General features: G+C 38.1%; 1 protein-coding gene across 2 annotated transcripts; it reads left to right on the top strand.

Annotated features, from left to right (window-relative positions):
* The first annotated feature begins 14,095 nt into the window (after positions 1-14,095).
* Positions 14,096-70,835, top strand: CPEB2 (cytoplasmic polyadenylation element binding protein 2). 2 transcript variants are annotated; one of them, XM_052780454.1, is made up of 11 exons: positions 14,096-15,616; positions 18,490-18,768; positions 30,098-30,188; positions 39,261-39,311; positions 46,331-46,354; positions 50,133-50,303; positions 51,942-52,031; positions 59,552-59,670; positions 59,963-60,077; positions 61,962-62,143; positions 66,870-70,835. In XM_052780454.1, exons 1-11 carry the CDS (start codon positions 14,183-14,185, stop codon positions 67,095-67,097), a joined length of 2,784 nt encoding a protein of 927 aa, XP_052636414.1. In that variant the 5' UTR covers positions 14,096-14,182; the 3' UTR covers positions 67,098-70,835. The 2 variants fall into 2 exon arrangements, with proteins under 2 accessions (XP_052636414.1, XP_052636415.1); XM_052780455.1 differs by lacking the exon at positions 46,331-46,354.
* The last annotated feature ends 1,254 nt before the right edge of the window (positions 70,836-72,089 follow it).

The following is a 72,089-nucleotide window of genomic DNA, read 5'->3' as shown; positions in this document are numbered from 1 at the left end:
TTTTATTACCCAGTATATCAAACATTATACCCAAGTCACTTTTGTTAAAAACCTGCAGTACTTGAAAATATTTTTAGATATTTCCTGGCTCCTCTAAAAAAAAAAAAAAATAGATTTCTTATCCCACCACAAGAATAAAAGGCCCATGTTCAAAGCAAAAAGTGTTACGATAAGTACCTTTTTTAAAAAATTAAATTTAGGTAGCCCCACTTACTCACCAGCACTACCAAGATGGAGCCATTCAAGTCATGACTAATCACTTAACTCCAGGCAAGTTTATTCACATCAAAGGAAAGAAACCAAACACAAAGGCCTAGTATGTCGTAAGGATCACACCAGAGCTGGGCAAACACAGTTTCTTCTCAAAAGTTTTGGGGAATTTCTCTGGACTTTTGCATTTCTGAACCAAAGAGAGAAGAGAAGGGCGTGCACAAATGAGAAATAATCCCCAAGGAGGTACGACACCTGTAGTCCCTAGTCCAAGAAACATCAAAAGTATATTAAACAAAAATATCACTGTGGCAACATGGGAGTTTGAAGGAACCCCAGAATATGTTGTGGCTTGTTACAGCCTCCTCCCAAAGGCACCACTCAGGGTTGTGAGCAACATGGGCCCACCTCTTCAAAAGAAGGAAAGAACTGAACCCAGGTCTGTACTGCAGGTGAAGGCTGAAGTCATTGGGCTTTAGGGTAAAAGAAGGAGAGCACCTCCCTTTTCTCCCAGAAGCTTTGTGAACTTCTGTGCTTTGCTTTCATTATATGTAGTCAAAAATGAAACAGTATTATTGGGGGTAAAAGGACACAGGAGTGCCGGTGGATCACAAGCTGAACACAAGCCTGCCTTGTGCTCTCGCAGCAACAAAGGCAGATGGTGGTGTGGGCTGCCTCAGTAAGTCTGGAGCCAGCAGACCAAAGGATGTGGTAATTCCACTCTCCTCAGCACTTACAAGGCCACATCTGGAATACTGTGTCCAGTCTTGGTCCTTCTAGCTCAAGGAGACATTTAAAAATTGAAGAGGGTCTAGCAGAGGGCCATCGAGATGATTAGAGGACTGGAGAACTTGACAGATGAAGAAAGGTTGAAAGAATTGTTTTTTTTCAGCATGGTGAAGAGACCGCTGGGGGTTGAACATGCTCTTCCAACACTTAAATGATTGTTACAGAAATGATGGTGATTCTCGTCAGAAAGACACCCAGTGACAAGAGGCAATAGGCACAAGTTGCTTCAGGGGAGAAGAAATTCTTCACTATGAGAGCAACCAAACTTTGACCAGATTGCCCTGAGAAGTGGGGAAACTCCCTGAAATCACCGGGCTTGAAGGGCCACTGATCATCTCATCTAAGGTACTGTTTTCAACAGGACCTTGGGGCAGATGATCTCCAGAGCTCCCTTCCAACCTAGGCTTTTCTATATGATTCTGTAACTATCAAGGTTTTGTTCTGACCAGAAAACACAATACAAACAAAAATACTCAATGCTACTATAAATACATAATTTTCAGTTAGGACTCCAGACTAAAAAGCATACTTGCCGTGTAGCTTTAGTTCAGTTTCATCAATGTGTTCTCTCTCCATTCACCTTCACTGAGGACTTTCTAAGATACTGCTGTAAACTTTGTCAATAAACATAGATAGAAACAATTAGCTGATTTTTGATGTCTTGTATGTTATGTCTCAAATTGTTGATAGGTATTTATTCAAGGCAATCCTACTCCTTTACAAACCGTGTATACTATATGCTGTTTTCCCAAACACAGTAGGAAGCAAACAGCAGCAGACAGTTTCTTTACTCACAATTTCAAGCACTTCTTTCTTAGGGTCATGTTGCAAGTGGTCCTCAGGTTTAAGGGCTTCCTTGCTCCCTTTTCTGTGCCTTTCTGTAGTGCTCCTGCCCCTTGCACACATCCACACAACCACAATAAAATTGATCCCATTATTTTGAGGACATTGCAAAAATTCCTCAGATGGTCTGGCTACGGCCTGACCATGACTAGCACACAGCCTGCTCTGGAGAGAACAACTGAAGACTGGAAACTACTGCGAAGTAAAAGGAAATTTAAGTATTTCGTTTCAGGTTGCTTGCACAGCAGACCTGAAACAGCTTCAGAGTGATGGGGTACAACTGCAAAACCACATACTTACATGCTTGTAAAACACTTACCTAACCATTGCATGACAGTGATTACTGTGTCAGCACTATGCAAAAACCTCTGTATTCCTCGTTAATTACAAAATAGATAACTTACAGAGTTCTACTGGTAGCCAGAACCAGACTCATCTTCCATGTGCAACGTTTCAAGAGTGAGCTTACAGGAAAGACTTTTTGGACTAATTCTACTCACTATCTTGGGTGAATTTATTGGGCAAATATACAGGGCCATGCTTTGATGAAAATAAAAAATCAGTACCAGGAAATTTTACAGGTGAAAAATTGGCAAAGTACAAAATAAAGAAAATGGCACAGCCATGCTACCTTGTAATCCACTTCACTTTAATTCATGCCCACATGAAAAATGTATACTTCATCAGTGATTAAAAAATTGGTTATACATGTTGGAACAAAAAGTAAACAATATTTACAAAATTGGAGACTGTATTTTCAACTCTAAATGAAATCTTAGCAGATAAAAAGAATATGATGCAGAAGAGAGGCACTACCATTGTACGCAATATTAGCCACGGCAAACCCAAATATTCTGGTTATCACAGCAAGGTATCACCTTGCTGTATCCCTCTAATAAGCCTGCCTTGGAAAAGCATAATATCCAATGAGAGCCCTTATAAGGTATCTCTCATAAAAGGCTTGTGACAAGAAATATGAAAAACAAAAATTTTGGTAGAAGCAATATATTCGCCCTTATGTCTTCCTCCATGCTTCAGAAACAGAAAGGGAAGAGCATGCTTTTGTTCAGGTCGTACTGCAATTCTCTCATTAATAACACCATTGCTGACAGCCCTGATGTCCTTACTTAAGAAGGATGTTTGAAAATTTGAAAGAAACTACAGGAAAAACTGGTGATACAGATATCTTGCCTTACAGTTAGAAACTAAAGCACCTCAATGAGATTTGCTTAACAAGAGTGCCGAGATGCCTTGATCCCAGCCTTTAAGTATTTTATTGAATAATGTCCAGTGCTAAAGGCTTTTTTAATTCAGCAAACATGCAACAAGTTAAGTCAAAGCTAAATTCAGACCACAAATAAAACACTTCACTTGAACAGCGAGTGTTGGTATAGATGTGGTGGACTCTTTGTTCTCTGAACTCTTTAAATATGAACCAGACATCTTTCTAATGAAGTTCACCTTGAAATAATGGTCTTCAAGCAAGACTTACAGAGCGATGCTCTGTGGTCAATGCTAAGGTTGGACTGGATTACATCATCAAAATGATTGGGCTCTTCTTGTCTTAAAGTCTATGCAGCAATTACATTGAGACATGCTTGTAATTCACTCTAAGCACATTTTGTAAATAATTATTAGTCTTACTACACCCTTACTGACATATTGAAAGTTATTTTCATGTAAATGGCCTACTTTTGTAGAGGACATTTTGACTACTGTCCTAGGACTCGTGTATCTAAGGAATTACAATTTAACTGGGATACAGGAAAATTCACACATAGAAATTCAATGGCTGATCTGCTCAGTGCTAGCTGCAGAGGTCCTACAGAGACTAAAAAGTATTCAAGTAATTCTCCAGTGTCATATTTGCCTGAAACCCCAGCTGCTTTTTATGAGAGCTAAGAATCTCTAATATTCTACCAGTGTTTAGCTATTGGGTATATTAGTTTATGAGGCTCAGCAAAGAACAGACCTTGTTTATTAACCTCTCACTAAACCCCTCACAAACTCAAGCACTGGCGAAAGAAAAAGAACAAAAATGCACATGAATGTTATCAGGAAAAGTATATATTTATTACTTTCTGATTTCCCAAGCACTTGACAGTCTACTTGATAACCATTGAATTTTCATTACTTTCATTGATTTGATCAACTCCTTTTAGTTCAGAACATGAATAAGCTGAAAAGTGAAGAGTCCAAATAAAATTCCCTTTCATAAAGCATTTGTCTTCATACAGAATTCGCCCGCATAATTACGCCCCTATAGTTCTGATGGTATAACTCCCCATGTGGACGCTTGAATTCTACAGGCATTCATGCAAGATTAAAAAGCATACACAAGGCGTAATTATACTACTATAGTCTCTGGTAAATTTCCTCATATAAAGAAGACCTTTCAACGTTGAAAAGGGAGGTTATTTGGGAGGAAAAGAAAAAGGGCGAAAAAAAAGAAAAGCCCTTTGATTTCCTAATGTAGAAATATTACAAGGTTTTCTGCTCTTCAGTTACAACATACTATATAAGCATGCACCAAAAGAAGATTACAAACATGAAAACAAAGGTTCCTCGGATGATTCATTTTTACTGACCTCTGGTCAAAGCACATTGACATGAAATGATATCACAATTACTCAAGGATATTTACCAAGGTTTGGGAATTTTTAAAGATCTAGGTAATTTTCCCTTTTAATATCATGGGTACAATTGATTTGTGGCATATGTGATCATCAATTCTGCAAAGCAGCTTCTGTAAACTATACTTAAGCAGCAAACTGTTTTGTGCCACTGCATAAAAATGGATCTGAGCTCTCAATACCATAATGAGAGAGGAACTGACTGAATTACAGTAGGTTTTGTATTCTCTGTATAAAAGATGAACATAATAGGTCTGATCTTACCCTAGTTCCTTCACCTTGTAGCTATGTGGTTAGAAAGCATGACTTCCAGCGCTCAGAATTAGATTAAACTTACAAAAAAACTAGGCATATGAAGGTAGAGGAGTTAACGATTAAGGCATCCAAGCAACCATAATTCTTTTAAGTAAGACTGTACATAAAGGGTTAAAAAATTTAGAGTCTGCAGAAATAAACTAAATTTAACTCCACATTTCCCTCAGGTTCTCATTATAGAAGAAAATTAAGGTTGTCTGGATGACTTTAACTGTGTGTTTTCTTTTTTAATATATTTCATTTTATTGAAGTGCAATATTTTCACTACATTTCCTAGGTTTCAATTATTTTTTTGTATAGCTAATGCACTTCTAAAATATTTTAACATGAATATTCTAATACATTTGGCTTTTACGTAGTTTCTTGGCAGAGATTTTTCTTGGATTTCTTTTCTTTATAATTATTAAAAATGTTATACATGAGCACTAAGAAAGAACCACACAGATAATATGTTTTCAGCAATCAAAATAGGCAGGGTGAAACCAGCATATTGCTTTTCAATGTCTTCATATCATCATAATAGCATGAACAGTCAAAAGTGATGAAGCTTACCATTGATTTACAATTGATCATTAGATCAGAGATGTAAACTATTACGAGAGGACTCAAGACTTTGTGTTTCTGAGTCCCAAATATATATAGAAGGAGGAGGTATATTTACAAGGAGGAGGGAGACCAACAGGAAAATAAGTGAAAGCTTCAGTATCAGTCACTCTACACTGTTCAGAAATGTAACTTACTAAGTTTAAAAAAAAAAAAAAAGGCTAGGCATGAGAAAGGTAGCTGGGACATGACTAAAAAGCAGCCAAGTGTTGAAAGAGCATTAATTTGCTGTATGGCAGAGCTGAGTTCAACTCTGCATTGTGTGCAGGCCTGCCTCTTCTACCTCCCAGAGACACAGCCTCATCCCTCATCACCTGGCCAGTCTCATCGTTACTGCCGTGGATGCTGAAGTATTGTGTAAAAGATGCTGCATGCCCTCAGGAAATGGGAAGGAGAGCATCCTACCCTCGAGCAACCTAGCTGCTCCTGACCAGCTGAGCTCTGATATTGCAATGGCCAGCCTTAGAGTTGTTGACCCCACCTTGGTTACTCAATATATAGTCACAATTAGTCACAATTATATGGTTAATGGTTTCCTTAATTTTAATCTGTATTTTTTCAATTCTAGCCTGTACATAAAAAGTTGATTAATTTTAGTTGTATGGTGAATCTGAAGGGTCTGTATTGCTAATTTCTGAGATAATTCCATATTAATTAGAGCAGCAAATTTCTTACAGAATCCGTTGAAAATAATTTTATCGAAACAGTGGGGAGGGGTGTAAAATTAGTGAACATCCATCTTACACTCAAAGAGGAAATAAGGTCAAGTACAAGAGAATATATTTTCACATACAAATCAGATAGGTTGCCTTTGCTTTTAGTACAATACAGATGCTATGGCTCAGAAGTGGAACCTGCTCCTCAATCACCTTTCAGAGGTTTAATAAGTAAACTTTAAGAAATCTTCTTGAGGCAATTTAAAGCACTTACTTTAACAGCCTGCTGAGGTGCAAACATATACTCCTGTTTAACTTGCTATGTGGTCTGTACACTCCCGCAGAGGGGCAGACCTAGCTACAGACGCATGCTTGCTTCCTCCTGCTGCATCTGCGATAAGGGCTACCTACAGGATTCAATGAACTCTACTTCAAAGCCTCCTTGCTCAAAAATTTCACGAGTCTCCTTGGGTGTCCTACCTCGTCTCCTAAATACAGTCAGACTTCAGTACGGAACCCTTCAGAACAGATTATTCCAACACTGGAAGCATCATGCAGTTATTCTTAGCACAAGCCAGTTACACGAGTTTCTGGAGACCTATCCAATGGTCACTGAGATCATTCCTTAAAATTTCCAGGAGCCTCCTACACCACAATATTCAGGTACGTAAATATACACTGAACATTCATGGAATTTGTAAAGATGTCTCATGCATTCTTTAAAGCAGAACCCAAACCTACCCCCACAGCTTCATGTTTGGTAAACCGTGGCAGCTGCATCTGTACTGTACATAGTAAAGAAGATGAGAAATATTGTGTTCCGACTATAGTGGCACACACTGCTGGACAAACTCTTCTTCTGCACAGCACATAGGAAAAAATCAGCAGTAAAACCTTAGTATTCTCTATCCTAGGAATAATTTTGGTTTATGTCCTAGTAATATAACCAAATTAACCAGCCATATTATAAGGACAGTTATAAACGCTGATACGTGAGTCCAACAGCAACAACACAAGCTTTAAAATCCTACAAGCCATTTTGAGAATTAAACAGAGATTGACAGTATCTCTATTTTGTAGTGCCAACTTTTTGAACACTTTGCATTTGTCATGAAACATATGATGGTGTTGGCAGCAGTTCCCAGTTAGCACTGGTCCCCTTCTTGAAAGCCACTGCCTAAACAAAGAACTAGATATGGTCTCACCCTCAACAAATTTGAAGTGTATTTGCTCCACTGGTGAATTATTGCTATCCTGGACAGGAGGTGGAAAGCGTGCATGATTCTGCAGCACACAGAAAATAAGCTCTTCACAGTTTTGTAGGCTGTACACACAGAGCCATTCTATCACTTTTCAGCAACTCCAGCTTATATCTACAGACTTACAGTAAGATGAGATAGTCACAGTATTTAAACCTTCAAACAATCTACGCTGCAAATCTGCCAGCCTCCTGTTCCTCAGAATGTTTCATCTCAGCTAAAAATTATCAGTTCAGAGGGATAAGAGCACAGAGGTATACAGCTGACTGTAATGCATTCCACCAGACAGCCTTTATGAATTTTTTAGCTGAACTTTCTTCTGTCCTTGTTGTTCTTGCCAACCACATGCAGAACATTTTAGAGACAATAGCAATTCCCCGGAGGTTTACACGCACTATTCAATTCCCAACAATAAAAAAAAAAATATCCTTTTTCTAAACTGAGTTTCATCTCATATTTTCCTTCATCGTAAATTATAACTAACATCCAGAACTTGTACTGCATAGCTGAGAAACTAGCAGAAATTGCCACATTCAATTAGCACAGCAGAAGCAGCAAACTAGAAATAGGATTTCATTCACTTTAATTCACTAGTTGGTTGCCATAAATACTCGTCTGTAAAACATGGAATTCTGAATACTCTACAGACATTATTTTCCTTTCATGATGTTTGTTTACTTTGGCAGTGATTCTCTTGGGAGAAACTCTAATAACTTCCACTACCAAAAAAACCCCAAAACAAAAAAGAAACAGAAACTGCCACTAGCAAGCAAGAAAATATTAGTCTAATGTGCTGGTTAAACTCCAGGGCAAAAAGGAGAAAAAACAGAGTAAATCACTGCTTTGCATTCTCGTGACCAGAACCCATAGCCTTCAAGTCCAGCAGGCAGCATAGCTCTCGTGATGGAAATCAGGCTTTGAATAAAGGAAGAAAGCTGCCCATCTCCTGTGAATTTTAAGATTTTAAGCTTTAAAAACAAACAAACAAAAACATAAAATGGGCATGGGAAGAACAGAATAAAGCAAACTATCTCAATCCCTGGTGTTAAATTCTCCCACTGCTTTTAATTTCATTCCAACACACAGTGGTCTAACAAAGGTTTCTTTTCCATTTTGTTATATCTGGACGATTAATATTTTTTCTTTAAATGGGAAAAACCACCAGGAAGAAAGGTAAGCTACTGTGACTCAACAGGCTGCTCACTGCTGAAAAAGACTTGCCTACCTCCTTCCTAAGAATGCATGATTATTATTTTCAGAGTTTAAAAAAATCAAAAACAGAAAAACAGTAAATTAAACACATTGATATAAATCTTCAGACCTCTTTTTCCTGTGAAATGTCAAACCTCATCATCTGCTTTTCTATATGAATAACCTGCAGTCCCAGACTGTTTTCCATGTTTCCATGGGAGGAAAAAGTCATTAACAAAAATCAACTTTAAGGTTAAGAGGAAGCAGCTCTAGCAAAAGTACGTGAATTGTGTATTTTTGTTACCAGTTAGAACAATGTGCTGTTCCTGGAATGCATATGCAAGCCCATTTCAAAGCTTGAACTGAGGAACGAAGCAGACACATGTCATAGACCACAGGACAGCAGGACAGCAGACTGTGTACTTCTGAACAGCCTGATCATAGGGAAGATCAAGACAGATCTCTTAGCAGAGCCCTTGCGACTAGTGCAGGACAAAGAGGGCTACCCAAATACAGAGTGCTAACAAAAAGCCCAGGAAGAGTAGAAGATGTAGAAAGGGAGAAGGAAAGGTAAAACAGTAAAGAGAAAACAAGCAACTGATATAAAACCCCCTGACTTTCTTGTAGCTGTAGAGCCTTGGAAGAGCAGTCAAACGGAGTAGTAAATCACTGTAAATGGTGAAAGGCCTATAAATATTGTGGGCTGTGGAAAGAACAATTTGTTGCATTACAAGCAGCCAATGAGTCTCTATGCTGAGCCACTCCACAAGAAAAAGTTTTTCTGAAGCCAGTACTATCAGTAGCCACATTTACTTTTAACTATAACATGCAAAAATTCATCAGAAAAGCTGCTTTTAGTATTTGAATGAAAGCAAAGATAATTCTCATGTGTACATGTTATTTGCAGCCCATATTCAAAATCACAGCAACAGTGATTTTCCAACTAGCTAATAGGAGGGAAACCGCAGATTCTAGCAGCAGAGTTATTTTCTTTTTTATACATTAGGCTCCTGATATTCTGGTGTTCATGTTAATTTACAAAATGAGGAAGCACTGAAGTAACTCTGCATGCACATAAAAGTCTACATACTACATCTAAATTTTTATCAGTTTCATGATTTATCACATGTTCCCCAAAACTGTAACACTTCTTTAGTGGTGTCTGATTAGGAAAAAGTATGGACTCTACCCCCAAGAACGCACACTTTTTAAAGACACTAAACGTCCAGACCGCTATGAAGCGGGCAGCACCTCAGCACAATCAAACTGCTAAAAGCAGTTGAAGCAGAAAATAGAACAGTGGGCCAAAATCCTTTCTCGTATAATAATACCCTAACACTGGCCAATAGCAGGCATTATTTTCCTGGGTTTATAAAAAGGAAATGCACTTGAGCTGTGCGTGGTGATTTCTAGAAGAGATGATAACCACTCAGGGGCAAAACTCAGAAGCCACTGCCTTGATGACCCCTTTCATGTCACTCAAATAGCAGCCAGAAAAGCTGCTTTGTAATCCTTACAGTTTATTTAATTTGTCTTTTTATAGTGTTATTTTATATAGTTTATTGTGGTTTGTCTTTATATTTTCTCTTCTATAGCATTGCTAGTTCCATTTGCCACACAAAATTTAGCACACAGCGGATGATGCAGAACACCAGACAAGTAAGATGATCGTTGTCTTTCAGACACTAACAAACCAAGGAGAGTTGTCAGCCCCAGCTACGCCACAGGCCTCCTAGGTGAAGTTGATGCCTGGCACGTTTGTTGCAATGAATACACAGAAGCAGGTTGATTAATGGCTGCAAGAACCATAACTTAGGTATATTTGGGTTTACCATACTGACAGCTTGCTTTGCAACATCTGGGTTTTTTTCAATTCACCTATTATGTGCAGCGATATTGCATATGGCTTGGCATTCCCTTCTCATGATGTTTGTTGTCTAGTCTAAGCAGCTCATCCCAGCTCCACGACCCTCTAGCTTCCCCAAGTCATTCAGATGAGGTGGGGCTCTGCCAGCATGCTCTCTTCTTCAGGCCCAAGCACATGGTTGTTTCCGATAACAACTGGGGAACATGGAGTCCAAGCATCCCAGTATCCCCTAAGCTCTGGAAAGGCAAATTTAGGAAGTTCCTGAGTTGCAAATGGTTGAGGTAACTGAAGGAAGCATTATACATGCTTGGTCTGTTCTTACACATTTGTTTAGGCATCTATTTTCAGACACTATTACCTTCCTACTAGCCCAATCCAAAAAAGCTCTCAAACCTTCCCTGGAAAGGGGCAGCTACGATAAAAGAGAGCAGGAAGGAATCAAGGGATTACAAGTGAGGGAAAAAAACATTAAAGCAAGAGGGTGTGAAGGCCAAACGGTCAAAAATCAAGAAACTGGGAACTGGAGAGATAAAACAAACAGCACCAAGGACAGGACTCAGTGCTTCTTGATGGCACCAAGGTCCCAGTTAAGAGGCTTGATTTGGTAGAGGAGATGCCAGAATTGGTGGCCGCAGCACACACCAAGGGGTCTCGTATCAGAGGCAGAAGAGCCAGGATATACAGCCTGAAGGATTCTTGGTTTGACTTGGTACAGCTGTTCTTGCTTGTATCAGAGTCAAGAAGCATATACCACAAGATCAAGGAGCACCGAAGACCTCCTGGATTCTGCAGAAAGATAGAGCCAGAAGCTTTGCACCTAATCAGTGAAGAGAGAGGTCAGGTTTCTCTTTCTAAAGGCACCTGCATTAGGGTAGGATGGATCATCCTTTGGCAGCACCTGTCTTGTGTTTGTAGAAGATTAGGCAGCTAATGCAGAGCAGATGCTTATTTTTACATGGTTAAAAATAGATGAGATTCACCCCATGGAAGTTGTTTTAATAAACACACACGATTAGGGTAGGTAGCTACCATGGCAGAGAGAAGCTGTCACAGAGGATGTGAGAATTTTTGTCTTTCAGTCAATTTAAAAAGACTACTCACAGATCCCACGATAGCTGTTTTGAAGGAAGAATCACTAGAATTCGGGCTTGATTTAAAGGTGAGGGACAGAGAAGCTGACTGCTTACAAAAAAGCCAGCTAAATGAGTTCCTACACACTTTGTAGAAACAGGCAGCTGGTTATAGGAGAGACACAGTGCAGCATGGCTTCCACCCTTGCCAGATGCCCGAGAACGCCCCAGGTAGAGGACAGCTTCTGTTCAGGCTTGCACATAACCAAATGTCAAGCGTATGACATGAACACAAAGGGAAGCCAGATGCTACCAGTTCTGCAGCTCACAAAACTAATGTTTGAGGACTGTGCTGTGAAGCAACTCACTATTCAGAGAGGAACCATTACTTGGCCGGCAACATTTACTCACCTTGTGATCATCTGCAGGGCCTTGGTCTGCACTCTTATTTTTTTACCACTTGTAAGACAGACGGCTGCAGAGTTCTTGAAACAGATGCCAATATCATGAATAATTCTGGAGTACTAAGCCATAATACAGCAAAGATAAATATGTATCAATTATTCTTCTATGCTGCAAATGTATTTTCATCTTAACCCTGCAAGATGGCATGGATACCCAAATACACCCACCCACACAGGTTCACGATCACATCGGAGATGACTGCAGATGCTGAACCAGTTTTTTTTCCTCCACAGTTTATATGCATATAACAAACACATACAGATTTAACAAATAAGAATTGTTACACTGGGTCAGACAAAAGGTCCATTGGCCAAATGGAAAGCAGCCATCCAGTCTTTGACAGTGGCCACTAATGGATGCCTAGAAAAAAGTACAATAGGTCAAGCATATAATGACACTTCCCCGATGTACTCTCGCATTCGATAGCCACGTATTAATTCTCTCACTGCTGAATTACAGCTTTCCCGGAGCACAAAGGGAGCTCACTTATTTTAGTCTTTTCAGGGATATCTACATCTATAACAGCATTACATCTATTCACTGCCAAACTATTTATTTGTTTGTATTAAGCAGGTGCCAAGAGCTGTGCTTCCACTAGATGGAAAGGGTTAAAACCCCACCTTTAATACCATCTGTCCAGGAAATACCTCAAAAGGCACCACCACGTGCCACCACGCCTCAGTGCCGGCTCGGTCCGAGCTCTTGTGGGTCTCCGAGGAGCCCAACAAATGAGCGCCATGGTCTGATGGCAGGATCTGTGTGGAGAGGTCGGGGCGGCGGAGACTCTCCACTGCCCCACAGGGCCAGGAGTGCCCAGGTCGGGCAGAGAGACTCCCTACCACAGAGGGAACGGGAGGCCACACCCCGAGCCTGCCCCTCCAGCCCCCCACGGGCCGAACCGCCGTGAGGAGACACCGGCCCCCGGCCCCAAGCCCCACCGGCGGGTGGAGGCGCGACATCCCAGCACGCGCGGGCAGGGCGGCCGCTAAGGGAACGCCGCGAGGAGGGGGCGGGGCACGGGGCGGGGCGGGGCTCCCGCCGCTGGGCCTCGGCACCCGCCCGTCTCGTGCCACCGCCCTCGCGCCCCACCCCCCGCCGCCCGCCCGTGGCGCGCGGCCCTGCGTCAATGCAAATGAGCGGCGCGCGAGGCGAGGGGGCGGGGCGCCCCGCCTCCCTGAACGACTGCCTGACGGGATCACAGGCGGCGGAAGAAACCACCAGCCCAGCCTCCCCCACCCTGTCTGCGGAGGTAAAAGCCGGCCGCACCCGCTGCCGCAAAACGAAATAAAATCGTTTTATTTCAGGTATTGCCCACTTGAGGGCAGGTACGTCGTCGCAGCCCAGCGAGTGCCTTCCTCACCCAAAAGGCCAGCAGATCTTCAGGGCGTTACTAAAAGGCTGTCACCTCCCCTTCCCCCCCGCTTAAGTGGTAGCGCTCACCCGGCTCGTCGGCGCCGTGCGCGCGGGCGTCGCGCATCGCGAGCGCACACACACACTCCCTTACCCCGCCCCGAGCAGCGCCAGCGACAGGCAAGGGGGTGGGGCTCCCGCAGTAATGCATTATTCATGAGGGGGCGCACCCGCCGGCTCATTACCAAGGTCGGCCGGGCGGGCGCGGGGAGGGGGGTCGTGACGTAACCATGACGAATGTTCCGGCATTCTTAAGGGCGTTGCAGCCGGCTCCGAGCCGGCAGTGGGGGCGGGGGAGGCGGCTGGGGGTCAAGTGGAGCCCCGCTGCCGAAACTGGGGCCGCCCGCCCTGTGGGGGTACCGGCGGCCTCCCGTCCCTCCCCGCCAGTGCCAAGCCTGGAAACGCCCCGCTTTCCCCCCGCGTTACCCGGTGTAGCGGCTGGGGGGGGGGTCGGGGTCGGACGGAGGAGTTACCGGGGAGCGGTCGGGGGGGGCACGACCTGTCCGCGGGTATTTATGGTGATCTAGCGGATTACTGCGGGTGCGCGACTGTAGGCGGGAAGGGCCGCCCTACCGGGGGTCGCGATAGATTAGAAGGGGGGGGGGGGAAACCCCTGACAAAAATAGGATTATTTATTATCGAACGGCTCCGGTATTTTTAAAACCAGTGTAGTGGAAATTATGGCAAGGAAGAGGGTTTTTTTCTAGAAAGTGGCTATTTTTTGGCTTGTATAGTGGTCTGCGATAGGCGGGTGTTTACCCCCCCACACTCCCCCTGAAGATTATTAATTATCTTTGTCTCTTCAGACTCCCGGGGTGGGGAGTTCACCCCTCCGCTGAGCCGGTGCCGGGGAGCCCCCCCCCCCCATTGCATGGGGGATCGCAGCCGCGGGCTCCCGCAGACGGCGACCTCCAGCCCCAGCCCACCCTCGGGTGTAGGAGGCGCTGGCTCCGCCGGGCTCTTCCCCTCCCTGGCAGTGGCGGCAGCCGCCTCTCGTTCCTCCTCCTCCTCCTCACCCGCTGTAACCGGTTCCTCCGGCAGCGGCGGCGGGTCCGGTGGGTCGCCGCCGCCCTCTCTATTCCCCTCGGCGGCCGCTGCTGCGCATCATCAAAACATGCAGGATGAGCTGCTCCTGGGGGTGACACAGCAGCAGCAGGCAGGCAGCGAGAGGCTGGGCAGCAGCCCCGCATCGGGACACCCCCCTCTCGGCCACCCCTCCTCTGACTTTAAACCCAGTCTCAGCCCCCACCAGGATTTAAACAAGCAGCAACCGCAGCAGCAACAGCCGCCGCCTCCTCAGCTGAGCCAGAAGAGGAAAGAGTTTAAGCAGCAGCAGCTCAGCAGCCCAGCCCAGCTCGGCAGCAGCCACCCCCTGAATAACCACCACCCCCCAGACTATCATCACCACCCCCCTCAGCAGCAGCAGCAGCAGCAGTTCAGCCACCCCACTGACAAGTACCAGCAGCAGGAGCGCAGGCAACAGCAGCAGCTCCCGCTCCTCAGCGCTCACCCCCCGGAGCCGCCGCGGACGGGGGACTACCCGCACCACCGGCCCCTCAGCCCGGCCGAGCACAAGGGCGGCGCGGACAGGGGGGGTTCAGAGCGGCTCGCCCCTTCCTGCCCGGGGGGATCGGCGTCCGCGGACCCCAATGTGGGGGTGGCCGCCGCCTCCTGCGTGAATCCGCCTCCGTCTCCTCCTCATCTGCAGGCGAGAGCCAAGCTGCCCCCCATGGAGTCCCCCCCGAACAGCCACTTGCTGGGCAGCCCCGGGAACCTCCTGCCCGGCGGGCTAGGCTCTGGCTTCAGCAGCCTGCAGAGCCCGGAGATCCCCAGCCCCCATCACCAGAGCGGGGGCGGCTCCTCCTCGGCGGCTTCCCCTCCTCCTCCGCCGCTGCCCGGCTTCGGCACCCCCTGGTCGGTGCAGACCTCGTCGCCGCCTCCGCAGCAGACGCAGCAGCCTCCGGTCTCCAGCGGCGGCGGCGGCGGTGGGCAGATCAGCGCGATGCCGCCTCCGAGCCCGGAGTCCGAGACCAGCTTCTACCCGGGGATCCCGTCATCGATCAACCCCGCTTTCTTCCAGAGCTTCTCGCCGGTGTCTCCGCACAACCCCTGCGCCGGGCCCTTCAGCAGCCCCTTCTCGGCCGCCCCCCCGCCGCCGCCGCAGATGAATTTACCTCAGCAGCAGCAGCAGCAGCAACAGCAGAACCGGAGATCCCCTGTGAGCCCCCAGCTCCAGCACCAACACCAGGCGGCGGCCGCCGCCGCCGCCTTCCTGCAGCAGAGAAACTCCTACAACCACCACCAGGTACCGGGCGGCGGCGGGAGGGCCGGGCAGCCGCGGCGGGGCGGCAGGGAGCCCGGGCGAGCCGGCTCCGGAAGGGAGCCCGGGGCGGACCGGGGGAGACCGGGGCGAGGGGGAGCCCCGGCGGAGAGGGGAGCAGAGGGGGACGGGAGGACGACGCGGGGGTGGGGGGGGGAGGCTTCTGCTTCTCTTCCCCCCGTTTCGCTAGTCGGGGGAGCCGGGAGGCTTCTCTGTCCCCGCTGCCGGCGCCGGGCGAGGCTGCGCGGCGGTGACAGCCCGGCGGGACCGCGGCGTCGGAGGCAGGGCGGGGCCCGGCCCGGCCGCTGTCGCCCCACAGCGCTCGGCGGGCTGAGGGCCGCCGGTGGCCGGCGAGAGGGCACCTGCGCCCGCCGCCCGCTGCGGGGCCAGACTGGAAGGCGGCCGTAGGGCTCGGGCCGGGAGGCTGTTGGCAGCGGCCCGCCCCGCGCCCGGCCGCTGCTCCCCGCCCGTTCCGGGTGGCAGGTGGCAGGGCGGCCGCTTCGGCCGCGTCCCCTGGGCTGTGACCGGCCCTCCTCGGGACGCCGCCGGCTGCCCAGGGACGTCGTTTCTTTTCGGGATGAGAGGAGGGGGGTTCCTCTTTGAAAAGACAGTAAACGCTCCTTTTCGTGTCAGGAAGGAGTTTCACCGTGAAAATACCCCTCTTGCCCCCCCCCCCCCCCGCCGCGCCGCAGTCGCCCGTAGCGAGCGCGGTGTCCCCGAACAATGAGCCTGACAGCTCCGGCCGGTGCCTCCTCCCCGGGAAGCCCCTTCCCCAGCCTCAGACCTGCCCTCGCCCCCCCTGGGCGTGCTCGGTTGGATGGGCACCGGTCACCGAAAGTAGATTCAGATGGGAAAGCTGTCAACGTTGTTGTCTTTTCATGGGTTTTGCCCCAAATTACTTGAATTTGTATCGAAAGACAGCGCAATGTTTCAGGTTACCGTAGTTCTGCTACCGATTTTAATCGAGCGACATAACGATCCCGTCTTAAAATGGAAGTTTCCCTTTCCTCCTGGAACAAAATATTCGTTGTAAGAAATCAGAGAAAAGCAGGTCCACGTTAATATTACCTGCTAGTGCATTATAGCCACATCTTGCTCCGATTATCTGATCGGTTATGAAAAGCTGAAGTTAAATAGGCCTCATCTTAATTTTTCTTTCATTCTGGTATTAAGTCCTGTCAGTTTTAATCGGTAGAGCTGGATTTGTGAAGCGCTTTTATCAGAACTGGAATCTCCCATTAAGAGTGCTGCCTGTCCAAGAATTGATTTGGATGCATCATGATTAGGAGCTAGTTGTCCTTAACATCTATAATAACCCTCTTCAAACAAATTCCAAAGCAATTCTCCAACAGTGATGTGTACAGGAATTTTCTCTCAGTTACAAGTTGTAGGTAAACTTAAACAGTGCCATGACAGCATAGCTAGCAATATTAGAGGCTTGTTAACATTTGGCATTATCTCTTAAGGTTTGTTTCACAATAGAGTGCCTGCCTCTCCCAAAATTCCAACCGAAGTATTCAAGTTTTACAACATAATTATCTATAATTATATAGAATGGGATGTTTTCCTGATTACTTGACCAAGAATGGCTTTAGTGGGTTTTTTTGTTTGTTTTCGGGGGGGAGGGGGTTGTCTTATAATTTTGTCTGTCTTCAGGAAGTTCTGTTTAATATATAACATATTGATGAATTGACATGCTTTAAATTTTTAAGTTATTAGAACTACAAGCTGAGGGTTGCTTGCAGCTAAGCTTAAAGTACTGTGTTTTGATTTCACAGAAGAACTGTATTTAGAATATCCCACACACCCCATTTCTATGTTTGAGAAAAAGCCTTTCCAAGAACAGTCAGATTTGAGAACACTAAAGATAAATATCGTTCTTCACTGTCAGTCATGCTCAGTGGGTCCACCTCTTGGTAGTATGACAAGCACTATAGGTCACTTTTTAGCACAAGTTGTGGCTTAGGAATAAAAACTTACCATCCTGTAAAATCTTCCCTCTAAAGACTGCTTACATTTTCATATTGAGGAATATAGTGCATTTGTTAGATAGAGAAATACTTTATACCACATCTAAATAGAGGAAAAAAAAATCAAAAAAACCCCCAGATTCCACCCTGCAGAATTCCACAGATAGTCCTGTTGATTACTCCAGAAATACTTGAGCAGTAGCTTCAGAATAATGCATTTTAATGTGGAACTGTTAAGATAACTCCTTCAAACAGATTCTCTGTACAGTAATTGCTGCTCTTTTTGCTCTTATATGGTAATACTGAGACAATGATACTCAAAATAGTAGGGGGGGAAATCAATCTGCCATCTCAATTTTAATTTTTAAATTTCTACTCACTCTAGTGAAATACTACTACTCACTGAGTATAAATAATTATTATTAGTAGAATAATAATTATTATTAATAATTTTTAAAATTGATGCCTTTGAAATTCTTGTGTTATTTTTGCAGTGATGTTACTATATAATACCAAATAATGTGTGATAAAATGGTCTCAGGGATTTTTGTAACATGGTGTTATACCCTGGAATTGTTCTACCTGGTAGCTTTAAAGAATGCTACCAATTACTAAAATGATAATCTAAACTGCTTGCATAAGTACTGCAGGGTTTTTGGGGGAGAGTATGGGGCAGTGGGAATTACAGGGGTTTTTATGATGCTGTGTTTTCTTCCTTGCCTCGGTAATTAATTTACATGTTATCAGGAAAGAGGGGTTTATAGAAATGTCTGCACATTGATTACTTGGTGGTTGTTTGTTTTGTTTTTTGTTATTTTGTGGGGTTTTTAAAGTAGAAAAACATTTCAGGTATTTTCAAAATAATATAAACGAATTTTATCTTTTTAGCCTCTTCTGAAGCAGTCGCCCTGGAGCAATCAGAGTAGCGGCTGGAGCACAGGAAATATATCCTGGGGAGGAATGCATGGCAGAGACCATCGTAGAACTGGAAACATGGGAATTCCAGGAACTATGAACCAGATCTCTCCTTTGAAGAAGCCCTTTTCTGGTAATGTCATAGCTCCTCCTAAATTTACTCGCTCCACTCCATCACTGACACCAAAATCGTGGATTGAAGATAATGTTTTCCGAACTGACAACAACAGTAATACTCTTCTTCCTTTGCAGGTAAGGATGGTATGTAACTGGTGTGTTCATGGTCTTGCATAGCATTTTGGCTTCATTAATTTTAAATGAGAATTAAACGGTGGTTACAGCCCTGATACTTGGTTTGAAAATTGTATATTTCTGTATTATTTTTAGTCCTAAACTGCAACTAACCCCAGCGTTTGCAGTGTATTCAGCAATGTATGATTCTCACAGTTAATTAAGAATATTGACTGTCAAGAAAGATAGAAACTGTAGCCACTGATGCAGCAATAGAGCAAAATATGTTTAACCCAGCAAGTATTTTCTGCCTGCGGTAACACTCGTATTTTTATAAATCCCTTTAAAACTTAGGATTTTTTTGTTCGCTTGTCCTTGTACATAGGTTTTCTTACTTTTGTAGATGGCTCTGAGTCTTTGTCACGTTCGTCTTTTACTGGTATTCTAGGCTGACATTTGCATGTTAGTGAGATTTTTTTTTTTCCTCCGCATTCTAGCAACTTTTTTGTTATGTTTTGGCTGGAAGCTGTGTGATTTAGAAGTGTTAAACAGGAGGATGTGTCTTAGAACTAAAGATCTGGGTTCACCTCCTGAATTTTGCCAGTGACATCTTATGTGACTTTAGGTAAGTCACTTAACTCCAGCCTCAAGTTACCTGTTGGTAAAATGTTATTTTTTCCATTCCTGCCTATATTCATTTAGTCATAACATTTCTTGTTAGCAGAGACCTTTATTATTTTGGATCCCAATCTCAGCTGCCATTCTAACAGTTTATAGTTTTTGCATGGGGGTTTTTTTGTTACAAAAAAAGCTTAGGCAACTTATTTTAGAAACAATGCATTTTAAAATAGAAAGCAGATTATTCTGTTAATTCTGTACATTCTTTAATTTTCGTTACGCCTGTGTCAGCTTCATTTTTTGTCTCACACTGAGCTACCATATTCCAGCAAAAGTGAAAAAGATAATATGCAGAGAAAATAATTAGAATGTTTCTTTATCTCCACATAAGGCTATTATATTTGGGTTTTGTTAGGTTTCACACAGAGCAACCTAGAGTTTCATTTGTTGTAATTGTGACCATATTTGAGTTTGTACAGCTGTATTTGCATCAATTAGCAAGCTAATCCTTATGTAGCTGTAATAGTGGCAAAAGGGTGCTCCCTGGGACCAGATATCCCACTAGAGTTCCTATTTTTCTTACCATTTTGTTGGTGGAGTTCCATTTGGCACAAGAGACCATGTCCTGACTCTATCCAGGTGAGCTCTGATACTTGCAGTATTCTTGAGGTCAATGGTGACTTTTGGACATACCTAAATTCTGCTCCAAGTGTGTGCATTGGACCTGAAAAAATTAAGAGGATTTGCCTATACTGTGAAGATCTCTTCCGTTAAGTAGCCTTGCTAGCTGAAATATTGTAGTTGAATAATTTTGGGGGGAGTGGAAAGATGGGAAAAAATGTGCCATTCTTTATGTATTCAACTTGATCTGTTAAGGAAAACAGATTACAGATAGGTAATGCTTTGCGGTGGAGGCCTCCAAGAATAGTTGAAAGTAAATACTGAAATGTCTCCTGAAGATGTTAGCCTAAGGAACAGGGTTAAAAATACTAATGCCATCATACGTTGAAACTGCAGTGACGTATACGTTGGAATTCATATGCAGCTAAGCACAAGTTGTGAGTATGTTTACTCATTCAGTATGCCTTACGAGTCAGTATGACTATTTGCACTTTCAGAAGCTTCTACAGCTGTTGTCTAATATAGATTAACTCATTTTATGTCTAAGCAAAAGTATTGTGTATTCAAATGATAATCTAAGTAATTTCTATCTGGTAGGGTAGAAAAAAATCCTTGCAATTTAACTTTTGTTATAGAACACAATGTTTTAGTTTGGGTGGGGTGTTGCTTTTGGGTTATTTTTTAAAAAGATAGTGTCAAAGTGAGAAGGTAGGCACACTTAATTGTTGGTCTTACATGTGAGCACCAGAGTCACCTATTAAATAGACCTGTTTGGCTATATTTATGCTGTAGATCTATCTATGCTTAAATCTTCTTTACATGTGTAAAGTCATAGTTGCTGAACACAGTAAAAATAATCCTTTTTGAAGGGTTGCAGTGTTATCTACTGCTATTGTGGAAACACTAGATGCTTCCACAAATTACTTTGCTACACTGAAATCGTGTTTTTATTTTTCAGTTATTGTACTATTGTTATATAGTTAATTCCTTGTGATGACTGTTACATTTTGCAAGTCATAATGAAAAAGTTAAATAGAGCTTGGAGCTGGTGCTTCTTTTCATCAGGACTTGTGTTGGCAATTGTGATGCTGTCAAACACCCATCTTGCTAATTCATACTGTCCTTGTCTCCTTCCATAAAAGGCTGAAGTATTTAGATTGAGGATTCTTAAAGATACAGTAGCAATTTCAGAAGATACTAAAAAATAGCAGTAATTAAATTTTGTGCCATTTGGAAAGTCTTGCACAAAAGCATGTGTACATAGACGTTACCTATTTCTTCCAAGCCTCCACAGAGCAAACACATCTTAGCATGCATATTGAATACATACTGCATAATTCACAGTTTTGCAGAATACTTTTCTGCATGATCATGCATTTTTGTTTTAACTGCAGTAATCGTTTTGTGTGGCAGGGGACAAAGCACCTCTCCTCCGAACTTTAGCTAGCTCAAGCTTAGCAAATGAAAACAGCTTAGAAAAGCCAGTGTCCTCACTGACTAACTTTCTGTAGATCATTAATGTTCTGCTATTTTTTAAAATGCTATATATTTTTTGCTAAGTCCGATTGGCATTCAGCAGTGTCAGCTGCTCGTCCAGTTCCTGTAAAACATGTACCCGATGCAAACAAGATAAGCCACAGAGAAATCATATACAAATTCAAAGCTTTTCCCTTCCATGAAACTTACTTATTCTTTGGTGTTTGCATTGATGGATAGTATAGAACTGACATAAATTCTGATGAAAATAATATTTCTTGGCATTAAACTAATATACCAGTGACAATGAATGTCATCACTGATAACTGAGTAAGTAATTACGGGTATTACTTAAAGGGGTGAAAGCAGATTTTCTGTACTTCATAGTTAAAACTGAAACATGCCCCACGTAAAGTTGAACTCACAGTGGCCACATTAGTTACAGCGAAGCTGCTTTTGCTTATAGCAGTTATAAAGGCCATCTCTCAGGAGTTTTCCAAAGTTCAAGAGTTTTTGTTTTGTTTTTAAATAAAAGTAGTTAAACATCATGGCAACACTGATTTAAATGTGAGCAAATTAAGCCAATAGCCAAGTTTTTCTTACGTGACTCACTGTAAGAAACTTTTTTCCCTCCCTCAGGTTTTTAAGATAACACAAACTACATCAGTTAAAGTTCTTTCATAGAAAAAATTATGTCTACAAGTTTGAGTTCTACTTGTACCATTATAGGTACTTCATACAGGGAAGGGATTGTTGCCTTGTACCGGAATCATTAAGGAACAATTAGAAATCTTGTCAGGTATTCACACCATCTAACTTAAGCATTTAATTGAGGAGCCTATTTCTCTCTCCTTAGAGAGAATCTAGGCTCCTTATTTAGATAATCTAATTCTCTAGAAGAACATACCTGGCACCACTGACCTTATACAGCCCTTGGGATTCCAGTTTAGGCACTTACTTTGAATGTCAAGAAGTTAGACAATACAAATATTCTTCTCTCATTCCCTGATCTAAAGTACAAAAAAAAATGCATATAGGGTGTAAAGCTAAAAATATATTTCTAACCCCAGATACTTTTTTTTTTTTCCCCAAAAAAAACATGCTTCAGGCATTTCTGTGGCCAAAACGCAAGCACAGAAATCAGTGGGGTTTATATTAATTTTTTTCATTTACATTCCTTGGATGAGGAAAATAATTAACTATTTCTAAATTTTTTTTAAAAATTGGACTGTCTGCTAACCGTATTTTGATTGCAACTTAATGTTTCTTAAAATCTTGCAAATAAGCTTACTAAAACCTATTATAACAGTTTAATAATACACTCCAGCGTTTAACTATTTTCAGTCTAGTAAAAACACTGCATTCTATGAATATGAATTTAGTTTCTCTGTCTCTTTTGAGTTAAGGAAATACACTGCATGTCCAGGTGTTTTTCACCTTGATTTGTCCTTCCTGTTTGTTCAAACAAACAGTATGTGAAATGTTTGTGGTCCCAAAAGCTGAGCTTTATTATCCTACGTTTGAATATAGCTCTCCAGCTGGGTATTTGTATGGTAAGGTACCATCTCTTACAAATGCAGATTTTTCTTTTCCTATTTATTTTTGAAATGTGCTAAAGTTTTCAAAGAAAACAAAACACTTGCAAAGCACAATGAGTTTTAAGATTGTATGTCACAACGTGTTAGTTTTAGATATTTAATTTAAAGTGCTGTCATGTTGCTTCTGCCTTACAATCACTTCCGTTCAGAGGATTTCAGATTCTCAATATGACAGTTTTAGTATGGTTTAATAAATGTACCTTAACAGTTTAAAGTGGCTAATCTAGAGGACACACATACCAGGCAATATTAGATGAAGAGCAAGTTGCTAAAGTTGGGTTCTTAATGCCATATTTAGACTCCTAAATAGGTGGCCTGTTTCTTCAGAAGTGCTGGGTGTTTGGCAGCTTATGTTAAACTTGAAGACATTGGGAGTATCTAGCTGCTGAGTCTTCAGACTAGTGTAATTGTCCAAACACTGATTTATAAGTCAGGCTTTACCAGTTTATTTTTACTAAGGCAATATCTGCAACAGAACAGCGTCTTCAGGATTTTTAATGCAGTAGATTGATTACCTGGGACTGATTAAATAACATACAAAACCAGATATTTGTGTCTGAGGACCATACTGGGGATATCTCTAATTGGAGAAAATGGTCTACTGCCATACTTCTAGCTTCAGGATTAAGACCTTTGAATAAATAGTATTTGGAGCTGCATAGATGAATGATTCAAAGGAATCAATTAGGAGAAAGTTTGTGGGGCTTACCATACAAATGTTTTTATGACCTCTTACGAACAAAGAATTCTCTCCTACTGTTAAAATTTGCTTCAGTTATACAGCTCGTCCAGTTAATGCAAGTCAGAATCAGAGTTTGGAAAACTCAACAAAATACTTAGCAGCTGTGGTAGTATAGCAAAGATGTATACGCTCAGTAGCGTATCTCTCCTCATTCTGTCTGCCAAAGCACAGTTGTTCGCTAAGTGAAAATGAATACGTTCTCACCTAAGATCTATCCGAAAGTACATTTACCGTATGGTCTGATGTATTTGCATTTAAATACTCAAGACTATGTAGATATTTCTAGATGCGAGGGGAGGGGGACACGGGGGACAGGGGAGAGAGTAAAAAAATCCCCCAAAACCTAAAAGAACCGAAAACTTGAATAACAACTTCCCCTTCAAACATCTAATTGTTCCTTTAGTATTATGTTGAAGCTGTTACGAGGCAAATCTAGAAGATTTGTATGTTAAGTCAATCTTGCCAAGCCTTTAATCATCTCCATAATGTGTCTGTTTGTTTCTGGTTTATGAATGTATATTCTTGAGCTGAAGTACTCCAGTGTGGATACAGTACATGCTGTTGGGATTTTTTTTGTTTGTTTTTCAGTGCTTATGTAGTTGGGAAGTAGGTGTGTCTGCCACAGGAGCTGTTCTTGGTGCATTTTAGGCTCAGTTAGCTTACACAGCGGATTGTGTCACTTTAATACACTTTTGCTGTCAGGTTGACAGTTCACAGATGTCTACCAGATATTATAGTTAGTCTTTACCACTAATGACACCATGGAAAGTAACCAAGCAATTTCATGTGTCTACTTTAAACCTTCCTCCTTGTGTTTTTATAGAGCTAAAATTGTAGTTGTCATAGGTTTTCCTATTAAGTTTCTCATTTACACTAGTTATGGTTTCAACAAGGGGCTTATGATTATAGTATGTCTTCACTAAAATAAGAATGACTTTTAAGTTTAGATGCTAGCAAAGATGGTATTTTAGAATATATAATGTACTTAATTATTAGGTTTTTACTGCTAACATTAACACTGAATACTGTATTCAGGTGCTTTTAAGTCTGTGAATATTATTAAATCAGCTGTCACTTTCTAGTAGAACAGAGTTTTATTCAGGTCAATTTTAAGGTGAAAAAATTGAACTTGTTAACATTTTAGTTTGGGAAGTGATTTAGAAAAAGTTTCTTTAATTGAGCTTTTAAAAAATTCACTTAATTTAGCAAGGTCAAAGCTACAGAGTCTTTTTTTGCAGCTAGCTGAGACCATACTCAAAATTGACTAGAAGCTTTATGACTTCTAAGTTGTTTCCAGCCCCCATTGGATGGTGCTACATTTCTCTGGAATATGTGGTGATGCGTAAAGGAGCATATTTTAAAGATACTTGCATTTACTGAATTTAATACCTATGTTAGAAGTCTAATTTTTTACTTGAAGTAGTCCTACAGATTGGTAGTTTAAAGCATGTGTCCAAAATTCAAAGTTGTTTAACTTCCTGACTATGAACATCTATTTTTAGTGTTTGTGGTTGAAGATTAGCAAAATTGTATTCACTGTTTAATAGTTTCTGTCCTTGTATTTGCTTTATGTGTAAATGACAATATATAAGCTTTGAGAAGTGACTGTGCTGAGTTTCTGCAAATGCTCAAACAGGATGATCTTTGCACAAATTGCATGGATTTATTTAGAAGTCCTAAATAGATTGTGCCAAGAAAAATTATTTGTCCAACAATTTAGTGTTGAAACTTGCTCTTCAGAGAAAGCTGCCCTCCTGCCATTCATTCCACATTTAGATGTATGAGGGGAGGACTTCTGAAATGCGCACTCTGTAGATGCATTTTGCATAACATTGCAAAAAATTCCTTCTAGCACTAACTGCATTCTACAGGTAGGATACTTCATGCTTCTCCTATATTGTGTAAATTTGTAAAAATTCAGAAATAATTATCACTTTTCTGTGAACTTCCTTACATAGTCTTAACTTTTAAGTTGATGTGACAATTTGTCACTTAGCCATATACCTCTGAATCTGTAAGCAGTTACACCAAAACCACGTTTTCAGTTCTGCTGTGCATGAATGCAGTTGTGATTGTGGTATGGGAAAGGTAGGTCAAGCAGGATTCAAATGTTTATACAGTTAAAAAGAAATAAAAAGCTAGTGTGAGAATTTATAGTGCTTGGGAGAAGTTAACTGTCGGATCTGGGGAAAAAACTAGCATTATGTTGTGACATTCCACTGAGATACAGACCTTCTGACACAGCAAGAGTTCACTTGCTTCTTAGCACAGGACTGACGAGCCGCAGAGGTGAGGGAAATGCAAAATATTTTACAGGAATTCAGCCTTGACAAAAGGGGCTTTTGGAGTTAGGATGATACAAAACTTGTATTAAGATATACGCTTATGTATCAATGCCTTTGTACTACTAATTATCTTTAGTTTCATTATTTCAACACAGTTGATAAGCAGTTATCTTCTAAAACAACCTGGAACTACCTTTAAAACAACATGGAAATAGTTCTAATTCTTGGGACTATTTCCATGTTGTTTTAAAGGTAGTTCCAGGTTGTTTTAGAAGATAACTGCTTATCAACCGTGTTGAAATAATGAAACTAAAGATAGTCCCAAGAATTAGGACCATTTCCACATGCATGGAAAACTTTCTAAAACAATCATTTTCAGTGGTAGTACTTTTCATGCTTGTCCTAAAGATTGAGGAAAATCACAGTGGAAATTTTCTGATTGAGTAGAGCATGCTGTAGTAGAACTGTCCCCTTTCAAACCGTTGTGGATTTTTTTTCTACAGCAGAACTTTCTAGAAAACATTTGCTGATGTGACCTACATTACTGAAATACTTTTAAAGTTCTGCTTTGAAATGAAAGCTTCATATTTGCATAGATAACTGTGCTCTTTAAAGATATGATACACTATTTGGGGAGCACAAAGCAGTGTTTTAGCATTATAAAGCCTAGTTGCACAAAGGTTTAAAATGAACCTTGTATCCAAAGAATGACTTACTCCTTTTGAAATAGTTAAATTTCAGATAATGTTGCTTTATAGTACGTAGTTCACCAGTGTGAATTGGAATAGATGTTAAAAGTTTGAAGCACTGATTACCTAGATATTGCCCAAACTCACAAATGGATAGCATGATGTAGGTAGTGAGATAGCAGAATACCATTCCCATATTTAAATCCTGCTTTACTTTAGTGTATTCACAACAATTTTTATATTGTACAGTGCATGCCTATTGCATGTTTTGACTGCCAGAAGTGAAGTAATACAATTCAAAGAAACAAACCTCATTTTTTAGTTTTATAAATATCAACTTTCTAAGGTGTGAAGAGGATGGGAAAAGTTTGTTTCTCCTGCTTCCAGCAGCACAAGACCTTTTACTTGGGATACACAGAGCTTGCAAAACGGAGTGATGCAAGGGTGAAGTTACAATCATTGCACCATGTCAGCCAGTGGTGTAGTTTACAAATGAATCACAAATGCATGTTATATGTTTTACTTTTCCATTTCTCTGTAAGATCTGCGACCAAATGGGCCAGTTTTAGGAATTAACCATGATGGAGCCCTTTCTTACAGGCTTCTGCTCTCCAGAGCAAAGTTAAGTCTACAGTATCATAGAATCATTTAGGTTGGAAAAGACCTTCAAGATCTTCGAGTCCAACCATCAACCATGCCCACTAAACCGTGTCCTGAAGTGCCTTGTCTACGCACTTTTTGAATATCTCCAGGGATGGTGACTCCACCGCTTCCCTGGGCAGCCTGTTCCAATGTCTGACAACCCTTTCAGTGAAGACATTTTTCCTAATATGCAACCTAAACCTCCCTTGCCACAACTTGAAGCCATTTGCTTTCGTCCTATCACTAGTTACTTGATAGAAGAGACCAGAACCCACCTCACTACAACCTCCTTTCAGGTAGTTGTAGACAGCGATAAGGTCTCCCCTCAGCCTCCTTTTCTCCAGGCTAAACAACCCCAGATCCCTCAGCCGCTCCTCATAAGACTTGTGCTCCAGGCCCCTCACCAACTTGGTTGCCCTTCTCTGGACATGCTCCAGCACCTCAATGTCTTTCCTGTAGTGAGGGGCCCAAAACCAACACACACAGTACTCGAGGTGTGGCCTCACCAGTGCTGAATACAGGGGAAGAATACAGTAAAGACCATTTGCCAGATAGTCATGTGATACCTCAACATATATGTATATAGCAATGATCAAAAAATAAATAAAATCTTATTTAATGAGCCTGTAACAAAGATAAAGCATCACACATACAGTTCAGTCCAGTTTTTACCAATACTAGTTCCTTTTGCCCTATCAGCTACAGAAGTAGCAAAGCATGTTTTCTGTTTCTTCAGCATTGTTTTTTGCAAGAGCACTTACTACCTACCAAGTACTGACTTCAGCTGAATTTAAGACTTCCTTAAAATCCTGTTGAGATACTTTCTGAATGCTAGGGGACAGCAGGGAACAGATCCAGCTTTGTCACTGCTCACACCTTCTGTAGAAAGCAAGTTTGCTATGGTAAGCAGGTTCTTTTCATTGCACTATTGAGAAACAAATCTGCAAGGGCATGGAAGCAGATTAGTCACTTCAGTTTCATTCTTCTGCTTCTCAGGACAGCTAGAGAACTGAATGAAAGCCAGTCAATCCCAAAATAAGGCTGCTGTGAACTAAAATAGTACTGGTGACTTGTTGGCACTCAAACCAGGTTGAAGATCACCTCACAAATTGTTGGTGGCATTTGGTCTGGGACATGGCAGGAGACAAGAGAAACTGACTTTTTTAATTTATCATTAAAATTATTTAAGGGCTTCCAAAAAGAAAATAAAGGATTTGATCAAATGAACATAGCAGATTGTTTACCCAACAGGAAGCCATTACTCTTTGTAGTTGTTTGAGGGAGAGGGAGCTGAAAAAGAGGCTTCTCCCTCTTCATCCCAATGTTGTGTCAAGTTGACTAAATGTTCCAAGAAAGATGAAAGTAAATTTAAGTTTCATCATGGCTTGTTTTGCAAAGTTGTTGATAAGTCACAGTCTCTGACTCACAGAAAACCTCTGTTTCAAAGCTTGTTTTTCATTCCCCAAACATGAAGAATGCTTGCTGAGGGACATCATAGTTTGAAATTAATCTATGTTCTGCTGAACTGTCACGGAAAGTCACAGTGAGTGTGGGTCAGATACCTTCTGTCCCCATTATATACGTACTAAGTGGATGGCTGCATCTTTAGTGAATTTTAATGGTCATGGGATGCGTGTGGTGTATTTCATCCTACCCTTGTTGAATTACTACAGTGCAACTAGAGACAAGACAACAGTAAAATTAAGGCATGATTACAGGATTCTTTTAAGTGCAATACAGTCCAGCCAGAAGCCTTGCAAATAGAAGAGATTAAGGTTTTACGCAAACTATTTTCAGTCTCTGAAGGTATCCCAGAAAGACCAAAGAAGTTAGAAGTCATCTTTTTTCTGTCTCTCTAACTTGGGTGTATTAGAAAACATGGGAGAAAATGTCTTAGTTGAGCATAAAAATCACTGAAAACATTCATGATTTAATACCATAATTTTTATTACCTTCAGTGAAAATATTTGTAAGACATTATGGTAACTCTTCTTAATCTTCATGTGCAAAACAATTGTTCTCTATAAGGCTGATAATCTATTAGTAAACTTTGTGACATTTTCTTTTCATAGTTTAGCTTTAGTTTTCCAAACTTCAGCCATTTAGTGCTGACCATTTGTAACTCAAGTCTTTGTATGCAGAGGGTCTCAGATTAATCACTCAGAAGCCAGGAAGTGCAGTCTCAGCAGGGGGGCTGAGGGCCCATGCGTGGAACTTAGCCAAGCACCAAGAAAATGCTTTCTTTCATAGGAGGTGACCGTCCTTGTCCTGTAGTTCCCCACCTTACTCACTATTTAACTTCTGCATGAAATGAAATTGAGTTCTTACAGACATTAGTCTCCTTCATTAAACAGCCTAATGCTTATCTCTGCTGTGTTTCACTAAAACTCATTCAAGCAGTTCTTCAGAAGGAAACAGGCAATCACAGGTTATCAAAGTGCATACACAGAAGAGTTCTTCACAGTGCATCTCTAGTTTTATATTTGGATACTATTAAACTTACGGTTAATAAAATCAGGTCTTACCGTTAATAAATTCAGGTATCTTAAGCTTTTGTATCATTGTCCATATCCAGAGTGAGTGTACAGCCTTTAGAAGGCACCTTTGTCTTCCTATCAAGTTTCCTGTTCAAACGTACAGAATTTGTATTTCAATACTAAGGATTTTGTTCTCTTTTAGGATCGAAATAGAATGTATGACAGTCTGAATATGCACTCTTTGGAAAACTCCCTTATTGACATTATGAGAGCAGAGCATGATCCACTTAAAGGTATGTTATTATGCTAAATAAAGAAAAAAGAGTTATCTGTTCTGCATATTTGAATTAATACTGATTGCTAATTTAGATTCTAGTTTCATGTTAAAACAGCAAATGAATTACTTTCTCAATTCACATGAAAGGTCAATCTCAAACTGTATTTTATTGAAAACAATGATTTACAGTTGTTTAAAACTTAAGCTTTAGTGTCTTCATAGGTTTTTCTCCCTCTCCCCACCATCCTTCCCTCCCTTCCCCCAAGAAATTCATAGTTAGTTTTATTTGAAATTTACTTGTCTGCTGTAGGAAATTCTACCTCAGTTTGTGAAGACATACCGTTCTGTTAGAGGTAGCCAAAAGAGGGTGGGAGGGGAGTCAAACCGCTACCAGTGTTAGCCAGTTAATTTTCCCTTTCTTTGCAGTGGAAGCTGAAAAGAAAATGAAGTCCACCAATAAACTCAGTTTTTGTCCTTTCAAATATTTTTTCAAAGCTCCTGGAGGATAATAATGCATCTAATTGTCCAGTTTCTGTTTGTCTGAATAAGTCCAGAAACTTGGCTTTAGAATGCTGATTCCTCTTACCCTTCTGTGCTCTGTTCAAATAATTTGGCCGCAGGAGTAAGCATATAGCTAATATTTGTGGGCTTCAATTTTAACTCCTCTATTCACTGTACATTAACTCACTCTTTTGAATTCTGTTCTTCCATACTTATTATCAGGTGGCATTTACTGTTGAACTTTGGGGCAGGGAGCCCAAGCCATTTTATTTGGCCTGATCAAATGTTACTTCATTTGTGGTGTTATAATTAGACTGACACAATCTAACTTTAAAATTATCCAAGACTTCAGGCTTGCTTTGCAGAAATTAAGTCTCAGTATTGGAGCGATTGAAAAAATAATTCTTTCTTTTTATATCGTTATTTACTCCCATCCATTCTCCATTTCTAGAGGCTCCTAGGCTTAATATATATTACATTAGCACATAAGGGCCTGTGTTCTCCTAATTTGAAAGACTAAAGTCTGCGCACAGTTCTCTTAAGATCTGTAATCAATTGGAAGACCTGTAGTATTCAGATAGCATGGAATAGTATTGTAAGATTTACAGTGTAAAGCCGAAAGTTTGGGTTTTTTTTCAAGCTGAAAATCTCTACAAAGTGTCAATAAGTAGGTAGCATTTAGTTAGCCAGTTAATTTTCCTCCTCTTTAGAGTGGAAGCTGAAATTAAATTTTCTTAGATGTTCTTAAATCTGATACCTTATTTCTGACTGCCTACAGAGAACTAATTCCAGTTTTAACAATTTTATCATTTAAATCCATTATTAAATTCAGTTTCTGTCTATTGTGCATGTTTACAAAACATTACTAAGTAACACAAAGGGTTTGAAACCTGGGAACGGTTGGCCCAGTGGTAACTGCTGTGGACTAAAAGCATGCATATGTCATCAAAGACAAGGTAACTAGTTACATCATCCCTGTTTCAAAGCATTGTTGCGTCAATTTGCCACACTCAGGTGGTGACTAATACTTCTTTGGTTATCTGAACCCAAATCTACCATCAGGAAGGATATTAAAAGGTAAAGCTACTGTTAGACATAAAATTAGACAATGCAGATCTTCTATTACAATATACTGTCATTGGCACCTCTCAGATTCCTTTCTTAAAACCAGTCGGTTTCTTCACTTTTTTCTATGCACATTGACATGACAAATGGAAGTGGTTGCTGTGTTCCCCCTGCCATCTCACTCTTTTCATCTTGGCTTTATAATGCAGAAGAGTTTTCAGAGGCACAGCGAACACAGAAAAGACCCATTTTTATTTTTATTCATCTCGTCATATTTCACTATGATACAATAGATGAAAACAATGTATTTCCAATAATAATTTTTCAGCAAGAATAAAACAAGACAAAGTTTTAAGATTTTCATAGACATAGACACTTTTGAAAAACTCAGTAAAGTTTCCATAGTTATTCTGTGCTTTCTACGGACATGAGTATATGGTTTCAGTCTACAGTTAAGACTTTTTTTTTTTTTAACAGTTTCACCATCATACTCTTGCAGTGAAAATTCTGCTAAGTTTTATGTTTGAACTAAAACAGATGGAAGCCATAGATAGTGATGAATTCAAAGGACATCCATTTTTTTGTTCAAGTGCCAGAGAGCAATGCACATGCCAACTGAATTTAAATAGAGTAATTGTGTGCTGTTATTTAAATTGGTTGATTAAGATTTTTTTTTTCTCTTTGGAAGTTATTCTTTCAGCTGAAACAGCCACATTAGTAACAGTAAGACACGAGAAATGTCCTTGCTGACTGAAAATGGGAAGAAGAGATCACATCCTAGAATAGCCTTTTAGTTCATCTCGACCCCTCTTCTGTTTAGTCACCATTAGTTGGCATTTCTGTAACTTCCTAGCAACTTTAACTTTTTTTTTTTCTGCAAACCATGAAACACTAATTTTGTTATTTCAGTCCTTGTGGCTTTTCTTTTCACCACAGAAGATCTGACATTTACTTAAGAACCCATCATATTTGTTTGCAGAATGCATAGGATTAAGAATATTATTGTTATTTATTTGTTGTTCTTACTAACATATAATGTACTTTGTTGTAACTAAAGAATATTTTGTAACTAGAGAATATTTTTATGACAAGTTTTTAAGTAAATCTAAGCACACTAAAACAATGCATCTTTTATATCTGACCACAGCAGTAAAAAGAAAGTCCCTGGAATTTTAAGCACGTGTTTCAGATTTAGCTGCTTACAATATCTGGAGTATGACTAAGCATCTTGTCTCAGATTTTGCACAATGCAGAACAGACACTGTGTGTACCAGCTCACAGCTTTAAGTTTTGCATTTCAAGATCCATTTTAGAAGGAAGTCAAATTTCACCACTTTTGCTTTCATGAACTTGAAAAAACTTTATTTCAAGTATGATTCACTGAAAGCTAAGTTTATGCCTGCCAAAAAAATTGTTTATAGATGCATAGTTTCAGCTTCACTTAGACAAAGTTTAGTCATTGCTACAGGCATGATCAAAAGAAAGAAGTAATTTTTAGCTTTCAATAAGACATTTTTTCAAGGTAGGTTAATAGGGAATAGATGCTTGACTTCACTAGTCATTGCAGCAGAAGTACTGATCATATTAAAACTAATCTTTCCCATGCAGCTTTCTTGAAATGCATTTCATAAGATGACAATAAGTAATGTTTAAGATTACCCCATCCAATCAATGGAATATAAACTGAAGTTAAAATTAATAAAAGTTAAAATAAATTAGTTCATTTTTACATCATTGCTCTTAAATACCCTTTTTATTCTTCCAATAGCTCTTAAAACTATTTTGAGAGAAGAATTACAACATTGATAGCCTGAAATACATGGGTATTGGTAGTTTAACTCTTCCAGACATACCTCTTGTGTACTTGCATTTTTTTTCCCATCTCCTCCCTCAAATTCCAGTGCTTCTTGATGTCAAGATGTAGAAAACTTGGCTTCTAGACGTTTCAGAAACAGGAAAGCCAATACATTTGGGCTAAAACAGATTATGGAAAAAACTTGGAAGAAAGGGTTGTATTTTGCATGGAATATGTATTGGAATTGAGGAGCAGGTGATTTAATGGACTTTATTATCTACTGTTTTAAACATCTTTCTAGTAAAGACTGTGGTATTTTCCATGTAATTTAAGGGCTTGTCTTTTGTAAGGCAAAAGTATTGATACTGTACTCAATTTACAATTAATTTCTGTTTTCTGACAAACTCTCTTAAAGCTCTGCAAGCTAGATGTAAGATAGTACTGAACTTGAATTAGCCATAGCTATATTAGTGGGAGTAACAAGAAGGAATATTAACTTTATGTTGAATTTTTCTTGTGTTTCTTTGTGAAGGGCAGAACAAATTTTTTAGGAAAGTTACACAAATATATTTTTTGTATAGCTAGTAATAAACAATAAAAGTAAAACACTATTATTTGGCTTATCTGTGGGGAAGAATTAACTTGATGCACTTAGAAGTCTGTCTTGCTTTTTCTTGGTTTTATTTTCCCTTTAAATTGGTTTAGTTGACCTTTTCAGCTGTTAGACATCTTTCTTTTAAAAGCAACCTGCTGGTGCATGCTCAGTGAAGTAAAAAGAAAAGCATTAGTGACTCAGCAACACAGTAGAGAACATTTTCTTTCTTTGCATATGGCAACTTTTGTTTTCAAATAAATGTGTTTTATATTGTCTGTTATGAAGCTCTAAGGTTTAAAGTTATGCAATTGCTTCCTAGAGTAATTCAAACTACGCTCAGAAAAGAGTTTCTGAGGCTGAACAAAAAAAGCATGTAAGGAAAAACTTCTCTCTTAGTGATATAAAAGGCTTTGAAATTGTACATACAGATTGTTTCCTCTTTCTGTCATAGAAACTTATGATAAAATAATGTATTTAAGACTGATAGACTGATTTGCCTAAAATAGATCGACTATCAGAGACATCACATTTGCCCTCCTTATGACTTACATAATTCTTGCACAAGCGTTTGAAAGTGTAGTATCTAGGCTTTCTGTAACTAGGTGTTGTCCAAACATGGTTTTGTGCTGTTGTCTTAACTACGCTGGTTCAAAAACTGAGCTTTCTGAAACTACTGCAATCATCAGCCATCCACTGGTCTGTTAAAGTAGTTTAGGAAAAGCTTAACTTGGAAGCTTTTTCTCTCCTAGTCAGGAGAACTCTTGAAAAAAGGAAGATGGGAAAGGAATTTGTGATTATCAGTCTCTTCATTCAACCATTTAAGACTTTAAAAAAAAAAAGTCGGGGTGGGGGGGTAGCCATGAAATACCAAACTTTTGAAACTGTGAGTCAGCAATGTTTAAAGCGGTTGTTATACTTAAATCTATTCCAAATGTTTTACTATATGGGGATTCCTCCAACAGTTTAGTTAAATAGGAATAGAAAGTATGCATTTCCAAAAGTAGACATGAATTTGCCTTGAAATGAAAAGTGAGTAAGCACAACTACATCTGTATGCTCAGAAGAAGTTTACAACAAAAATTAAATTTCCATCGCCCATATTGGTAACGTGAGATTACAGAAATGTACCTAAAACTAAGTTTGTTACTTTCCTCATGGTTTGGATAAGCAAGACTTCTAACTGGATTTAGTGGATAAACTGGCCCACCAAAATTTATTTGCAAGTTTTTTATTTTTTTCTGTCCTCACAGAAGAACGTATTGCAAGAAATACATACCAGGCAGTTCTGTTAACATTAATCACATTTAGATACAGAAGAGAGGGATAAATTTAACAAAACTCTAGTTGCATAAGAAACGTCAAACATACCTGCTTCTCCTTAGCAATGCTATTTTGAATTTAGCCATGATACATGAGAATTATTAATTAATGGTAACGTGATGAAGTTGCAAGTTCAGGTTTGCACAGAGAAAATTTCTATAACATGATAGTTCATGATACAGTACTGTAATATTAGACATTGTATTTGTTCCAGATAGCAGAACATTACTAATTTTGGATGCTGTAGAGCTAAGTTCTGTAGACAGTCAGTGAAGTGATTAATTTTCATTTCTCAGGAATGCAATATGTCTTTTATTTAAATACTAGATATTCTCTAACTAATTTGTATTTGATTTTTAAACTAGTAAAGCATCTTTATATATTACTAAAATTTCTTTTTTAAGCAGACGGAGGCAACTGGAATCTCAAGAACCTCTGTTGAACAGTTTATACGATTCTAGATTACTGACATTGAAGTAGGATGGGATTAGATAGGATTTGTGGTGAGGGCAGTTCTTAAAATGGTACTTTTCTTTTTTAAATGCATTGAACAACATGCAGTGAAAATAAGTGACTAGAAAGAAGTATGTGATAGAAGCAAAGTAAATTGTTATAAGATGGTGCTCCCATCTTCTGTATTTTATATACTGATATATTAAGTGAGGTTTCATATTGTATATGGCCATTTAACTAGAATAATCTGTTAAAAAATAGTGTAATCTGAGCTCTATATAAGACTGATCTTGCACCCAGTTCCATGCATGAAGTGTTCCGAATTTATGTATGTCATTAAATTCAGGTGGACACCCTAGAAACACTGCATTTTGCTTCAACAGATTAATCTGAGGGATAAGAGCCTAAGTTAACGTATCAAATAGTAGTGATTGTAATTTGAAAAAGTAAGCAAACCTTCCGTATTAAAAACGTTTTGAAGGTTGTAAGTCAAAGTACTAGGCAAGGTAGTAAACACAAGTATTAAGTTCACCAGAACACAGTAATACAAAGTATGATTTCATTGAAATAACCATGTATGTAAGACTTAAAAGAAGTGTCAGTACAGCTGTATATGTACTGAATACTGAGTTTCCTTTCTAACCCTCAAATCATTCATTATCTGAGCTAGCAAATTTATCTCTGTAACACAGAAAGATTGGGTTTCTTTGTGTTTGTGTGATTCATAGGTTTTATGCTGCAGTAGTGGGCCCAGCTCCCTAGTGCACTCTCTCCCCACGACTTAATGAGGAGTGGTTTATTATTTCAACTTTTTCAGTTTGGCACCTATGTTTCAGATGCCACTTACTTGTGAAGCTATAGGGGAAAAAAGCAAAAGAATGCAAAACCAGAGTTGTAAACCCAGAATTTACAATCTTCTAAAACAGTTTTCCTCTCCAGGTGTTGGCACTGGTGGGCTTCTCTCTCCTGCTAGACCTTAAATCTGACCTCTTTTTCTGTAGTAATTGCAGAAAAAATGTATCTTTTGTCTCCCTTGCTGAATAGGAAAAGAAGATAAATGTTTACAGGCAAGGAGAAAGACTCTGTCGCCACAGACTCAAGGAGGTTCAAGATGAGATAATAATTTCTCACAATTTTTTCTGTTACAGCATTCTGATTTGCAATAGACAGCTCACATTGTTGCAAGTATTTCTATAGCACCATGTGTAAACATGATGGTGACAGTAAATAATCTTGTAAAATCCTTGCTGTTAGGCAAATGACTATTACCTTTATAAACCAGAGAACTAAGAAGTAAAGCAAAGTGACTTGTTATACACCAGGCTGAGCAAACCAGTGGCACCTCCCAGATTGAAATTTAAGGATGCCTTGTTCCTAATTCTTTTCCTATTATACCAGCATGCCTTGCTAGAAGGGCAGAATATTTATAGTTCCAAGAAACGTTAGGTATACTTGTAAATGTTCAGCATGACAGAAAAAATTGCTTATACTTTAAAACTGGACACCTTGAAGAGAAGTAACATGAAGATAGAGGCTCTTACAAAGATTTTTGTTTAGTATCTTGCCTAAGCCTGCTAAAAATTCTGTAGAAGTTAGAGAAGACGGCAGAGTCCTTTTGGGTGTCATTCATCAGCCTTTTTCCAGGAGGCTGCCCTGGCCCTTCACCGCTTTCTCCACACTTTCAAGTTCCAAAGCAAATCATTCCTACCTAATCTGTAGGTGTTCTGATACCATCCATTCTTATAATAATGAAACCTGTGGGAAGAGAAATAGTATGTGGCTGTATAAAAATCTTTTTGCCACAATGCCTGTAAATAATAAGGCTGAATAAAATACCCTAAATGATCTTAATCTTGCTATTTTGAAATTTTGAGTGTAAGAGTTCATAATGTGTATTTTTCCTATATTTTTGGTAGAAAATTATCATGTTGGTTTCCTAAGGGGGAAGAACAAAACTTAAACCCTATTACTTACAGATTTTCAGCAAAAAGGTTTTTTATTTATCCCCAAAGGTGTCCCTTGAGACACAGAACTACTATTTTGAGACATTTCGTCTTGCTGCTAATCACATGGGTTTACCAACAGTAGGGGAAAAATAAAAAAAGAGTGTATCATAGGAATTGTTAGACAACCTTAGCATATGGATTGCTGATTTGGTTTTCTTTCTTTTCTTTTTTTCCCTGTGTTTCTTTTTAGAGTAAGCCTTATTAGGGTACGACAATGTCTTACTAATACTTACATCTTGCAAGCCTTCTGCACATATATTCCCCTTCAAACCTGTGTGAGTTCTGAACACCCATTGCTTCCAGACTGGTTTCTTCTTTATGCCTCCACATTCTTGTTTCCTCCAATGCTTCCACAAACATTCTTGTTTCCTCCAAAAGATTTAAATGTTTAAGTTACGGTATTTTTTTATATATGCTTACGGACTATAAGCAAGCAAGTATATCTGAATAGGAAGATAGATGGAAATGTAGTTTTTTGCACATTAAAGCACACTTCTTCCAAACACAGCAGCTGTTGTAAACGTCTCTCTAGGTCAGTGTGTGCTACTGGTATGTTTGCAGCTTCCTGTAAACAGAAAACGTCTCATTTAATAAAAAGGAATTTGTAGTGAACAGACACTTCAGCTGTGCATTTTAAACCATTCATTTAACTATTAAAATATAACATTCCACCAATGTAGTAAAATGCAATACTTGAAAAATTCTAATGTCAGGATATGAGGTTTTCATGTAATTTTTATTCAGTATAAAATGTTGAAAATGTTATCTATCATATTCTTTAATTTTGTTAATTCTGTAGATAAACCAGTACTCTAGTTTTGCCAGACTTAATGAAAAATACTACATACAATGGTTGTATGTAATACACCAAGATACAGTCATAAATTGGTTAATAAAATTTTAATGCCTTAATTCCTATTAACATGATTTTTCTTAAATTGATTCAGTAGAGAAGCACTAAACTGTAGAAATGCCACTCTGTTAAGCAATGTGCATAGTACAGTTATTCACAGTCACTATGAAAGAGAAGACTAAAGCAGTCAGCACTATTTCTGGGTGTCGTGAAACAAAAAGTGGCTTTATCCTATTGGAGCTGATCCCAAAGCACATTGCAGATCTTATGACCAGAGAATTAAGGTTAAGAAGTCTGTTCTTGTCAGCTTTAACTTGGGTCAAGGGTATTGTTGGTTAATGTGCTTGGAGTTAAATATTAGCTCTTTATTTCCCTTAGGCAAACTGGAAATAGTTTATATTTAAATTCTAAACAGTGATTTTTCATTATTTTTTCTAGCATAATAGCTAAAACCTCTGCATTTGTTTTGTTTTGTTCTTTGGTTTTTGTTTTCTTTTAAGGTCGCTTGAGTTATCCACATCCAGGGACTGACAATCTTCTGATGTTAAATGGTAAGTGCTAATCTTATAACAGTTTCTAATTATCTCTAGCTTAGCTTAAATCTGACATGTTGGTATAAAATTATGCTATTATATTCTGTTATTGAATTACTTGCCTCTAGTCTTCAACACTGATGGGACTGTTGCCATTTTTCAGAGATGAATGGCAAGAGCTAATCTTGCAACAGCCTTTCATTATATCTAGCTTATTTGAAATCTGAAGTGCTCATAACGATGTACTATTCTTTTTTGTTCTCAAGCAAACCGGTGGCATGTTCTCCAAAGATCTGCTAGAAATCTACTATACAGAAACAGGAATTAGAAAAATAAGAGGGCCAGAAAGGCATGTTTTTCTATCTTGTGTAAATAATGTGAAGTAGTGTTTTATTTTTGTTGGGTTTTTTGGAACTGGCTTTGTCAAGTAAGTTTCTAACTGCGAAATATGCTGAAGTTAGAGTTCATGTTCACGTTCCTCTCCTAGTAGGTCAAACTTCATGAACATCTGCTATTCAGTGAAGGCATGAACTTTAGCCTTTGTTCAAGGCTAAAGAAGGAAGCAAAGCTTGGTAATCCATCTAAGTCAATAATAAATTGGCGGGGGTTGCAAGTCAATAATAAATTGGCGGGGGTTGCACACAAATGTTTTCTACATTGGGAAAAATTAGAGCTGTAATGCCACAGCTTCTCTAGATCAGAAAACATGGAAGCTGTTGTACACGAAGCAAGTACACTTTGGTCTTTGACTTGATGGGTCTAGACATTACCAGTAAAGACCTAATTATTAAAAAATACAGTCAGAATAGTTATTTCAGGTTTGTGGTTCTGTGGAGCTCTTTTTTTTTAATTGCCTTACCCTTCTGCACAGTCATTTACATTTGCGCAAATGGATATAAAATGTAAGAAATATCTAATTTGCCTTGTGTAACACTGAGTAAACAGTTAAAATTTTAAGGAAATTCAGGTTTAGCTTTATACCTAGTAAAGGAAAATATTGCACAACAGACATTTGAAGAATTAGGTCCTTTGGTATTGAATAGTTCTTTAAGATAATGGAGTAGCTTGAAAAGTGAAAATAGCTACTTAACTATTGAAATAAAATTAGTGTTTAGCCCCCACAGACCATAATCCTGATTCCTGTACATTGAATATCGATGTGCTTGATATTACATTTACAACGGTTAACTTTCTGTATTTAACTGCAACTGTAAGGCCTATTCTGCAAGATGGTTTGTTCAGGTAGTATATTTGCAATTGTCATTATCTACTGATTTATAATGAAGTGTTGGATGGGAAGGTATTAAAAACTAAGCAGTCTTATGAGCAGCTGTGAAATATTTCAATGCTATCAGTGTAAGAAATTCGTATCATTTTAATTCATTTGTTTTAATACTTAGGATGGTGAGCTGCTCTCTTTAGAGTTTTGCGTGCTAAAAGAGCATGTGGGAAGCACTGTTACACTGTGGAATATCTAGGAAAAAAGGGGATTGCTGTTACCACGGATGTTGGAAAAATGCATCTCAATAGTACCAGTCTATCCTGAAAACCTCTGAAAATAGAGCTAGAATATGCACTGAAGAATATCTTGTTTGTTATTAATGCTGGTGGGGTTTCTACTGTAGTTTGGAAGGTAGCACTTAATGTGACTGCTGTCCTCTTTGAAAGCTGCAGTATTATTTCCCACCTTCAATAGGTGGGATAAAAATAACAATTTGAGTATCTAAAAGACAGGTGCTGCAACACCTAATTTTTAGGTGTGCCTTTAGAATTTAATTCAGAGCCTTGGTTTAGACACGTAAGCTCTACCATGTTCCTGGAGAATCTGGTGTACCCGTCAGTGCAGTCCAGTGCAATCATGTATACCGTTAAGAGCCATTTCAAGTTGGAGTGTCTGAACTGCAGCTCCTTGCAGCTCGAGAACAGAATCACTGGGAACAGCTTCTGGGACGCTCCAGCAGCTCAGACTCTGCACAACCTTTGTTTCTTAGCAAGAATTGAGGGGCTTCCTCCAAATGTGCGGTAATGAGAATTACAGCTTGAAAACTTGCTGATAAAGTTATCAACTTCAGTTTCGTTCTCTGCCTAATAGGATTCAGGCTAACATTTCCCTGTATCCCTGTAATTGGTGCCTTGGAGGGAGGAATAGGGAAGAGAAGAGTTGGTAATCCAAAGACCCACATTTGTCCCTTACTTTCTCAGTAAGTGTTGTAGTCGCTACAAGAAGGAGCAGGAATACCAGACCTTCATGAAAGAAAGGCACCATTTTTAAGGATCCTGAGCCCATCTATGTGTGCACTAATACTTAACACTAGATCATGACCCTCACTGGATTTTAGTTGGCTTGATTTTAGTGGACTGGTATCTCTGGATCCCAGTAAGATTCTGACATAAGCCAGGCTGGAATTCCTCAACCCTTTTAAGACTAAGCACTTCTAGATAAAACTTATTTTCAGCTAGTTTTTCCTCTTCTTAAATGATAGATCTTTTCCAGCTCATTTAAAGTATACTTACTGAACTGTACCTAATATTAATATTTACAGTTTTCATTATTTAAATTAATGAAATGAAAGCTGATTTATGTGTTTTAATAAATTATATGTGATAATTATATATCTTTTTCATCTCAAGCCGTAAAAAAAGCAATGCATTTTTAATGACTGTTATCTCTCAAAAGTCAAAAAAAGATACTTCAGAATGGGTTTACCTGAGTACATGTTTAATTGTCAACTTAGAACCTTTCTGTAGCAAGTCGTAATGAAAGGGCCCAATTTGTTGAGGTGTCGGGTGGGTTTTCCCTATTATAGGGTTCACCCCCAATTTATAGTTTTAATGCATTGAATTTTTGTAATGGCTATTGAAACATAATACACCATTTGATTAGTTTAGCAATGCTGCATTAGACTTTCCATCTTAAAGATACTATAGCTGGTTGTGCTTCTAAAAAGAGGTGGTTTACTTCAAAGAGAAGTTATTAAATTTCCTATACAGGAATTGCTAAATGAGTTTCTGTAGTCTGTTAGGCATGGCAAACTTGAATTGTCATAATGAACTCTTTCACCCTTAAAATTTATAAAGATGTGATTTCTAAAGAAATCTTAATAGAATTTAGGCACCCAGATCCAGTAGAATAAAATGGGAATTAGGCACCTACCTCCTTTAGTCTAGACTCTTGGGAATTTTTTGCCATAATTGTTTATGGATTTCTTATAATGACAAGTATTAATGAAGAAGGTTTCATTACTTCACTGTCACCATTTGATCAGTAAACCAGGAATGTTAGTGACAAATAGTATTTTATCTTACTTTCTATCATGAATTTCGTAGTTATCGTTAAATACAGGAAGCTTGCATAGTAGTTTTTCCTGTTATACCACATAATATTTTGAATTCGGCTCAGTTGTTCAGTTGAGTTACTTAAGTATGTATGTATTTGATCTCTGGTATATATTTGAAATATGTGTCTGAATAAAATAGAAATGATACATTTACTATCTGTGTGATAGCATTGCTCACATAATGTGCAAAGTTACATTTATATTGTCTTGATGTTAGATAAACATGCACAAAAAGTGTATTTACTTCTGGCTTTCATATATCTATCTCTGGGCTGATTTAAGCTGCAGAAAGGGGGATATTAATTTTTTTGACAGGTTTAAGCCTTAGTATGCAACTTCAGGGATATAGAAACAGAAGGTTTTAACTGTAAGGGAATGTCTGTTGTATATACAGCACTCTTAATGTTGGAAGGTTTCAAAATTATTGAACTTCATTTTTATTGGGCATCATTATAATTCTTGCATGTGTTGCCTCATTTATATTTCCTAGAATAAAAGTATATCTCTCGTTCTTTCTCACTCATTTGAAGCCTTTCAGAGGTTTTGGCTAATTAAGATATCCAGCTTGTTAGATTAAAAGATACAAAAAATATTTCTGTATGACTTACCCTTTGAACAAGTTCAGGAAGGAAGGAAGAAGTTTAATCTCTCCTTTTTGTTGTTGTTGTAAATCAATTATTTGCCTGCAGTGTCTGGCCTTTCCCAAAGGGCTGTCTCCCCTGCAATTATTTATCTAAACATATGCACTACTTATGTAGATATATATATATTAAATACATATATATAAGCACTATATGTATAGCTAAATCTATAAATAAATATATATAATGTGTATATTTATACAGACCACATGCTTTGTAAGCATATGTGCTCGGGAAGGTGTAAAACATTATGTGCATGTTATTTTAATAAATATAGAAATATTTCTGATTGAAACTAATATCTTCAGAAAGAATAATCTCTGCTTACAATGTACTAAAAGTTTGATTCAGTGGAACTGTTTTCACAAGTAGTATCTGGCCTTTGAAAGAAGTTTTTATATATATATGTGACGTGGAGAGATTAAAATACTAAAGTTTCCTGAAGATAGGATATGTTTGCTTTAACATCGTATTTTTAGTAACAGTAAGACTGTATGTACTGTTATTAAAACAACTTACGTATAATATAACCACTGTGGTCTTAAAGTCTGGATAAAAATAGGAAAAAATAACGAGTTTTGCAAATCCATACATTTTGATGTTAATGATCACATTTATTGCAGCAGTGCCTACAGACTGTCTTAAGAATGGGATCGCATTTTTCTAGACGCAAAGTGGCAGAAAATCCCTGCCCAAACCTGTTTACAATCTGAATGGAAAAGACAGATAAATATCAGGGATGGGGGTTTGCCATAGAAGTAAAGTAAATACTGTGACAACATCAAGTACAGTTATTTTCCCATTTTCTCTGATTTAATTGTTTTGCTGAAGCAAAGAATACACAGATAACTTTGGTACATCATTGTAATTTCCATATATATAAAATACTGCAGCAACTACCCCTTTAAGCTGAATTGCATTGGGGGTTTTTTAGCATTTTAAGAACCCTTTTGTGTTTCTCCTTAAAGTGACTGTTTATTTTTAAATGCACAAAGAAAAACAGTTCAGGTGTTCTGTAACAGAATATTTTTATGCATATCAGCTTGTCTTAACTGTGAAAATATAAGAAAATAGCTGAGCTGGTTTGGTGGGCAGAAAGGAGCAGAAATGGCAGAAGAGAAGAAAAATTACTAAGGCTTTTGCCAAAAGATGCTTGTTAATATGCATTTGTATATTACTCTGTGAGAGAGAACATGGCACTGCAGTCATTGCTATGGATGTGATGCACTGGCGTTTTCCCTGGTTACTCTAGTTTTATTTGTGGGGGGGGAAAAAAAGGCATACAGGGGTTTAGACGAGGGCTTAGTGACACTACTGCTAATGCTATGTGGGAGTCACTTTGGCCGAGAGTCAGAAAAGATTCATACACACTGCAACACTGACATAGAACTGCGTGTCTTTTAAGTGCCTGACTCCAGAGGAAAACAAGCCTGAAGTCTGGCATTAGTCTCCCATGCAGCAGCAACTAATGAAAGAACTTATCACACAGAAGTATGCATTATGTTTTGTGGATTCTACTTTGACGTGGGAAATCTGAATTTAGGTGTTTCCAGTTGGTTAGATACCCAGGTCTCTTTTGGAAAATGGGCTTTTCTGGTTTGGCTTGCTAATAGGAAATTGGAGGATCTGAAAAACTTTAAGCAAAAGACTGTTCTCATCAATAGTAATTCTTTCAGATGAAAGAAAATAAATTTGAAAGTGAGTTCAATGCAAGTTGGATAAGAATATGATGACTGCTGTGTAAAAGATATCAACAGTTTTAATGGAGAAAAAACAAGGGAGAGAGATTTTCAGAATTCCATAAGCAAATCACTGAATTCCTAGTAGGGAAGGATCAAGAAAAAAAGAGAAAAAAATATGCTTACTAATAATTTTGAAAAACCCCATGCAAATGGGAGGTACCAGGATAGATGTATTTAATATTATGAGAACAGAACAGTGAATGACATTTACGAATCACTGAGTTTATGAGGCTGCATATATTTCAGTGTCCCAGAACCACAGTTGCTTTTTAGGAGAGATGTATGTATGGAGTCCTAGTAAAATCTAAACAATAATGCTGAGATGCAGTGATCTTTGTTCATAAATGTTGCTATAACATTATGGTTTATAGTAGTATTTTCTATCTGGATATTTAACTACAATGCTGTAATGATTAAAGTAATCTCTCTCAGATACAAAGTCTGTGAAATGGGAATAGAAAATACTCTGTGGAAATGTAACTAAGAAATTACACACAGTTTAATAGTTTTTGTATTAGTAATCTGTCTGTTTTTAGTTTCCTAGCCTTCAGGCAGAGAAGCAATCAGTATGGTCTTCTGAACTGTAGCTATAAGCATGATCTCTTTAAGAATCTTGCAAAACTCAAAAGTTAGGAAAGTCTTGGGTTTACTTGCAGTCTGTCAGAAATTGTTGCTTTGCCTTTGTGCAGTGTTTTTGATACAATGCTATTTCTTGTGACTCGTGCCCTGATTTTGTTTGCTACCACAAGGAGTCTTTTGTTTCAAACAAAACCTTGCGGTTAATTTTCTGCTAGGTCTTTTCATGAAAAAAGAAGGTCACAGCTTATAGCATTTGTATTGTCACTGCAAAGGACTGTACAAACTGTTCCATGGACCAGAATGTTTCGGTGATTAATTTAACGCTTGCTACATGTTTTTAAAGTAGTATTTTCCTTTTTTACAATTTCAGTGCCCTGTGTGTTATTTAGACACTGGTGTGAGGTACGAATCACATTTGTGAGGATGAATTACGAAGTTACCATAATTTACGCATCCATAACTAACATGAAGTTAAGATCAAATATAAAGACACGTTGAAATATTTTAAAGTATGTTCTTTACAGCTGGTGCTAACATCAATTTAGTAGTAAAATAGTACTGGTATTTAAGTGAGACTTTAGTTTAATGCATTCTTATCTACAATTATCAGTAGCAAGTACCGATGCAGATTTTTACTTATTGCTTACCCACATAGTTCTTTGTATCTTAAATATTTTAATATGTGGGCATGATACAGATATTTGACATTTTACAATTTGTCCTTTGTTTGCATGCAGCGAGGAGTTATGGGCGAAGACGAGGTAATTCACTTCTGTTTGTTACAGTACAATTAATTCTGATGGAGCTGTTACTGATCATTATGATTAATTAATCCAGACTGTTGATTGTAAACGCTTATCTGCATGTTGTCTTAGTTTGGGGAGGATGGATGGTGTGAGGGAAGGAGCAATGGAGTCTGGATTGTTATGATCATTGATCTCTTTTTAGAGTTTGAATTACAAATCCTTTAATCAGTTAAAACACTGTAGTTCTAATCATAATTTAGTTCGTGCTAATGGCTACTGCTTGCAGTCGTTGCCCCCTTTAAAAATACACAGTTTGCTAGTTGTTCTTCTAAGTCATCTTCTTTTGCCTCTGTAGAAGTGATAGTGTACAGAGTAAAAACTAAAAGCCTTTCATAAACTTAGCAAGAAATCTAGTAGACAACTCTTAGAAATAGGAAACAGATTTTTGTAGTATAAGCCAATGTATGCTCACTGACCTTGGAAAAGCTATACTGATTTAACTATATGAGGATGTGACCTGTGGTTTGTTATAAAGACCACATAAAATGTGCAGCAAAAACATCAAGATCTTTGATAGCTTCCAGTATTCACAGCATTACACGTAAGTTCATGTGTGTCTCTTGATCTTTGCATTGGTTCGTAACTGATTGCTTGGTAGTCCTAATGTAGAGAGGAATGATGATCATGGTCAATGTTTGTGCCAGTATAATTGTGTTTTGACGATTCCTGGCAGATTGTGCTTAATTCTTTTCACTGTCATAAAACAAAAAGAAACAAGTGTTTAAAAGGACTTATCCTTTTAATTCCCAGTCATCAGGAGAAATGTGAAAGTGAAGAGGAGGGACAAGTATTAGGAGTCATACAGAGCATGTTACTCTAAATGTGTTAATCCATTGTCCTCTATGTCATCTTAGCTCTCTGAGAAGCTACAGTGCTTTTGGTAAACGTTTACCCACATTAAAGTAAAACTGATCTCTCTGGTATCACTTCAGAACATGTTCTGATGGTTTAATTTGTACTGGGAAGAGAGCCTTAGATTCTCATTGTTCTTTGATTTTAACATTGGTCTGTGGGTAAAAAATAAATTAATTCTGAGGGTTATTCTTTAATTATTCCCCCCTCCATATACTTACCTATATTGTAAGTTGGAATTGTCTAAGAAGTACTTTTAGAGAAACACAAACATAATTTTCATGGTCCAAAGAGACACCTTCCTTAAGTATAAATTGTGTGTTGTTTTTTAAAAAACAGAACAAAAACTGAACCCCCAACACACACACTGAAATGCTTTTGTGGCAATACTCTAATGCCAATAAGTTTATTAAAATTGGCATGTTTTTAAGTCACTTAAGTTTCTTTTTTCCTGCAGTATAGAGACTTGCAGAGGTAAAGAGCAAATCTGTGTGCTTTTTATAAAGATAACCCAGCTAGATTACAGTCATTTTAGTTTTAAGATGTTAAGAATAACTCTCATATATTAGTGAAGATTCTTAAAATTTCCACTTTTGCAGTTTCCTGCGAGTTCCTCCAATTTGAGTCTTATTTCTTCCTTTAGTCACTTTTTCCTTTCACTGTCACTATAACAGCTCCATCTTCTCCATCATTCACATCAGTAATTCAGAAATCCATTGTTATATCCCCCTTTCTTGATTGTGTAACCAAATCTTACCACTTCTGTGTATACATCTTTAAGATCCGATCATTCCTATTAATCTTCATAACTGAAACTTATATCCACACTCCACAGCTGCTGTAGTCTTCATAGCATGATCTTGCTCCTCTTATGTCTAAATAGATGATTTACAAGAAGAATCCTCCTGGCTGCTGCTTCCAACTGTGTTAACTTTCTGTTTCTCCCTTGCTTCCTCACTTTTCTGCCCCATTGAGCACCAGCTACATGCTTCCACTTTTAAAGGCACTCTATTTATCTGTTATCTAGCTGTTGAATGCTTCCTTACGATAGCAAGCAAGGATGCCATCACTTGCTCCCCAGTAGTCATATTCTCAAACATGCGTATCGCCATTCTTAATGGAAGGGAGGAGCCTGCTACAGCTTTCTGCATTTGCTGTACTCCATCAGATGCCTACTTAAGACACAAATGTGAAATGCCACCATAAATATGTTGTAGTTACAGTCTTTGTTACTTAGTACAGTCCTGTGGTCCTGCTTTTATTTTGTGATCCTCATGACATTTTATTACGTTTGGTTGTTTTCTATCATCTTGTGTTTTCATTTGGTATTTTTGATGTACTATATTTTTATTATGGATTTAGATACCAAATCAGGGTCATTAGGCATTACCACAACATAGGTCATTGGTCATGATGTTTGCTGTCTGTTCTTCAGCCTCGTCTTTAAGCACTTGATTCTCACATGGTCTTCTGGAACTGAATGGCTTTCATGCTGCTGTCACCCCTAGCTGATCAGCACAGTGTCTGCGAGTGTTCCTATGGGGCTTTCCTGGTAGTATTCCCCTGAGAGAGGACAAAAGTTAGACTGCAGTATGGCTCACAGCTAAGGTACTGCAGACTCAGCTGTCAGGGACCTGCTGCTCCTGCGTATGGGTTTGCAGTGGGTGAATCTGGAAGAAGTTGGCTGTTTGAGATGCAAAATTAACTTGCTTCCCAAAAGTGTGCTAGGTTGTTTTTTGGTTTTGTTTGCTTGCTTGTTTTTGGAAGCAGTTGAATTAATTAATAATTATTTAAAAAATGAGTGAGAGAGAAACAGGAAAAACTGCACTTCAGAAGAAATGGTGATGTGGGGTATTTATTTTGCTTCACAAAAGTGTTTCTTTTGGGGCTTTTTGCAGTTGAAAGACTGACTTCTGAATTTGAAACTTCATTAATCTTCATGTTGCTAATCTAAAGCAATCTTGAATAAGCTAAGATGCATATCCTGGCCTTCCGAGTCTTTTCATTTTGGAGTTCTCTAAAATTTGTAAATATGAAATAGGGTGCAAATAAGTGGGACACAATTACCATGCTTTCACTCCCTCCTGCCATCTATACATCTGTTTTGATCAGTTTGCATTTGCAAAGCCATCCTGTGAACTTCTCAGATTTTACACTTGCTTTTCAGGGTAACTGTAATCTTACTGCAGATTGCTACATGTTAGGAACCACCACAAGGCTTCCCTCCAAAACTGTGGTAAATTTGAGAGTGAGAAGGATAAATCAGCACTGTGACTCATTTTTCAAGTGTTACATTTTGCACATTTATTAAAATTCTCTTTTGCTTTCTTAGAAATTAAATCTGTTCTTACATTATCAGCATCAGATAGCTTTAAAAGAGAAGAGAAAACATACCTGTTAGAAACTTCTTACTGTGTACATGTTTTTTCTGTTTCCCTCTGTTCAATTAAAGTGTAAGATTTTTTTAGACATGCAGTAGTCATTCAGGTGATGGAAGTTACCAATTTAACTTGAAGCTAAACCAAAGGCAGACTAATTAAACTCACTTAAGCAGCCCTTAATATGATCTCTTCATAAATAAGACCCTTTATTTAAAAACAAATTGCTACTTTCCTACTGGATACAGCAGAGTAACTACAGTGTAATGTAGTGTGAAGTATTATGCTTAAAGTGATGTCAGCTTGCAATCTTGAATCTCCTTTTTGAAGTTTAATACATTTTTCATTTTCTTAATTTTTCTTTAAACTAATATGTACTTTTCTAATACCGTGGTATTTTCATTTTTACTTTCCAGACTCCTATTACCCCATTCCCTAAAATTACATAACCACATACTGCCACAAAATTATTTTAATATATATTATTGTCTTTTCTTTTTAAGGCCGTTCTTCCCTCTTCCCAATAGATGATGGTTTGCTGGACGATGGTCATAGTGATCAAGTTGGAGTCTTGAATTCACCTACCTGCTATTCAGCTCATCAGAATGGAGAACGAATTGAGCGTTTTTCTCGGAAAGTGTTTGTTGGAGGTCTTCCGCCAGATATCGATGAAGGTGAGCTGCCTGAAAACTAAGCAAACTAAGTTTGGAGGGAGAGAGAAGGAGAGATTTTGAAAAACCTAAATGAAGTAGTAGAAGTAATCCACCCAGCAAAATAATGTTGTGGTGTAAAAGGCTACAACTATATATATTTTTTATGAGAGTTGATGGATATGTGGAGCTTAATGTCATTTGATGTCATCCATCTCCTCTGGTTTTGAGATGGTTCACTTGTCTGATTCTGCACTTGCAGATTACAGAGTTGCATGTGATACCTGGAATAGGTGTTACTGCTTACCTTGCATATTGCATTCAAATACATCTTAGCCCTTCATAGTGTCCTCTGTCAGTGCCTGCTTTATTCTCCATTTATAGAAAATGTCTATTAGTAATTGAATTTTAAATTCTACTTTACTATTACCTGAAGATCTCAGAAGAGGTTTGGAAAGGTTAATATTATTCCTGTTCATAAATAGAGAAACTAAGGCAGAAGAAGGTCAAGTGGCAGAGCACTCTGTGATGCATTGAACATAGAATGTACCACAGAAGCTCAGATTGTTATGTGATGCAATTGGAATTGCTTTGTACAGTAGTGCTGATTTGAAGTAATCATGCTGTTTAATACTAAGTTTCTCCTGTGCAGATAAATGTAAATTACATGTTAGCTTTGTAATGTAAACAGAAGTCCCTTTACAAGGTTCATTGTAATCCTAGAGTAACTTGCAAACCAAATAAGCCGACTGTGGTTAATTAACTTTCAGACATGGAACGACCATAATTTGGTTTCATCTTTGTTGTGATGCTGTCCTGCAATGTACTAAGGGATTTATTTTAATATACTTCAGCTTTTTTTGATGCACCTTAGCTTCTAATTCAAATGTGCACTGTTGCCTTTAATACAAATGCTAAACAAAGACACATGGAAGTATATTTTCTTTCTTTCCTGCCTGTTTATGTGCTGATGGCAGGATGCGACTGAAAGAAATGGAGCATATTTGTGTTTGATGAGTTATTGCTCTTGTAGAGCTTAGGGTGGTTTAATTGTTTTTGTCATGGCCAAGATTCTTCCGGTCAATGACAGGAAGGAGTGGCTGGGCTAGAAAGACATCACAAAGTTGTGCAGGGGGCACAGTAGATCTTGCAACAGGACTATTTGTGGTTATGTTAGAAACACCTCTACATGGGCAATTTTAAGTTTCTGTGCCTGATCTGTGCATGGTATCTGCTGGAAACTGCTAGCATGCTAATTGTAGTGGCACTTATTATATGAGTATCTACCTACAAAGCTCTGAACTGTACATCACTACACAGTAAATTGTTTTGATTGCGTTCAAACCAGAATCTGAATTTAAGGAAGTACCACACTAGTTTTCACCACTGCCTTTAGTTGCCCATATGCTTCTGAAATGCTCCTGTTATTAAGCAATAAAAAACAAATGTAAGCTTAAAATCACCAGAAAGATATTGTGTAAAAATTAACCCTTTGGAAGATGTGTCTATTTTAAGTGTTTTGTTCACGAAAGTTGGGGTTTTGTTCCTTTTTCTCCAGGAAATGTCAAACTTTGCTAGAAACAAAGATCTTTGCTTGATAGTAGTTCTTCATTGAGTTACGTCATTTATTTTAATTGCAACTATTATTATACCTGTTTTTAGATGAAATTACTGCTAGCTTCAGACGATTTGGGCCTTTGGTAGTAGACTGGCCTCACAAAGCAGAAAGCAAGTCCTATTTTCCACCAAAAGGTAAGAGGAAGGTTTTGACCTGTCACTGAGTGCAAATCTTGCTCTGGGAAACTGTCTCATATAATTTACAATCCATGTGAACAGTTAATTCTACAGTTTCAATGCAGTTTCAGATATGGTTCCTTTACATATGAAGTCTAAAACCTGAGAGTGTTATTTTAGTAACGTGCCTGATTCAGTGCTGGACTCTTGAAGGATCTTCCATATTCTGATTTCCCATATATCAGATCAGCGTTATATAGTTGTATGTGTCATTAATCCTGAATTCTGTATTTGTATTTCTATCTGGTTTCCAAAACAGAAATTTGGAGAAATTTTTAAGACTAAATCTGAGATAAAAAATTTCATAGGAAGTTACAGGCAGGATTCAGAAGTATGCATTTGGGTATCTGATCAAGATAATCAATGTTATGTTTATTTCAGTTTTAGGATGTGAACTTGCTATTGAAGCACTAATTATCTTTTTTGATAAATGATTAAATACTGATTTTTAACTATTTCTAGTGTTGCTGTTAGACTAGATTTTTTAATATCACTTACAAAGTGTTGGAAAAGCCATTCTGTACATTACATAATTAAATTATGTAGCATATCTCTGTACATGTACAATCATGTATTGGTACATATAAAATAAATGCAAAAATCTGATCCAGATACGAAAGCAATGAAGAAATTATTAATTTTGTAGAGAATGCAGCAATTCATTCCTTCCCTGGAAGCGACAAAAGTAGGTATTGTCAGGCATTGGAACAGGCTGCCCAGGGAAGTGGTTGAATCACCATCCCTGGAGGTATTCAAAAAGCGCGTAGACAAGGCACTTCATGACATGGTTTAGTGGGCATGGTTGATGGTTGGACTCGATGATCTTGAAGGTCTTTTCCAACCTAAATGATTCTATGATTCTAGGTATAGTGCCTTTATAAACTGATTCTTCATTTATTTATCTGACCATCTATGCTGGGAAGAAGACAGGATTATTATCCCAAATGGGTCCTTTAAAGAGTGGGAAATGGAATTGAAAGTATTTGAATAGTATTTATGAACACTGCATGGAAATTCTAAAAGGCAAACAAAGAGCCTTTGGCTTTTTTGATTGTCAGCCTAATACACAAAGCTACTGTCAAGTTAAATTTGATTATCCTAAGGAGTGCATCTCTTCATAAATTACCAAGAGAAATTCTTGAGAAACTCTTTGAGGAACATGCATCTCACAGAGTCTGTGATGAATATATGGAAGAGGGAAGATGTAACATAGTCTTACCTGAAAGGAATGGATTCTGGCATTCATTTCCAAGGAGATAGTCGTGTCTCAGCATCTGAACATCTTAAGGATATATTTCCAGACTTCCTCATTTAATAAAGCTTTTTGATATAATTGGAATATTTATAATTGCCACAGTAAAAAAAAACCAAACAAACAAACAACAAAACTCTGTCTTATAAGCAGAGCTTCTTAAAAGCAGAGAATATAAATGGAAGAACTTCAGTCTGTTGATCTAATTAATTTAGGAAACACTTGCAAACTAAGTGTTAAGTTGATTTCCCATGATTAACTGATACTTATTTGAAATTTAATAGCACTTACTGTTCTTCAGTCTTAAAACTTTATTCTAATTTTCAGTTTACTACATTATTCAATATTGTTTTGTAATGTAGCCTAACACATTTAAAATACAGTGTAGGTTTCTCTTTGTAGATGCTCTGGAAATATAGCTTACTATTAACTGCTGAATATTACTGTGTTTATATCTGTTTTCTTCAGTGCAATAGATACGGCCCATGATTATTTTGTAGAAGAATTTCTAAAAAATTTGTCTTAGGTGTTACTCACATGTGCAGGCAAGAACCACGTATACACATATTTAATAAGATGTCTGAAACTGCTAAAGATAGGCTAAATACTAAGAATGCTTTGAGATTGATCAGTAATTAGCCGTTTAGAAATACATACTGTATTAGCCCAAGCAGTTGGGGGTTTTTTGTTTGGGTTTTTTTTTTTTACTTTTAGTCTCCAATTTCTAATTTGTCACTCTGCATGGAGTCAATTCAGTGTATAAATTTTTGTTTGTTCAGTCTCATTAGAGATTTGACATAGTGTTACTTTCCAAAGACGTGTTAGCATTGCCCAGTTCTGGACTGATTTATGCAATAGTCTTCTCTGTGGTGAAGAGATACAGCCTGCTATTTTTTTTTTTTTTTTTTTTTACTCTTGTTCAGTTTTCCAGGCTGTGGTTCCTTCCAGGCTCTCTGCTTACAAAAAGACCTGAGGGAAGGCCAAGTTCATAATAAGTATTTCCTTGCTTGAAGAAATGCAAAAAGTGCCCTGATCTATCAGGGCCGGCTGCCTCCTGAGAAACACCAACTGCTTGTTCTTAACTAATTACATTTTGTATTGGTTCACCACAAAATTAGGCCCAAAGAAAACAGGAATTTTAAAAACTTCACACTAATCTTACAAGGAAACTCTGTTCTGAAGCAGAAAAAAATTGAGATCAAAGTACAAAGTCTGTAAGCGATCTGGCAACTGTAATGGAGAATTCCTTCCTTTCTGACTTGCCACTGTTTATCATAACTCCTGTTATTATGTAGTTGGCAAATATACTTATTTATGAAACAATACACATGTCCAAAGCAACTTGCTGAGGTGAGGACTCCTTCCTATAATAATGAAGCTCTCAAAAAAATGGCGCCATGAGGATATGCAAATCCAAAGAAGGCCTTTCAAAATATGCCCAGTTGTTTCTGTGCTCTGTACTATTTATAATCTGTATCAAATGGAGGATAATCTGATTTAAACAGGACAGTATCTCCAGCCTTTTCTAATTGTCTGGGTGTTTCTGTTGCCTACTATACAGCAGTTGTGCAGTAGCTTCATTTATTCAAGGTTCTTAACTGCTAATTTGGAATTGACTGAAAAAATTAGGTTGAAAATGTTCGGTTTCTAGTTTCAGAAGCAAAACCCCATGTCCATCCAAGTTCTGTTTAACTTGTTACCAGCTTATTTGATCACACTGGGTAGGATTGAACTCTGGATTCAGGCAAGGAACTGTAGGTGTCTTCATGTGTGTTTAGTGTCTAAGCTTCCTTTAATCAATGGGAATCTGGCCAATACAGTCAGTGGAATATAGAGGGCTATTCAGGTCACCGTAACATAAGCACATTGAGCTTGATTCATTTACCCAAACCAAGGACATCTAAAAGATTTACACAGGTCTCGCAAATGTGGCGCGGAACCTGTTGAAGTCCCGTGCCATTCTGGAGCACCAGCTGAAGGTTAGGCAAAGTCGTATAGAGGGTAAATGTGCTAGACACCTCCGTGTCCCACTTGGTCAGCTGAGTAACTGTCCAGTCACCACTGACTACATTAACTGGATCTCTGTACTACAGTAGGAGCTTAAACACAGTCATTGCAGAAATATGGAAATAGGCGCTTGGATCTTGAAGTGAATCCTGCTCCCCCCTACTCAAAAGTGCCTCAGCTAATAGCTACATTACAATTCTAACAGCCTGTGTTTTTTCACTTCAGGTGTATTTTGGAGCTAATTCTCCATCAAATATGACTAAACTGAACAAGTGAAAGACTTATGTTTTAAAGATTAAATTTAATTAATATGGTGATGAGATCTCTTTAAAGAGGAATAGATTAAATGTTGTGTGTCCTTCCCAAATGTGAATTACTCCCATCATCAAATGTAGATCCATTGTCTGTATTAACCTGCAGTTTACACTGATTCTTCTGATTTAAGCTAAGGTGCAGCATTCTGGGTGCAAGAATTGCACTGCACTGAGGCCATTTAGTCTCCCCTGGGGACAGTCTTGTCAGGACAGTAGAGGAACCAACCCCAAAACAAAATACAGCTGTACTGACTGGCATGGACAGTGCCATGCTGGCTTGCGCTAATTTTCTTGACTCCTTCCCTAAGTCACTAGTGATAGGAGTTAACTGGAGTTTGATAGAAGTAAAGCTGCTCTCTGATTTCTACACAGAGTATGCATAGCAGAAGAAGTGTCCCTTCTCCTTCTGGTAAACTTTCATATTACTATGAAATAAAGAAATTATATCTTGCTCAGAAAATCATGTTAGCTACCAGTGTGAATCTAGTCAAGAATGCTTTGCTTTTGATTTGTTTTTTATGTAATAAGCACAAAAAATGAAAAGGTTTAATTTGTAATACAGCTAGGACTCTTCAAACTTATCTGATGGGCTTTCTGTTTCCAGTGCTGACCCAATACATTAAAAAGAAAAAATATTTAATTTCTTAGTCTTGTTTCATTAAAAGAGATGTCAGCTCAGAGTAAGGATGACTATAACCAGTATCTTTAGATATCAGGGAATGTATTTCTAAAGCCAATTATCTCCAGAAAGATTTGTTTATTATTTGAGGTAATTTTCTGAGGACAAGTATTATCAAAGTCACCCACACCGGGTGCCTTTGAAAATAGACGTATTTGTAATAGTTCCAGTGTTATGCAGAAGAATTTAGTCAAATGATAACCACTAGCAGGGGTTACCTTAACTTTGTCTTGCACAGGAGGGATAAATTCTGGTAGAGATGCCCATGAACAAGAAATTTTTATAAGACTGTGCTTCATCTAATACTTTTCACCTTGTGAAATATGTACAAAACATACAAGCTTTGTCTCTTGGCAAGTAATATCTGATCATGACCTGCTGCTGGTGGTATACATATGACCCAAAGGTATGAAGCAGCTTCCTTCAAAGAAAACTATTAGAGTAGCTTTGCTTTTCCATTGTCAACAGGCTTTAGACTTGCATTGCTATTGCATGTGAAGCTGTTAAAGTTAAATGACTGATATGATACACCAAGAAACCAAGAAACCTAGGGAGTTAGGCTGTTTTGTAGTAAGTAAAACACCTCCTACTCTTCACCCTACCTCCCCACCATGTTTCACTGTGACGCATGGTAATTGTAGTTCAGTACTACTCCTAAAACACTAGTTAGGCACTTAATATTTTTCATCATACTTAACTCACTTGGCTTACCACCACCATACTAGCTTTGCAGACATTAAACATCCACAATAGTTCATGAGTTACAGATGTTGGGGTGAAAAATAATCCAATAAAAGCATATATTGAGAAAGCAGGAAGGGATAAGAATAAAGTTTGTGCCACACAGTTGTTGGCATGTGGTAGCTGTAGTAACAAGAAGAGGCCTAATTTATGATGTCTAAATGAAATACCTAAGATAAGAGTGTAATTTCCCTTTGCAAACACTTTCTAGCTAATTAATATAGGCTGGTTGCCTATATAACTGGTGTTCTTTGGAGAAGTCTATGGCTGACGTATAATTGATTTGTGCCAGGAAGTGCACCCTGCTCCAGAGCAAGTGATGGAAAGTGGTTTGTATGCAGACTGTGCAAGTCTAGCATTCTTTGGAAGGAATTGGCTGTCTCTGTATATGGCTATAAAATGTGGGACCTGAGCAAATTACCTTCTCTAGTCAGTTTTCTTCATCAAGAGAACCGGTTATTTTCCTCCAGGCTAGACTTGGGGAGCAAACTGAAATGCATTGTAAATTATTGAAGGACCAGAGCTGTGGAGCAAAACTACAGCCAGACCAATTTGATAGTACAGACTATACCCTAACGTCCTCTCTTTCTTCAGAGGGGGAGTGGTACAGCTAAGCTTATGACACAAGCCTGTCTGATGCTTAAAACTAAATGGGATGAACCCAGGCATGAGTACATGTTTCGCAGATAACGTTGAGAAAGCAGTATTAACATATAGTTTTGTTATTGCTTTCCTTTTATTTCAGGTGTGGTAGGATATAGTAATCCTAATTGTTCCCTCATCAAGTTCTTGTATTTGAAATTTATATCTTTTTACAAGCTGCCACAGTTAAGCATATTAATAGGTGCAGACATACAGGTGGTAGATCTTGTGGAAACACTGACCATACTTATGTATCTGGAGCTATATGGCAGTACCCTTGATTTGCTTTAGGATAAGAACTGATGGAAAATCAGCATCTGGCAAAATATTTTACTTCTGGCTGTGCGTCTTATTTTGTATGTCCGATCCCTTGGTCAGTATCATGTGCATTTAGCCCTCCCTTTGATTAATCAAGTTTTTGCACTCCCATCACTCTTGTACTGAGCTCTCCATTCAAACAGGAATCTGTGTCCCTGGCTTCCACACAAGTAAGGACAGTTACATGGGTCTGGTCTCACTTACCTATGCCAGTCTGCACATTCCTTCATTCAGTGAGTAAGTTTTGCATGGGTAAGATGTGGATTTTAAATTCTAAGATAAATACTGAAAGATTAAAACAGATTTTGAATCTAGCTAGTTACTAATTAAGCTTAAGTTAAATAGGTTGTCACTAAAAAATAGTGTTCAGCAATGAAAAATGGGCTTCACAAGGAAATGCTTCAGCCCAAGTCCAAAGATTCCCTTCAGCATATTTGTTAAGAAACTAAATAAGATTTACATAAAAATATAGACTACATAAAACCTTGTCATGTGTCCCTTGTAGGTAGCTGTGATAGAACCATGGTATGAGGGGTAAGAAATGAGGTACAAGGTATTAGAAAGACCAGTATAGGCCTTACAGCTTTTTCTTTAAATCCTGCTTTTGTTCCCATGTATCTCAAATCAGTCATGCATTTGTTTCTCTAATTTTATATTCTTCTTAACACATTGATTCTTGAATGCTCTTCAAGATGCACCCTTCCATCTTTGCCTTGATGACGACCTATACTGTCTGTTTGCAGTAAGAAATTGCCAGTGGTTAACTAGCTTCTCTCAGAAATACAGTATGATTTCCAAAAGGCTTGATAAAGCAGCCATGCTCCCTCTTGCCAAGCCCACTCTAGGGCAGCTGCTTCAGCATTTACTTTTCCATCCAAGTAATAAAATAACTTGGTGTGAAAATTCCACACTTGGTAGTAATCTCAGAAAGAAATGTGGATTTATGGTCCTTTTAAAGTTCATTTTAGAATACAACCCTAATTGCACTATCAGGCACCTGTAAAGTAACAAATTTTGTATGTATCGTTATACTGTAACTGTTAAAAGTATTTTAATGTGTAAGGTTCTTTGTCTAACTGTCTGTTTTTACTGTAGCATTAAACAAGCATTTTAATTCCTATTTTTGTAGTGTTTGGGAGGTTTGCTGGGTCACTTATGTAACAAAGTACTTTGATCTAATCTCTAGAATAGAGATTAGTCCTTTGTGCCAAGTCGGATTTTCATTGTATAATGTCCATTGCTGCCAATGAATTATGCTCAGCCTAGACTTCCAGTACATGATAGAGCAGACATGTTTGCTTTTATTTGGTTATTAGTCTCTTTTGACAATTATTTTAAGAATAGAAGTTCTGTTGATCATGGCAAGGTAGTACATAGTTAAAGAAGATGACTAATAACAAAGAATTGGTTTGACTTTCTTTTATTTTTGGAGTAAACATATTTGTATGGAAAAGTCACTGGCAAAGATGATTAAGAAAAATAAAGATAGGAGAAAAAATATCAGGTGGTTTGGATTTTTTTCTAGGTTATGCGTTCCTCCTGTTCCAAGAAGAGAGTTCTGTTCAGGCCCTGATTGACGCCTGCATTGAAGAAGATGGAAAGCTCTATCTATGTGTTTCCAGTCCTACCATCAAGGACAAGCCAGTAAGTAAACAGTAGATGGCCTGCAGGCTATAGCTGCCATCTGTCTAAAGCTGCATTTGAAATGATGACGATGAAAATAATCAAAAGCAAACTACTGTTGGCAGAGCTCAACATCTGGAACAGTTGGATGATTTTAAAATTGTAGTGTTTTGAATTAATAGGATTAAAACAAAGCACCGAGACATGCTAAACTAATGGGGTTACGACTGACAGTTTATATAGGCTGATGAACATACATCCACAATGTAGTGAAACTTAAAGTAGCATACTATTTTCTTTCCCAATTTAATAGGTTCAGATCCGTCCCTGGAATCTAAGTGATAGTGACTTTGTGATGGATGGTTCCCAGCCGCTTGATCCTCGAAAAACAATTTTTGTTGGAGGAGTCCCTAGACCATTAAGAGCTGGTGAGTATAATCTGTGGCTATTCTTAAAAGTAGGAGATTATTGGAAATAATTTGAACCATTCATACCTTTGTATAGTTACATATGGATAGATATAGATATATACATAGAAAAATAGAAGACTGTCATGATAGTTATAACCACAGTACAATATTCGTGTTTTCTTACATTTCTCTAGTAACTGTTTTCACCTGGCTTTGGCCATAAATCACTGTTCATCATCGAGATTTACTGGAAACTGTTACATGTCTAAAGCTGTAAAAAAGATTTTGATTATACTAGCAAACTGTAGTGTAAACTATGTCACAAAAGAGTTTGTTTTTAACATAATGCTATGAAAACTTCTCTGCCATGGTCCATGAGTATGTGGAGCTCTATTTGTACTTGCTTGTCATTGTGCATTAGTTGCTCTTCTACTGCTATCACGTTGCAGTTACTCTTGCTAATACGGAAAAAGCAAAAACACAGGTGATGAAGAAGTAGGAATAGAGGAAAAAAGGAAGAAATTCAGAGAGCTAGCACAGTCTGTATGGCACAACACTATATGAGATTGCAGGACTCCTTCTAGACTTTTGTCAGAGTGCATGAAGGAAAAATGAAATGTTTCTGTAGCTGTAGAAATGGTTGATCCACAACCTGGACAGTCTGCTTGTGAGATTGACTGCAGTAGCCTTTTACAATATTTTATGGTGGCCTTCTAGTAAGTAGGTTGAAGTGAATGTTGGAAGTAGAAGCATAACATACAGTGGTTCAAATCCCATCTTCTATTAGAATGACTCCTGGACTTCATCAGTCTTCCATAGTTCATAATGAATTTTATTCTTAAAGAAAGATGAGCTATCAGATGGAAGATGTAGGAGAACCAAGAAGTGATAGTGCAAATTTGGGGTATAAAGAATCTTAAATTATTCTATCTTGGACCTGCAATGCTCAAGCTTTTCTGTTATTTTACTTTTAAGACTGTACTTTTGACTGTAGTACAAGCTCTGTAAATGAGCATAAACACAGTATGTTCCAACTGCAGATAAATTTTTCTTCAAATTCAGTCCAAATACTCCAGATTACTGTGCTGAATGTCTGTGATAAATTTAATGGATGCATTCTTATGTTTAGCTTTCAAATGCCCTGTATATGTGGAAATGAAACTTTTTATGGCATTGTGAAATAAGAATCATGACTTCACAAAAGCAGTAAAACTTTAGGAGACTTTTCAAACAACTGTTAAATATTAATGACTGCTGAGACCTTTATACCCTAATACAGAGGATACTAATTCTGAAAAAAATAGTATTTTCCACCTAAATGAATTGCAAAACTGAATTCAGTATAAAATTTTACTAGAGGATTGCTAAAATACTTGATTTGTAAAATTTGGGATTTTTGTTTCTATGAACTTCAGTATCTCTGGTAAATGTAGCACTGTAGAGATAATCAAGCTCTGTGTGGCTGATGAAAAAGATGCCAACTACATCTCTAAATTCAAGTAGGACATAGAGTGTTAGGACAGCCAGTGAGCATGTACCAAGGAATTTGTGGCACGTGGATATATTTTATACAGCTTACATTCCATGCCTGCCCAAAAAGTCTTTTGCTGTAATCCCCTGAAAAAAACTGCCTTGGAATTTCAGTTCAGGTTATCAAGGACTGCAAGGACTTACAGTTCCATTGTTCCTTGGATATATGTACCCACAGTGTGAAAGATCTGTCTGCTGAGTATTTCATAGCTTATTTAATATGTTTTTATATTTCTTGTTATTACTGTTACATCAGCTGTTGCAAAATTAATTATTAAATTTAACTTTTCTAACATTTTAAAATACAAGTATATTATACAAAGTTTGTTCTGTAAGAACAGTTTAAATGAACATTATTTTGTTTCTTAATAGTGGAATTGGCTATGATCATGGACCGTCTCTATGGTGGAGTTTGTTACGCAGGAATTGATACTGACCCTGAGCTGAAATACCCAAAAGGTGCTGGACGTGTTGCTTTTTCCAATCAGCAGAGTTATATTGCTGCCATCAGTGCTCGGTTTGTTCAACTTCAGCATGGCGATATTGATAAACGAGTAAGTTATACAGAAATTTAAAAAAATAAATAAACATGAGAGTGATGATCTATAAAGGAACTTCTTGGGGTGTGGTAACATTGCATTTGATTTGCTTTCATGCCAGCTTCTACATTTCTTTTAGTATTCCTGTAACTCTACTAGTTCCAAGAGCTAAACCGTGAATGCCCCCAGATGAACAACATGCATTCCACAGAGCAGCAGTTTCTTCCTTGGACATATGTTAGACCATATGTTCTTTCCATTCTGGAGTTCCTGGTTTTGTTGCGTATGGGCAAAGGGCTTGAAAATCTTTTTCTCTCCCTTGTTCTAATGAAACCAAATAACTGTGATAATTCCTCTGTCATTCATAGGAAACTCTAGTATTCATGGGTTTCAGATTAGCTTTATATTTGCAGCTGCCCTTAATTTCAGCCATAATTGTCAGTGCTCAGCACTTCAGAAAATCAAGCTCAACACCTAAAATACTAAATGTCTTATCCTTTCTGTTTGAGAGAGTCTTCTAAGTACTTACTGATATACATTTCTGGTTGCTACAGATGCTTATTGCTAGCTAAAGCAAAACTAACTTTCAGTAAGAAGACTAGTCATCTTCATTACTCCTAATTAGAAGTATAAGAGTAGCAAAGAAAACTGGCATCTAAATTATGTCAGTTTTAAGTGTCACTAGTTTTGATGTCAAGAGCTGCAGAGGTAGTCACTGGTATTAATAGATGTTCTTTAAAAAAAAAAACAAAGTCTTAGAGGAAGAAGGGTTGAGTAAGTAAAGTAGTTCAAGGTCCAGTCTCCTCTACAGATGAAAGACATGGGGAAAAGAAAGTAGTATGGTTAACAAAAGTCTGCTGTAGGGAGGTAGCATGTGCTTCTCTCCTTTCAAATAGACAGAGTAATACAGCTTTACACCTGTCTTTCAGATACCAGTTGCCTAGTGAGCTGAAATCCCCAAACATGGTCCTTTCCAGAGGATGAGTGGGTCTGAATGTGGGTAGGAAACTAGGCTTCACGTTAAGATGTGGCAGCTACGTTTTTCTGGTGGGATTGCTGTCTTTGTGACTTGCAGCTGACTTTGACTAATATAGCTTTTTAGCTTTTAGCTAAATTTAGCTAATTTAACTTTTTAGCTCTACCTTTTGGCTAATTACATAACAGGAAAAATGGCCTTGACACTGTGACTGCATGAAGGGAAATAGAACTATTAATCATCTTGCATTTGAGTATTTGGACAAAATGGGAGTAAGGACCAGAATCCAGAACTCCTTCTAAAGAAAAGCTAGATGGGTCATTTAGCTTCAGAATTGGGTATAGCTTAGTGTGTTTCAGGAACCGTCTATAGTGCATTTGGCTGTGAAGTGACCTAACTTTAAAATTAGAGGTGGATGGTTGGGTCCCATCCAAACTAGTTCTCCCTCCAAGGTGGGAGACACAGACTTGAACCCTGTAAACTAGGAGACACTTTTATCTTGGTCCTCCTCTTCCCATGGGAGCGTCCTTTGCAGTAGCAGAGCATGTGGTAGACTGGCAGTGCCATCTCATAAGAGAAAGGCAGGCACGAATCTGCCTTTGAAGGCTGCATTTCCAAGTACGTTGGTTTGTTGTTTTGTTTTTTTTATGATAGGTCACCAGAGATTTTAAGGGCTCTTTGGATGCTGAGCAGGCATCTGAAATGGCAGTGCTTGCTGTTTGCTGAGAAAGGGATATAACTTGTTAATGTGTGATATAACACTGAAATACTTAAAGGGGGATGAGCAGTAAATCTCCAGTAAAACAGTGGGCATGTGCTGCAGGCCTCTTGGAGCTCGGACAGGGAAAAAAACCCACAAAATCTACCCCAAATACTAGATTCAGAAGCACAGCATTTGAGTTATATCCATGAGACTTAATTTATAGAAACAGTAGTCAAATGATTTCTTCAGTCATGATTACAAAAAAAAAAAAAGGGAAGAAACAAGTATAATTAGTATCTGTAGATAATTGTTCATGGGCTGGAGAGGTTAGGGGAGAGAGAGAAGGAAGATCTATGCTTTCTCTTTAAATATCTGAATCCTCACAGTTTCTTTTTTGGTTGTTATAATTTGTGTTCTTTCTTTAGTGTTGCTTTTTTCATTCTTGAAAATTAATTTGCTTGACTCAAGTATTCTCTTAAATTTGGAATTTTGGCATTTTTATTAGCATCCTTGGTTTTTCTTGTATTTAAAAATGTGTGCTACTCCTGAGATGTTTCACTTGCAAAATACAGCTATGCTAAATCTAAGTATTTTAATAAATTTGTCTTTAAACTTCTTTATTTATTTCAGAGGGGTTTTAATCTTTATTTTTTATATCATCTTCTCTAATTAAATCCTATGGTCAGTCCTCATTATTTATATAATTTTGTATATTTATACAACCCAGTTATTTGTGTTATGGAGGAGTAATAGAGAACACCTTTTTAGGGAACACCTTAACTCTTAGGTGCTTCTGAAAGTATGAAAAAAGCTATTTTCAGAAATAGGGTTTTGCTCCATGGAGTTATACACAGGCTCTGAAAATACTCTGAAATCAGTATTACTGCTGATTTATAGATGAGCAAGCAGTTAGTATAAATCTGTAAACCACTGGTTTTGTAAATGAGGAAGATAGTCCTACTTTGGGTATTGCCTTCATCTGAGATGTCGGTGTTACGCTGGCCAATAAAGCAACATATTGCATATTTCACTGAAATCTGAGAGGCAGGCTGTTCTCCTACCCTTTACCTTAGTGTAGCCTTTCTATACCAGTTATATCCAGTTTATGTAGGTCTGCTGTCCTTTCACATTCTTTTCATAACCAGTTTTGTCTGTGTAAAAGTCTTTTTTCATTGCTAAATTTTGCAGTTCACCTGTTTATCCTTCTGAACTTCAGTTCAAAGTATTTATAGCATTTTTTTGCACATACCATTTCCTACCTTAATTGGAAATCTCAGTGTCACAGTCACTTAACAAACATTGTCTGTGATCTTAACTTCTTCCTTCTTAAGTACTCTGCAGCTTCTCTCCAGTTCTTTTGATGTGTAGATATGTTTAGTTTCTCTTAACAGATGTTTTTCTTCAGTAAAGTGCTCCTTGTCCTGTTTTAGCATATATGAAAGCTCAGCTCCAAACATTTCCTTGAAACTCATTTTGAGTTTCAGCTCCGAACAATTCCTTAAAATGTTGTTAACTTTCATATGTCAGCAGTCTTCATCCACTTCATGTAATACTTGCATTCCCCAAAGTGTTTCTCTTAATACATTTGAAATCATCTTCATACCAATCTTGGTGCATTAATGCACCGAAGCTTGAAATATATGCTGCTTCATGCTTTCAGTAATTCTGAACCACGAACACAGTTACTGCATAAGGTACCTGTTTATTGGAAAGTTGGAGTGTAATTTGTGATAAGGCAGGTCGTTGTAATGAAATAAGAAGTAGAGCTTGTACTGCATATAGATTACTGGAAGAAGCATACTCTTATTTCAAACATAGATGCGTTTGACATGACAAGTATGACCTCTGCTTCTGAAGCTAAGAACATGAAGACTATTCTGCTGTAAAACTTTTGCGTGGGTAGCTGTATGTGTAATTTTTTTCCTCTGGAGACACAATGGAAAAAATAGCATTTTAAAGTTCTTATTATTTCAAATATATTCTGCCTGAGTAAAGTACATAAAGTCAATGTCTACACATAGCATTCTTCTCAGATAATAGTATCTCAGAAAAAAAATCTCTTACGGTAGTGAGTTTTAGTATGAACTGGAATAACTCTTTTTGCTAACAAAATGCAGAAAATACTATCTTTAAAAGTGAAGAAAATGTGGAAGACAACAATACATTCCTTAATGATGGAGTCAACTCATTTTGTGTTTTATTATGAAGTTCTTCTTCCTGTCTGATCGCAGTCTGTAACAGTTCAGTTACACAAAGACATAATGCAAATTTACCACTGGACTCCTGCCACTTTTCCACTCTGGCAGTCAGATGAGTTTGGGAGAAAGAAGCTGTATAAGACAGGTGTTTCTAGCAGTCTGTAGACTTGCAAAATGGTGTTCTAAAAATATTTTCAGAAATACATTGAATACAAATTTCTGTACAGCTCAAAGCCACAAGAAGGGAAAGTAATAGATGACCAAAATCTGTAGCTCCACATTTGACCATATTTTAGAAATAGGGAGTGAATTTATGGGGAACAGGAGTGCTAAAAGATCTGTATTCCAGCCTGCAGAAAGTACTTTTAATTTGCACACAAAAGCAGTACATGCAGAGACTTATTTTTTTAAAAAAGGTTAATGTATAAATGGTTACATTCTTGTAAGTTCAATTATTTTTTGCTAAACAGTATAGAATTGGATGTCATGTAAATTTGGGAGCTGATGAGATTAGTTGGGAGACCTCTGGGCTTGTTTGCTTGTTTTCTCTACATACTTCCGTGTTATCATTTGCCAAGAACATCCTTCCAGAATAAATTACAGGAGGTTCTGATGTAGCTATTTATTACACATATAGTGTACTTCTAAAGATCTGCCTTGAAGTGTTCTGCTTACTGTATGGATAGATCCGTAGCTGATAAATAATAAAGAATAATAACTGATTAGTTAGATAAAGGCATTAACAGGTCTGATTTCATACTTCTGTTTGTGGGGTTTTTTAAACCAGAAAAAACCTGAATGTCCTCGTATAACTTTAAGTAGGAATAGGTATTAACTAGAATCGTTTCTGTTTTACTCCAACAGGTGGAGGTAAAGCCATATGTGTTGGATGACCAGATGTGTGATGAATGCCAGGGTGCACGATGCGGTGGAAAGTTTGCTCCTTTCTTTTGTGCCAATGTCACTTGCCTGCAGTATTACTGTGAGTTTTGTTGGGCAAATATCCACTCTCGTGCAGGACGTGAATTCCATAAGCCATTGGTAAAGGAGGGGGCTGACCGCCCACGTCAGATCCACTTCCGCTGGAATTAAACATGGTGAACCAGCATCTACATAAGGAAAGAAGGGTGCATGTGGCTTACTGTGTTTGAAGATACTGACATGCAGAAGAAATAAGTGCATTCTTCTGCTTTTCACCCCAGCTATCAATACATGCATCTTTATCAGCAGCCAAAACACTACAAGCCTCTTGTTTTTCACCAAAACCCTACATCTCAGGCTTACTAATTTTTGTGATATTTTCATGTTAAAATAAAATGTTTTTTTGTATTTTCTCCAAGTTATTTTTATATGTAAAGTTAAAACTAGATATGAGAATGTTTTTGCGTAGGGGCACACAGTCTGCTGCTATATTTAGTGGGTGAAGCGTGCACTTATTTCTAAACATGGGTTTTTAACTTCAAGATCTGCCCCAGTAATTTACCAAAGGTAGCAAAATAGTGAAGATGGAATATGTCTGCTACAAAAAGCTTATTTTTATTGTTGTTGCTATTTTCAGTGTATACATAAACTAAAAATTAGGGTTGATTTTTTGCTCTCCATTTTGACTTGCAAGAAATAATACCTCAAGATAATCTGATTTATTAGCTATTTTTAAACATTTTTAATCACAAGCTGTATTAGCTTTGCTGCTATATAGGTGTTATGTGTAATGCCACCTATTAATACGGGATTGAAACGTTTAAGACACACTGCATTACAGATTAAATGCAGGCAGCACAATATGGCCTAAACTGCCATAGTTTTAGAATGTGAAAAAATTGCATGTTTACTTACCTGTATACACCATATGCATGCACTAGAACTATTAATTAACAAGAGGTGAGTTATTGCAAATGTTCAAAAAAGGCTCTCTTGAAACTAGGTAGCATGAGCAAATTTACAAAATTTGTTACAAAAAACAAACTTGCATGCATTATTGTGACTGAAGTAAAAAAATGTCCTACATGTGTACAATATGCAAATTAGTTTTAGACTAGAAAGTGCAGCCATTTTGTGACCTGGTCAGTAGTGGAATTCAATTTTATGCAGACTGGATGTAATATTGTAATCCCTGTGCAATTTTGTGATGTGTGCTTCTACTTAATGTGGCGTGACGTAGTATAGATACAAGTTTGAGTAAAAAGCTAGCATTTAAAAAATTCTTTTAAGCCCCCTTGATTGTTCATGGTTAAGATTTCCTCTACAAACCAAAGATGGCCAGCACACTGCTAACCAGTCACCAAATGTGAAACCCATGACAAATGCATACAAAAATAGACTTATATAAAGAATGCATAATGCTTTAGAAATTAAATCTAAGTAAAGTCAAAATGGAGAAGGTGTAATATACAGACGGCTAGTTGCATAACAAACTAAATTTTACCTTTAAGACAACAGTGAAATTTGGCTTAAAAACTCTTGCTTACATGTTTGACCTGTGTGCGTTGTGGTCTTCTGTCAAACTGGGGTCACTGTTGCATGAAAAGTAGCTACTTGACAGTCAAGGATAGTGTTTTTATTTTAATGAAGGAGTTCTAGTAATGACATTGCTTGCAGATTTTGAAAAACAAACGTAGTTAGGACAGAGGCAATATTTAACTGAACACTAGAAGAAAATCATAGCAGTGTTTTTGTCTATCTCAGAGCATTTTTAATGCAACTAGCCCCTACTTTTTAACAGAACAAACAGTTATTCTGCAGTCTAAGCAAGCACTCAACGGTAAATGTTGTAATGCAGAATTAAGAGCCTGATGCTAGAGTTGAAATTACAAGGGTGTTGTTCTTTACGATCCCTTGGGACAATCCTTCATGTAAGCAAAGTGTTGATCTTATATTGGTTGTCTACGGTGTGCTTTTTTGTACTGTACAATATGTGGTTCATGTCTAACTCTGCTGTTTTATTGTGGTTGTGGTTCAAGTTTTTAATGTTTAAAGTTGATGCTGTTTTAAGAAGAGCTTTTTACTAATTTATTTGTCAATGTTCCCTATTTGTTACCTAACCATGATCCTCCAGATTTTTTGGAGTATTCTTTTCTAACCTTAACCCTGCCAAACCTTGATCCATTTTGACATTTGTTATGCACTATTTTTATATCTCTGTGAGAGATTTTTCCAACAGTCAGCTATTTTAAGGCACACTTTTTTTGACTGATGACATCTCCTTTGCTATACCTCAATTTTTGGAATTTAGAAAAGAAATCAGTAGTTTTGCAATGTTAATTATTTAGATATAATTTAATTCTGCAGATTTTTTTAAACTTTATTTTCATATTTTCTGCTTAATGTTTAAAATTGAAGAGCCTTTAAATATATTAAATAATGAACACTAATATGAAAATAGTAAAAAATTGACATAATTGGAGATGTTGAAAATTGCTTTCCCTGTTTAAATGGAACTGCATAAGTAAGTCACAGGGGGACGAAACAGGGATGCCCTTTTTTGGCATGGGTAAAAATGACTGAAATGTCTGATTTTACTTGTCACTTCATTTCTGGAGCAATTCAACTTATGGTTATCGTACCCTGCACGACCTCCTTTTTTTCTTTTCTTTTTTTTTTTCTTTTTTTATCTACTAAGTTCTTATTTTCTAACTGTTGAACACTGTATTTGATTTTTTTTTTTTACAGATCATATTTATTTTACTATTTTTGTAGAAGATTGCTAGTTAGTTTGATTGTATTTTTGTATTTTTAAAGCTTCTTCACTTTTGTTCCCCAAATGTGCATATTGCTGCCCATGAGTATGACTGTGGAGGAAAAAAAAATACTTTAAAAATCCACACTTTTTGTTAAGAAGGAAACATTTAGCATTTATATATTTGTGTATGGAAAACACTTGATATTTTATCCCTGTTGCATCTGGCTGCACAAAGCCTCTCCTCAAAGATGCTACAAAACTTGAATATAACACATTTTGGAAGGCTGACTAACCTCGATTCTGTGTTGTGATGTGCAATACTGTTTCTAATGTTTGTATAAAAAAATAACAGTGTAAACCTTTTTAATGCAAATTTATTTTTTTCATTGCATATTTTGCAGATTTTATCCACAGTGTCATTTTTTACTGTCAGAAAAGATACCCCTTTTGTCATTGCAACTATTTTTTAAATCCAGAAATCTTTGTACTGATGTAAATGATTGTAGTTATTTTGGATAGTGTTTTGCTAACAAAAGGAGAGACTTTTTTCATGCATATTTCTATTTTGTTTTTTTGGTTTTTATTTTATTTTAATAGTAGTAAAATACTTGGAATAATTTTTCATATTCTTGTCATTAATATTATTTTGTATTTTTATGTGGAAATATATAATTTTATGACGCTAATTGCTAAAGTTTATTTTATGTTGAATTATTTTTGGAGCTGAAATCTTTGTAATATTAAAGCAACTAGTTTCTAATTCCGAGTTTCTGTATAGAATCGCACAAGTGGTTTATGGAGTGTTTGGATTGTAATTATAAATGGTTCTTTGATATGCAAATTAATATTTTCAGTTGATTTTATTTTGTATTCCTAATGGGGTGTTAAAGCAGTTTTTTATTTTTTTCTAAATAAAAAGAGAACCCATGCTTTTATGGACACTAGGTAATCGCCTTCAGCTTAAAATTTTTTGTTAAATATTTTAGTTTGTTTTACTGTTATCTTCCAGGTGTCTAAATCTCCAGTCTGTCTGTTGTACTGGTAATTTAACTCTGTAATGGAATAGTTTGCTGCCAACTATTTATATTAAGTAATTTTTAAATATTTGTAATATTGTTGACTGACTAATAAACTATTAAGTTATTGGCACATTTCTTTTGTAATTTTGTGTCTTGTGCAACTCTTTAACAAAATGCTGTGTTAATTATTAAAACGGAAGAGCAATCACTCAATCTCAGGAAAAATATGAAGGCCGACTTTGGTGCAGATTAAAGTCCTGCTATTGTCTCTCTCCCAGATGACTGAAGGAACTTCTAAACTCTACAAACAGTGTATCTTTCAGCTTTTTAAGCAGGACTCTCTCCTGGTTTTTACTGAGAATTGTACTCATTTTAGATACTCAGATAACTCTGCTTTACATCCCCCCACACTCCTGCCCTTGACTGTCCCGACTATATCCTTTCCATCCATGTTTCTGCAGATTTTGGGCAGCACAAATACCTATCTACCAGATTTGCAACACTAAAAAATTCCTTTCCGTGCAGGAAATTCTTCAGTATGATTCACTGAAGGACTGTCTTAAGGCTATTTGCCATCCTTCCTAGTGCGCAAAGAGGCTCCAGTCGTTGAGGAAACCAGGCCAAGATCTGGATCAAGAACAGCAAGCATAGCTAGGTCACGCTCAGTGCAGGTGAACTGAAATTTTATGTAATGCTTCACCGCTGGTATTTTTAACTGAAAATGCTCTTTTCCAGGTCTGTGGATTCATTGTGGGAAATACGAATGTTTTCCTCTGTTGCTTTGATTGGAACAATCAGAGTTTCGTTGTTGTCGCTGTAGGTCGTTTCTTGCCTGTGCTGTGGAAATAGCTGCTTTCCCCAGCACTGCTCTCGCTCAGATTTCTCTTTTTGCTTCCTCTCCTGTGGCTTTATTTCTTTGCTCCCGTAGATTTTTAGGGAATTTCCTTGGAAGTGTCTTGCTCTCTTCAAAAGCTGCCTGTGACCTTTCCAGTCGCGAGACCCCCCCTCAGAATGAGGGCTCGACCCTGACGCTGGCCGGTGGCTGAAAATCTGTAACACCGACACCGCTCTACGCAGCTTTGGTGCCCCGTGGCAGAGCAACGGCCTTTCGGAAAAAGGCAGCACTGGGTTACCTATGGACGTGAGGCACTTGCAGATAAACGGCTTCTGCAACAGCAGCACACCTTGCCCAGCTTTGACAGGTCTTTTCAGAAGCAGATTCTCGCAACCCTCTGTTGCACAGGTTAAGACACAGGTTAAGACACAGGTTAAGCCTGTGCTCTATTTCAGACCGGGGACAAAACTCCTCTGATACCCAGATATTTTTGAATGCCGGTCTGCACTCGGAAGCCTCCTTGTGAGATACAACAAAAGGGAGCCTGAGCG

The sequence above is a fragment of the Harpia harpyja genome, chromosome 2 (genome assembly GCF_026419915.1).
Source record: "Harpia harpyja isolate bHarHar1 chromosome 2, bHarHar1 primary haplotype, whole genome shotgun sequence".
Classification (NCBI taxonomy): Eukaryota; Metazoa; Chordata; class Aves; order Accipitriformes; family Accipitridae; genus Harpia; species Harpia harpyja.
This window is presented reverse-complemented; position numbering and strand designations above follow the sequence as displayed.

What these genes read in the sequence shown, in the direction of transcription:
- CPEB2 (XM_052780454.1), top strand. Translation starts at nt 14,183, where the DNA reads ATGGGGGATCGCAGCCGCGGGCTCCCGCAGACGGCGACCTCCAGCCCC. An exon ending in CAATCTTCTGATGTTAAATG is followed by an intron (nt 39,312 to 46,330) that starts GTAAGTGCTAAT and finishes GTTTGCATGCAG; the next exon opens with CGAGGAGTTATGGGCGAAGA. An exon ending in GAGTTATGGGCGAAGACGAG is followed by an intron (nt 46,355 to 50,132) that starts GTAATTCACTTC and finishes TTTCTTTTTAAG; the next exon opens with GCCGTTCTTCCCTCTTCCCA.